This window comes from Nycticebus coucang, chromosome 13, assembly GCF_027406575.1.
Source record: "Nycticebus coucang isolate mNycCou1 chromosome 13, mNycCou1.pri, whole genome shotgun sequence".
NCBI classification, from domain to species: Eukaryota; Metazoa; Chordata; class Mammalia; order Primates; family Lorisidae; genus Nycticebus; species Nycticebus coucang.
The window spans coordinates 56,023,929-56,096,017 of NC_069792.1; the positions used below are offsets into that span (position 1 = coordinate 56,023,929).

Genomic DNA, 72,089 nt, shown 5'->3' on the forward strand with positions numbered 1-72,089 from the left:
TGCCCAGGACTTTGTGATGGGAGGACCTGCCTGAGTAGTCCAGGGGGGTGTTGAGAAGTGCTTTTATCACTCCCTCTGACAAGGGATGGCAAACAAGCAATGTTGGCTCTTGAGCCTTGGAGAGCCTGGACTGGATGACTCAGAGGGACCTTCCAACTGGAAAACCATGTCCTTTTCATGGCCTAGATATCAGCCAATTGAGAGTGCCTAGATTGGTCCTTCTGCTTCCTGAAGGCACTAACTCTATCAAATAAAGAGGGAGAAAGATGAAATTCTCAGAGACCCTCACCTGATTTCCCCCTTACCCTGCCATGGGCAGGCCTACAGCCATGACCTATGTGCCAAGAGAGAACTAAGTTGTATCTGAATGGTGGTACTGAGCTTTAGGAGATAGGGCAGCAATGAGGTTTAGGAAAGGCACAAATGCTCTGCCTTCCCTGGCACCAACATGTTAACACCCTCCTGCAGGTGCTATACCTAAAAGTGCCCAGAGGTACATAGAACTGTGTTTCTAAAGCCTGGAATAGTTCCAAACCCATTTAACCAGCTTCCCAAAGGTTGGAGTGCCTTTGTTTCAGAAGGGAAGCCCTCAACTTGGCTTTTTTTCACTATGGATTTCAATTTGCCAATCTGTGCAACGTTTCATGTATTGAAATCCAAAGGCATCTGAATAAGAAGCCTACAGACAAATTGTGAATGCACTACCAGGAACCCTTCGGCAGACTGAAAGGGAATAATGATCCCCATTTACCAAGAGCCAGCTTTGCATGGGAGAAGCACTTTTGCTTTTCATCTTCTCCAAAACCCCACAGGGCAGTGTTATTACCATCCTCACTTCATGGTTGAGGAAATAGACTCAGATGGGGCAGAATAATTAAGTTTACATAAGTAGTAAAAGGGAGAGGCATATGTAAACCCAGACTCCTGCCTACAAGCAACCTTGCCTTCAGATGGACTAGGAGGAACAGAGCTTTAGACTAAAGAGAGATCTGGAACATGGCACTAGCTCATCAGAGGGCCTGAGTGCTGCTTTTTTCAGTTCCTTACTCACTGCCTCCCCATCCACTCTGATCTAGACCCCATATTCCATAAAAGCAGTACCTTCACAATTTCTCTTATATCTCCACATCGGGAAATATATAGGTCAAGCTTGGAAAGAAGGCAAGTTAAAAAGATTCATGGAGGTTTCATGGAGCTCAGTATCAAAGCGTGTGTGTGTTGCACGCACTCACACACACCCACACTGAACCTCTGATATGGCCTCACCGCTGCGAACGTGAAGAAGGGAGCACGACCTCTCTGTACTGTGACAGCTCCCACGACTGCAGCCTGGAGCAGCTGCGGCCTCCCTGTGGTCTCATCACATTACAGAGAGCTTCTCAGTTACTGCCCGCCACCCCGCCTTGCTGCTTTCAGCCTCCAGCTCTCCCCTGTCTCTCTCTCCTGACCTCTCCGTCCTCACTGTGGATTAGCTCCCCGTGGCTAGCTCAGTTTGTACTTCCCTGAACTGAATCCCATTTCCTCTCTCCTGTTCTGCCCCGGCTCCTTGTCTACACTGGTCTATACTGGTCTCCTCCAGTCTCAGCAGGGCCCACTGTGCCTGCTGTCTCCCAGGTGATTAAGAATGGGTGTCAAATGAGGACAGAGACTAGGTCTTCTGCTGGACCCCTCCCTGGAGCCAGCTGCTCCCTGAGATGGGCACAGACATGTGCCTTGAAGGCTTGCTCTGAATCCCAGCTCTGCCACTTGGACTATACTTCACTTCCTGGCTTGGTTTTGTTATTTATATAATGGGTACAACAATCTCCTTCCTCCAAGTGTTGGGAGAAGTCAATGAGATGATGCTACAAAACACTTAGCAGGTTACAGCTATGGGAAAAGTCCTAGCTGTTAATATTTTCATTATGTTGGCATTTGTTTTGCTCCACTCACATGACCCATATTTTCCCTCATTTCGACCCCTCCCCCATTTATAGTTTTTAAACATACATTAATTACCTCAATAACGTTTACAAGTAGGTGTTTTTAACCCCAATCTATAAATAAGGAAACACAGTCACAGACAGGTTGTGTAACTTTCCCAAGGTCACACCATTTGGAAGAAAAGCAACTGGAATTCATTAGGTCACCCTCTGACTCTGTCATGAGATGACAGTCACAGGTGCTTCCAGTGCTGTGAGCTCTGCTGGGGGCTGAAGCAGAGCAGGAGGTCAGACCTGGGCCTGAGGTGGGGCACAGTCAAATGGAGAAACAGGCAGGTAAAGAGACAACGGCAGAATGGGGGGATAAAAGTATTCAAATTAACAGCCAGGTCCTGGGGCTCTCTGGGTGACAGGACTCCAGAACTCATGGTTTTTCCACCACCACTGAGCTAAACATAAGACAGGCTAAATTGTGACCTGCTCCTGTGCTATGGCGGGAGGAGAAAGGATATAGGCTGGTGCTCAAGGATGCCATCTGAGAGTAGATAGCCTTACTGGAGACAGATTTAGGTAGAAATCAGACATAGGTAGAAATGGGAGAAAAAGGCATCTCTGGGTGGTAGGACTAACATGAGCAAAGGCAGTTGGGCAGAGGTACGTGGGATTCATGGTGGGCCAGACCATGAAGAGCCCTAGAATAACATGGTAAGAAGGTTGGGCCTTATTTTGAAGTTTAAAAGTGAGCCACCTAAAAGCTAGGTCAAGACTGAAGCTATTTTGGGTGGCAGCATGTGTGTGGAGGATGGACAGGAGGGAGGAAAGTTTCAGCCAGGAAGATCAAGAAGGTCTGTCGTATCTATCAAGGTCAGTCTCGGTTACTATGACAGAGATGATGGTGGTGGCATGTAATTCTCAGGACTTAGATTAGATGGGAGAAGGGATGGGAAGATGAGCGGTGGTCAGTCAGAGCCTTGTTACTTTTTTTTTTATGATTTACACATTTGGTTTATTGTCTGACTCTTCAAGGACAAGGATTTATGCTCCTTTACTGTGCTGCTATATTGCAAACTAAAAGCATCTACAAAACAATGGGTAGCACATGATACCTGCTCAAAAAACATGTTGAATAAATAGAAATATACAAGATGTAGGCCAGGCACAGTGGCTCACACCTGTAAACCCAGCACATCTGGGAGGTCCATGCAGGTGTATCCCTTGAACTCAGGACTTCAAGACCAGCCTGAACAAGAGCGAGGCTCCATCGCTACTAAAAATAGAAAAACTAGCCTTGACTGCTATCAAGTGCCTGTAGTCCCAGCAACTCAGGAGACTCAGGCAGGAGGATTGTCTGAGCCCAAGAGTTTGAGGTTGCTATGAGCCATGATGCTGGGGCACTCTACCCAGGATGACAGAGTGACACTCCGTCCCACGCACACACATAAAAATTGTGTATATACATATATAGAGAGAGACAAAGAGAAATATACAGGAAGATATCCTAGAAAGGGATTCAATTTGTTAAAAATCAATTCATATGGTTTGAAAAAAAGAAGCCATCCAATAAACCCAAGTCCTCCAAGACCCCTCTCTAAGACGAAATGTTAATTACCATTCAAACTTCAAAACTCTTTGCAATATGCCAAAAGGTACATTTGTCTCAATGACAGTGTTCTGACCTGCCCTGAGGAGCAGAACTCTTGAGAGCCTTGTTACTTTGACTAATCAAGCTAACACCTGGGGGAAGAATTTAGTAAATCATAGTCAACTTAAACACAAAAATATTTCCTGGGTCTGAAATAGGATGAGCAAGAACATGACTGTAAGTATTACACTGTTAAAAGTAGGAATGTATCAATGGAAGGTGCTCTGACATTTCAGAAACAACTAAAAAGAAAATAAGCACAAGTACAGAGAGGTTGGCAGTCCCAGGAGAAAGGCCTTCCAGACTCCCAGATTCAACTGTCCCATCACTATAGTGGGTATATTTTGACCCAGCTGTGGGTCTTCATGTCATTTGCTTTTTAGTTGATATCACTGACTCTCCTTTTAATACTCACCAGCCCATCTCTTGACTGTAATTCTGCTTTTTATGTTGAACTACCTACAGAGGAACAGTAATTACTGAGCAGCTAGTATGAATTTCCAGTACTTTTTGGCAAGAGGCAAAGGAGGGTAGAAGTTAAGAATATGGAAAAATGTTCTTGAGTTTGAAACTTTCTAGTTGTGTGACTTTGGATAAGTTAGTTCAAAATTCTATAACTCAGTTTTCCCATCTGTAAAATGGGGACATTGACAGTAACATCTCAAAGGGTCATTGTAAAGATTAAATGACCTAATGCATGCAGACACCTACAAAAGTGCTCACAGCTGCTCAATAAATGATAGCTGCTCCTATTACAGATCTCAGTGGAAACCAATAAATGATGGCATTGTGGTTTATACATCAGTCTTTGATGTGCATGGTAAGTGTGAACCATTCTTCAAGGGTACACTTTCATATGGAACTAATAAGATTGAGTTTCTAGATATCCAAAACTAAGAACCAGATCCTCTACCAAGATGAATTTGTCTGTTTCCCTTAAAATATTTGTAACTCTTTGATAGAATTTGTGCCTCATTGTCTCAAATCCCTCACTTCTAGAATGAGACCTGGCACATGGTAAGTGCTGAATACATTTTCATAGAATTTATTGCTGTGATTCCAATATTGCCACTGGCTTATTTTGGTTTTGCCTAATAGAAAAGTAATGTGAGATACTAGTACAATTTTCAATTTTCTAGTAGCCACATTTTAAAAAGTAAAAATATTAGTAAAAGTAATTTGAGGAATATTTTTTTATGCTGGACTCTTACCACACTATATTAAAAAATTGCACAAAATAGGCCAGGTGCAGTGGCTTATGCCTATAATTTCAGCACTTTGGGAGGCTAAGGCAGGAGAATTGGTTGAGGCCAGGAGTTTAAGACCAGCCTGGCCAGCATAGTGAGACCTCAACTCTACAAAAAATAAAAATCTAGCTGAGTGTGATGGCACGTGCCTATAGTTCCAGCTACTCTGAAGACTGAGGCAGGATGATTGCTTGAGCCCAGAAGTTCAAGATTGTACTGAGCAATGATCATGCCATACTCCACCCTGGGTGACAGAGAAAGAGACTCTGCCTCAAAAACAAACAAACAAACAAAAAATTGGCTCAAAATGGTTAAAAGACCTAAATGTAAGAGCTAATACTATAAAAAACACCGAGGAGGAATCATGGATGTAAAATTTCATGACCCTGAATCAGACATGACACTAAAACATAAGTAACAATAGAAAAAATAGATATGTTAGATTTCATCAAAATTTAAAACTTTTCTATGCCACAGGACACTATCAAGAAAATGAAAATGCAACCCACAGAATAGGACAAAATATTTGCAAATTATATAACGGGAAAAGGACTTACATCCAGAATTTATAAAGAACACTTACAAATAAACAATAATAAGTCGGGCGGTGCCTGTGGCTCAGTCGGTAAGGCGCCGGCCCCATATACCGAGGGTGGTGGGTTCAAACCCAGCCCTGGCTGAACTGCAACCAAAAAATAGCCGGGAGCTGTGGCGGGTGCCTGTAGTCCCAGCTACTTGGGAGGCTGAGGCAGGAGAATCGCTTGGGCCCAGGAGTTGGAGGTTGCTATGAGCTGTATGATGCCATGGCGCTCTACCAAGGGCCATAAAGTGAAACTCTGTCTCTAAAAAAAAAAAACAACAATAAAGAGTCAAATTACCCAATTAAGAAATGGGCAAAAGATTTGAATCAACATTTCTCTAAACAAGATATGCCAATGGCTAATAAACACATGAAAAGATGCTCATTATCATGAGTCATGAGGGAAATGCAAATCAAAACCACATGAGATACCACTTTACCCCCATTAGGGTGGCTATAATTTAAAAACAAACATAAAAACCCACAAAAAATAACAAGTGCTAATGAGGATGTAGCAAAGTTGGGATCCTCATACATTGTGAGTGGAAATGTAGGATACAGTGGAAGACAGTTCAATAATTCCTCAAAAATTTGTACATGAATGGCAAAGCAACATTACTCATAGTAGCCAAAAGGTAGAAATAACCCAAATGTTTTGATAAACTAAGAAATAAATATGGTATATCCATACAATGAAATATTACTTAGTCATAAAAAGGAATGAAATACCAATACATGTTACATTATGGATAACCTTGAAAACAACTTGTTAATTGAAAGAAACCAGATGAAACTGTCCACATCTTTTAGGATTCCATTTCTGTGAAACATCAGTGGCATTCACTATCCCGCTCCTGACACCATTTGTTGGGCCCTTCGTGGTTGCCACTTATTGGGTCCCATCTGGGTCCCATCGCCACTTGTCTGGGCCCAGGGCTGGCCAGGTCTCTGGCCCTGGGATTACCTAGGTTCTGGACACAGACCGCTAGACTACCTAATTTGGAAACAATTACTCTTAGGTGCCTGAGGCTATTTGCTTTAGCAGGAGGGAGAGAGAGAGAAAGACAGTATTCAAGGCAGTACAGCAGTCTTAATAAGAAGAATACATCTTCGCAGTCTTTCGAGACGACTGTGCAGGCGTTCTGCAGGCAGGAGAAATAACAGAATCCGTGAGTGAGTCTGTGATAGAATGTACATATGCTCCCAACTGCCTTCTCCTCCAGCCTCTTACAGACACACTCCCCTGGCTCTTACCACCATAGGTGTAGAGACTGCCAATCACTGATGCTCTCGTCTCGTGAGCTCTCACATTTGTTAGGAGAGCCAAATCCTTCCCCATGCCCTTTTCACCAGGGAGTTACATTACCAAGCTATACGGTTGTTTTTTATAACTTTCACGCCTTCCTCTGTGCTGCTACAATGAAATATACAAAATGAGAAAATATGTAGAGACAGAAAGTAGATTAGTGATTGCCAGTGATTGTGTGGAGGGAAAACTGGGAGTAACTGCTATCATGCATAGGGGTTAGAATGTCCTAGAATTCCATAGTGGTGATAGTTTTCACATCTTTGTGAATATACTAAAAACCATTGAATTATACATTTTATAAAGGCGACTTTTATGTCATGTGAAATTGTATGTAAATTATATCTCCATAAAGAATATATATATATATATATTTTTTTTTTTGTAGAGACAGAGTTTCACTTTATTGCCCTCAGTAGAGTGCCATAGCGTCACACAGCTCACAGCAACCTCCAACTCCTGGGCTTAGGCGATTCTCCTGCCTTAGCCTCCCGAGTAGCTGGGACTACAGGCGCCCACCACAACGCCCGGCTTTTTTTTTGTTGCAGTTTGGCCGGGGCTGGGTTTGAACCCACCACCTCGGTATATGGGGACGGCGCCCTGCTCACTGAGCCACAGGCACGGCCCCCATAAAGAATATATTTTATTAAAACTAATATATCTAAAATATTATAGGTTGAATATTCCTAATCTGAATATCCAAAACTCCAGATGTTCTAAAATTTGAAATTTTTTTGAGCACCAGCATAATACTCAAAGGGAATGCTCACTGGAATATTTTGGATTTCAGATTTTTGGATTAGGAACGCTTACCTGGCAAATAAAATATAAATATTCTAAAATCAGAAAAAATTCAAAATCTGAAAAACTTCTGATCCCTAGTATTTCAAATAAGGGATATTCAACTTGTATCATTTTAACATGTAATCAGTAGAAAAGCTATTAATGAGGTAATTTATGTTGATTTTTTCCATACCAACTCTTTGAGATTTTGTGAATATTTTACACTTCTAGCACGTCTCAATTTGAATGTTACATTTTCTTCTGAAATACTGTATTTAGATTTCACAAAAATTGCAACAAAAAGTAGACTCACAAACCTAAGTTGTCCCATGTATGCTTCAAAGTTTTCCTATAATGGAATTAAATATCAGTTTTTAAATTTTAGTTTGAATTAAAAAGAAAAAAAATTAAAATTTTGTCTCCTTAATTGAACTAGACACATTTCAAGTGCTCAGTGGCCACCATATTGGACAATGCAGGGCTTTTTAAGGTGGGCACGGACAACTAACTCTATATTATTCTATTATTATTATGAACCAGTGTTTTCATCCCCAGCACAATTCAATTATGATTGTTTCAGTCACTGTCCTATTTAAAGCAGAGCTATATTTTGAGAATATACTCTTTCAAGATTCCTCCTCTTTCCCTGCTTCCTTATTTTGGAAGCATTCAGCACTGAGGAAGCTTGTGTTAGCATCATGGTGGTGGATTGCCCTCTGATATCCTTTCCCCATCTCTTTCTTAGTAATGCATCTTTCCATTTGTGTCGGGCAGCAATACAAGAATGACATCTTGGCTAATGAGGTAATAGAGAAGCCTAATCCATTCACAGAAAAAGCCACTGGTCATGTACAACCTCTGGGTCCCGCTGACCTTCACAATGGTGATGCAGCTGGTTCTATCAGGCCTTTGTGCATCAATATCATCTGCACCTTCTTCTTATCCCAAACACAGCTCCCTATGGAATCATCATGACTAGATTAAAATAATAAAGATTTATTCCTTAGGCTTGTAGGAGCCCTGGTCCTAAGCCTATAAAGGTTAAGCAAAATTAGGGTTCCCTTAATGAAAAGAAAGAAAGTTGGCTAGTAGGCAGTAAACCAAAAATGTCTCCCACAGCCATCCTTTATTTTTTTGGTTTGTGGTTCAAATGTTTGGCTAACATTTCATGTGTTGGGGTTCATATCCTTCATTTTTGATGACTGGGGATGTTGAGATGCCCCCAACTTACTGAAGTGTGAGAATCAATTTTTTTTTTTTATCATAGTGGGCTATAGGATTAGGAGATTTGGAAAAATGGATGAATTTATATTGGCTACCACCATGTATTTTGGAAGGTATATTTTGGCAAATTATCAACATTTGCTTGTTTGTATATGACTTACCTTTTAATTGATGACTATATAGCCAGTCTCCCATTTCAGTTATTTGGCTCCTGGTCACTCTCATTTGATTCCCTAACAGTCTACAAAGTGGGGTAAGTACCAGACCCTCTAGGGTCAGAGAGGTGAAGTAACTCTCCTAAGACCACACAGCAAGGTTTAGGCTTTCTAGTTGCAGACTTCTCACCAAGTATAGTGTGATAAGCAAAATAGCCTGAAAATGGCCCTGGACAATGAGCTAAAAGGGATCAGAGATCTTCTCTCAGCAGAAGGGACCACACCCAAGCTCAGTGTTTCACAGGACCCTGGTGGTGTCACCCCGCCCCCACTGCAGGATTTTCATATCATCCGATGGACTCCAAGATCCCCAGATGCTAGGCAGCTGGCTTTCCCAGCAACTCCTACAAACAGATGGGCCCTAAATCTAGACTGCAGGACTAAGCTGCTTATATCTTCCCACACTGACAAGATAGCATTTCCATACTTCCTTTATAGAAGAGGTGAAATGGGAGTAGGGGGAGATATTGCTCCTCTGTTAGAATATGGACCCACACTGCACATCTCTGTGGGCCATGAGAGGTAGGGAACCCATGTCTTCACTTCTTCTGTAACCTACCTTATAGGTCTACCCTTTCCACAATAAAGTCTATTCCTTAACTCAAACCAGAGGAGCTTATAGACTCCGTTCCAAACCTGATGCACAACAGGTTGTAACTTAGAAGGGACCCAATTTGCACAAGTCAGACATCTGCTTCTCTTTTATACCTAAACGAATCAATCATTCAATTGTCTCCACAAATACAAAGTGAAGCATTACAAAACTCATGCAAAAATTGTTTCACCCTTATTTTAAACTTATGCTTTCTAGTTATGTTTATCCATTTAAATCATTCTAACTTCTTCCTACAAGATGGAATATATGTAAATAAAAACATGTCCCTAAATATATTATATGTCCCATATATATATATGTATATGTATATATATATATATACCCAAAGGACAGAAAGTATGATTTATACTCGAGTATATTCTGTCACCTAAAACAAAAAGAATTGATTGGTTTTTGTCTCATTAAGCAATAGTTAATAAAAGAACAAAGAAATTCCTATTTTATTTATTTATTTTGAGACAGAGCCTCAAGCTGTCACCCTGGGTAGAGTGCCGTGGCATCACAGCTCACAGCAACCTCCAATTCCTGGGCTCAAGTAATTCTCCTGCCTCCACCTCCCAAGTAGCTGGGACTACAGGTGCCCGCCACAATGCCCAGCTATTTTTTGGTTACAGCCGTCATTGTTGTTTGGCGGGCCCGGGCTGGATTCGAACCCACCAGCTCAGGTGTATGTGGCAGGCACCTTAGCCGCTTGAGCCACAGGTGCTGAGCCCCTAGAATGTTTTTTTGTTTTTAAGGCTAAGATCCCAGTGGCTTATACATACATATTTCTGGAATTATTAATTTCCAGTTAACTGTTTTAAACTCATTCCCTTTTTGTCTTTTAAGAAACAGCAGCCACAAAAAATTCTTTTATTGTCCTCATGGAAATATTGTGCTTAAAAAAGAAAATCTTCATATATTTGTTTTCTCATGCTGAAACATTCCATCACCTATCTAACTCAATAATTTTCTAACTTTTATAACATCCAGATCATATAGAGAGATCAAATAGAAAAAAGAAAACTTTAAAAAACATAATGGGTTATTTTATTGCCCTGATAAGCTTTTTTAAACTGACTTTGAAAGTATTCATTAATTTTTCACATTGCTCCTCTACTAAAAGGACTAAAACAAGAAAAACTAACATATCAAATGTTGATGGGGACATAAAGCAACTAGAACGTACACACTTTGTTGATGGGGTTATAAAATGATACAACTACTTTAGAAACAAGTCAAATAATTTCTTTTAAAATTGAACATACAACTACCCTATTATGCAACAATTCCATTCCTAGCTATTTACCCAAGAAAATGAAAACATCTATCCACAAAAGAATGCTCATGGAAGCTTTATTTATAATAGCCAAAAAGTAGAGACAGTCCAGGTATTCATCAGTGTGAGAACAGATACAGATGCTGTAGTAAATTTAATACAGAGCAAAAAAGGGAACAAATTAGTGGGACAAACAATAACATGGATGAATCTGTAAAACATGCACTGTGAGATAAACCTTGTATAATGAATGGAGTATGCACCATATAATTTCAATTACGTGAAATTCTAGGACTGGAAAAGCTAAGATATGGATACTGGAAAAAACCAGAAGAGTGGTTGTCTCTGGGGTAGATAAGAGTTGAGATTGACTGAGAAGAATCATGAGGCATCTTGGGGTGATGATACCTACGTTATTTTGACAGGGATCAAAGTTACACAGGTATATGTATTTGCCAAAACTCCAGAGCAGGGGTCCTCAAACTATGGCCCATGGGCCACATGAGGCAGTGTGATTATATTTGTTCCCATTTTGTTTTTTTACTTCAAAATAAGGTATGTACAGTGTGCATAGGAATTTGTTCATAGTTTGTTTTTTTTAAAACTATAGTCTGGCCCTCCCAACGGTCTGAGGGACAGTGAACTGGCCCCCTGTTTAAAAAGTTTGAGGACGCCTGCTCCAGAGAATGTTCACTTAACACGTGTGCATGTCATTATGGATAAATAAAACCACTGTAAATAAAATTAAATCCTAGTTAATGAGACAAATTCTGAAGTATATGGGGAAAGCGATGTCTTCAACTCACTTGGAAAATTAGATGAGTTGATGAATGGATAGGGAAGGATAGCTACATGGGTAAATATGTGATGAAGCAAGCAGAGAAACATATTATGATAGAATCTCAGTGGTGGGTATATGGATGTTAGTGTTAAATTCTTCCAAAGTTCATTAGCTTTTCTCATCTTCCAAAATTGGTGCATCCTCTTTCTGTACTTCCTCTCGTCCTCACAGTTCCTGGAGGCACAGAGATGCAACTAGAGCCACCCATGCAGTGCTATTTGAGGGACTCCAGAAGGTTTCTTTGCTCAGCATCTCCACCACCTCCTTCTCCCACCAGTCACAAGAAATATTCCTCCTAAGGATTTATTCCTTTGGTTCTAGAAGGAGTTTAGGTCATCACAGATCTCTAATCAAAATGCAAATATTCCCAGGTCAGGGAAGTAATTTAAACCTGGGGGGACTTACTTGTCAAATAAAGAAAGCAATATCTTTTCTTTTTTTATTTATTTTTAATTTTATTAGCAATGTCTTTTCTAAGAGTAAATAAAATATACAGGACATAAGGACAAGAGAGGACAAAGAAAATTTAGGGGGAAGATTAAGACACATCAAAGCCAAAGTACAATATACAGTTTTCCCAGAGCCAAGTTAAAAGTAGTTCTTACCATCCAATGTTCTCAGCCCTACTGTGAAACTAATTTTTGGCTTTCATATGAAAGCTATAACCCAGTTATAACCTAAGAATATGGGGAATGGGGAGAGGGAGTGGAGGGAGGGGGAGGATTGGCGGAGGGAGGGTGATAGGTGGGATTACACCTGCGGTGCATCTTACAAGGGTACATGTGAAACTTAGTAAATGTAGAATATAATTGTCTTAACACAATAACTAAGAAAATGCCAGGAAGGCTATATTAACCAGTGTGATGAAAATGTGTCAAACTGTTTATAAAACCAATGTATGGTGCCCCATGATGGCATTAATGTACACAGCTATTATTTAATATTAATTAAAAAAAAAAGAAAAGAAAAAGTAGTACTTACCCACAGGGAACAACTCTAATTCCTGTTTGTCAAGGAATAACAACCAGAAGCTATAAATAGGGTAAAGATAATGATCACCAAAAAACATTTCCCCGGCCCCAACCTTACTGATCCTGTACAACTTCAGTCCTCTCAATTTCCTCTACTGTGTTCTGAGAGGTCTGAGAGGGTATTTTGTGTGTGCCTACGAATGAATCCTCTCTCCCTCCTCGAACTGCTGAGGGTGTAAGTTGCTCCAGATGGTCCAGCTCAGCGCCTGGATGCCTGCCCCAGGCAGATTTCCTCTTGCAGACCATCTCTGGTCCAGCAGTGGGTTTGGTTCAGCCCATGCCTCTGCTCAGCTGCTCTACCCCTTCAGAGTTCTAAGACGAGACCCCAAAGAGGAATTTCCCTTTGTCCTCTAAATCCCAACCTCTTTCCCAGAAACTTCACTGACACATGGTTGTTTTTTTTTTTATTACTGCAGCCTCTTATGATATATGCATTATCCTCAGGTCTTGGGCACAGATAATGGGAGCAAGACTGGGGCCATCTATAGGTCAGCCAAGGGCTGTACTGAGATAACCACACACTTTATCACTAACTCAGTGTCCTAGGACAATTCTCACTTCCCTTAGGAGGTTTTTTTGTTCTTTGTAGGATAATATTTAGAAATAAACATATCCTACATCAAGCATGCCCGTAAGTGTTTCCCCTTTTGTTTTCAGGCAAGACTGAAAGGGAGATCCCAGCTGAAGCTATCAGGATGGGACACTAGTTTCTGAATAAAAACAACTGGAAAAAAAAAAAGAAAAGAAAAACGCAAATGGATGTAGACTTCCATTTATGCTGCTGTCTCTTCCACCGAGAGATGAGGTCTTATCTCTTCACCTCCTGGCTTGCGAGCTCGGCTATCTGATTCCCCAAAGACACATTAGCAACTGTGACACACAGACCTAGAAACAGTTTGTGCTTTGGGAGCTCCTCTCTTTTGCTGGTTTTGAAACCCGGTAGCCAATGAAGAGCCCAAGACAGCCTGTCAGATATTGCAGACACATGGCCAACCACCTGATATATGAGTGGGGCCATCCACGATCAACTGGCTTCTGGGTGAACCCAGGAGGGACCAGCAGAAGAACCATCTAGCAGAACTCAATTCAAACTGCAGAACCCCAAATCATGCATACTCAGTAATTGTTGTTTTAAGCTGCTACATTTTGGGTTGATTTGTAATGCAGCAACAGATAGCTGATACATTGTTGGATAGGCAAAAGAAGGAATGTGGAATTGATGAAATGAGCATCCAGAATTGATTGTTGAGATACAGCCTAAGGTCCTCTTCAGGACTGAAATTCTGAAATTCTATGATTTGATGAGAAAAATCCCAGCATCCATAATGAGTATAATACATATAATTTAAACTTATAGTTTAAGACTATGTCTTCTCTTTACCTCTCCTTGGCATGGTAAATCCCAGAGCTACATGACTGATTATTACATCCACAGATCTCACTATTTCCTGGCCATGCTTTGTTCTGTCACTACCAAGGCGGTAGCCCTCTTGAGTTGTGTGCTGTTTGTGAACCTTTACTTTGCATGATTCCTACCCTAATCTTGAATAAGAGCTATGTATATGCATTAAAAACGTTGAGTCCTATGTATGAATTTTTTAAATAAAGAGATATTGAAATCACTTGCAAAGTCACAACCAACCATAAAAGAATGCAGTTGCTATAACACTAAAGGAAATTACTTCAGGCTTCCACCCAGTACAATGCAATTTTCAGTGACTAAGACAGAGGCCTTGAAAATAAAAGGCAATAATGGAAATGCTGACAAACCCGTAACTCCCACTCCTGGAGGAATGGCAAAGAGAGACCAGAATAATAATGACATATTATGAATTCCCAGTGTTTTTACCTTAGATTGGCAGCAAGTGACAGAACAGCCTTTCATAATGACAACACTATAATTATATTACAAATTGTTTATCTGAATAGTTTCTGAAAGTCAGAAAAAATAGCACATTGTGAATAAGATTTCCTCTGGCTGAGGATTTTGCTTCCTGCTCCCACATCAGAGATTTCCCAGATGGGGCACCACCCTGACCTGATTTGTACACCTGGTGTCCACCTGAGGTTACATAGAGGGAAATGCTGAGGGAGGCAGCTGCATCATTGTACACAACATGTAGTGTCCCACTAAGGACGGCAGACCTGGATATCTGGAAAAATGTCTTTTTCCATCTCCCCCTTCCCGTGGCTTTGACACAGTTTTGTCTTTCAAGCACAGGGACAACAAGAAAGAGATTCCCGTCATTTATGCTGCCCCCTACCTCTTCTGCTTGCTAGTGTCCCTGTGGGCCTCAAAGGGTCTCTTCCTCCAGATACTGAAGCCTGGCGCAGCAGGAGGGTCCCTGGGCACTTTGAAGGTGCAGCAGCCCTTATTCATTACAGAACGTCCTCTTTTCTTATCTTGCCTTTTTTTTTAGCCTGAAGGACAAAGACAGGAGTCTCGATTTTCCTTGTTAATTTTCCCCAGCTGGCAGCCTGTCCGACATCTGAAATCATCTGTAATAATAATTTTTTTCAAAACACACTTTACATCTCATTTTATGTAATTTTGTGGGGTAACAGGATGGGAATTCAGCTAAGAAAACATTTCCACCAACAATCGTTCATACAAATAAAAATGAGGACAAAGAGGATGACTGTGACAAGCAAAATAAAACAGCCTGCAATGCCAAGAATTTATATGAATCATGCTTTCCAAAGGCCACGCTGCTTGTCTGTTTTCTAATAACCTGGAACCTCCTCCTCACCAAGTCTCTCCAGACCTCCCCTTAGTTGCTCAATGCTGATTAACTAATGCATAAACTTAGACTAGTTGTATACATAGTGCTTTGAAACTGTCAGAGCTGCAGGGACCAGAGAGCTGCTTTGGTTCACCAGTGCTACTGCATTCCCCACAACAGTTTGGGAGTTAGAGAAACAGAGATGGAGAGTGTTATGGATTTAATTATATTTCCCCCACCCCAAAAGATGTGTTGAGTCCTAACATCCAGTAAAGTCACCCAATGAATGTGACTCTATTTGGAAATAGGGTCTTTGCAGATGTAACTAAGCTTAAGATGAAGTCATCAGGGTGGGGCCCTATACAATATAACTGGTGGCCTTGTAAGAAGAGACCAAACACTGGGACAGAGATGTGTGAAGGGAGAACACCGTGAAATGACAGAAAGACCAAGTGCTGGAGCTGTAAGCCCAGGAATGCCAAGGATTGCTGGCAAACTGCCAGAAACCAGGAAGTGGCAAGGAAGGACTCTATCTTGCAGGTTTCAGAGAGAGAATAGCCATTTGACACTTGGCTTTTAGACTTTGGTGAACGGAACTGTCAGACAATAAACTCCTAATGTTTAAAGCCACTGGAATGTGGTGATGGTAGCCTTAAGAAATGAAAACAGAGAGTTTAGGCAAACTGCCCACAGTGACAGGGCTCATGATGATACAGCAGACAGAAGGCACGCTTTGTGATTCCCGTTCCAGAGTTCTGCCCACTGTCCTGGACATTTCTCCTCTGTGGCTTCACATATTTTGTTGTCTGTGACGACTTTATCACATTTTTTTTTTCTGGATTTTTATAATAATTCCTTGTAAATAGACTTTTCTTGTCTCCTCCTCACCCCCAAGCAACATTTTACGTTGACATATTTGAAACCTACAGATGAGTTGAGAGGCTACGTCAGTAAGCACACATATTCCCAACACCTTGATTCACCAATTAACATAGTGCCCTGCTTGCTTCTCTCTCTCTTCATGTAATTTTTTCTTGAACCACTTGAAAGTTGCAGATCTCATGACATTTTACATTTAAAATATTTCAGCATTTACATCTAAAAGCAAAAACACTCTCCTTCACAACAATTGGATTCCAGAAATTTAACAGCAATACAAAAATACTATCTAATAAAATGAGTATATTCATATTTCTCCAGTTGTCCCCTAAATGTCCTTCAAAGATATTTTCTTCCATCCTCCTATCCCTTCTCCTCTATTTTGCCTTCTTTCTTTTCTGGATCCAGCATCAATCACCCAGCCATCGTGCCTCTTTAGTCTCTTACAATGTGGAGCATTTTCCCACCTTATCTTTATCTATTGTCTTTGTCTTTCACAACATTTACATTTTTGAAGAGTCCAAGCCAGTTGCCCTATATAATGTCCCACAATCTGAACTTGCCTGCTTATTTCCTCATGATTGGATTCAGGTTCCATGTTCTTTAGTAAGAATTTTATGTACACGATGCTGTGCATTTCTCATTGCATCTCATAGGGATGAAAATAATGTGAGTCAATAATCGCCATTATTGATAATGTTAGATTCACTGGTTGTGGTGTAGCTATCAGATCTTCCCATTGTGAAGGTTATCTTTTCCTCTGTTGCAATCAGTGAATCTGTAGGGGATATTTGAGAGAAGACTTGCTCTTACTCACTTGATATGGTACATCTAGGGTTAAAAACAATATTGACTTGATATTAGATACCTCTCCATAGTTGAAATGCAACAGCTAAGATGCCATGCATGACTTACTATGTGTTTTTACAAGGGGAAGAGGTTGGGTTAAGGTTAAAACCTTCCTTTTACAAACCACCAACCTACAGAAATTTGAAGTTCATTCCATGTATTTACCAGGAAGTACATCTATAATGTTATCCAGGTTTTGGCCTCCTTCAAGCTTTCTGACCCTTATTAAAATTTGTGTGGAAACTTAAGAAGGCATACCAAACAAAGGTAAGTATATCAAAGAGCAAAACGCTAGTCAGGTAACCCTAATGCTTAAAGCACAAAACGGCATTAGGTAAATCAAAGAATTTGCTTCTCAGCAGGCTGAGGTTGAAGTATCATGGATAACACAGAGCTTATTCTGTTACACTTGCAGCAGGGTGATATTTTCCTTGCTGGCTACCACAAAGGACATGAACTTGAGAAAGCAGTACAAAAATAGATCTCATGTCAATCATTTTTGAAAGGTCAAAAATACTCTCTGCTTTGGCTGGAAGTTACTGCTTTGGTAATTAGTGCAACAGTATTAAAAATGTACTTGTGAAGTCTCTGTGTTAAAACCAAACACAGTACTAGGGCAGCATAATGCACCAAGCCCGCCTTTAGGGCATTCCTATGGTGGACTGTGGGATTTGTGTGGAATTCCTTTTGTATCGTTTTACGCACTAAGTTGCAAGTTCCATGAGAACAGGGTCCTTGTGCTGTTTTATCCCCAGTGTCGGGAACAATGCCTGGCATATATTGGGTGTCCAGTGATTACTGTTGAATGAATTAATAACTAATACTAGTGCTCTTGAAGGGTAGGCCAATTCATCATTTCCCTAGAGTGACTTTCTCAGCAAGAGATATAACCACATGACTCCTATAACCCCTTTTTAATTATAAAATTTGCTTCTCAGGAGTGTAAAGAGGGGAATAAAGGAGCTCTTCTTATTTCTTTCAACCTCCAACAGCTTGGCTAGTCATTTCAGGGAAGACAGGCTTCAAGGCACACCTCTGTGTGCCAGAACATGTCATGATCACACCCTTTGAAGCCACATCTCTCTTTCTCTATTTTTTCCTTTGCAAATCAGGAACCAGGAAGGACTCACCCATCATCACTGATGAGTTCATCTTCCAATATTTTCATTGGTGAGTTGCTAAAGGTCATGGGAGGGGGAAGTCTGACGATTGTTGGTAGAATGTATAATTTGTTTATTTAACCTTACTTCCCTACATGACTTTGCCTAGAAATAGCATGATATAAAATTTTGTGTAATTTGCTTAAGTATATGACAGTTAACCAAATAAATGATCTGCCCTATGAACATTAGCATATTTTTTATTCATGTGAAAATGTTTTAGTTTTGAGGAAGCTGAAAGAACCAACTATAGGTAGCACTAGTCCATCTGAATCAGGATCCTCCACACTCAAAGACAGTAGTCAGTGAATCATAGAAGGGAGAGGGGCCAGGAGAGAAGTGTTGCTCCCACAAGGAAATGGCAATAATATCAATAAAAACATAGACGAGTAGCTTGTGCTTACTACATGCATATTGTCAGTTTATAAGAGCCCTATGAAGTAAGAACTGTCCACTGCAGACAGCAGGAAACAAGGCTTAGCAAGGCTGTGACTGGACAGTAGTAAGGGGTGGAGTGAACACGTGACCGAGTGTGTCTGACCTCAGAGCCCTCATGCACAGGGGAGCACACTCAAGTGCCCAGGAGAGAGAAAGCCTGTTATTTAAGATTGTTGTCTGACAAGTTTTCAAGGAAATCTTTGATCACTTCTTAAAGTGCTTCTGTTGGGAGGAACCCAGGGCAGATAAATTCCTGTAATATCACCACCTCAGAGCTCAAATAAAGGAATCCTTATATTCTTCGCAAGCACCTTCTTTATATCATTTAGTCCTTTTATAATCTTTGTGGTTCTCCTTGAATCCCTCTGAAAAGATGACACATTCTCTTAACATTATGGATGTAGCTCAAATCTGGAGAGGCATCCATGTGCAAATAGATGAAAAGTTTTTTTGTGTGTGTGGTTTTTGGCTGGGGCTGGGTTTGAACCCGCCACCTCCAGCATGTGGGACCGGCACTATACCCCTTTGAGCCACAGGCGCTGCCCTAGGTGAAAAGCTTTCATAGGCAGTTGAACACGGGTGTGCATAGTTAGCCTTCAGTATGGCCAAGTTAAAGACTCCATTACTGCTGACTTGGCTTGGACACATGGGTCCAATGGCTTATTCTTTCTCCTTTCCCCTTGCAAAAAATTAGGAGGCAAGAGAAGGTCTATATTTATATAGGTCCTTTTCATTTTTTAGCCTAATGTCTAACAATAAACAGAAGGTTTACATTCATCTAGTCTAACTTTATCTAAACTACATAAGATTTATTTGGGGTGGGGGATTCTTCCAAAACAAATTTCCATGTTGGCAATAGCTGCTTTCTATAGCAACAGTTCACATTCGCCACCACTGTGGGGACAATTTTTTTTTTTTTTTTTATTGAGACAGAATCTTACTTTGTCACCCTTGGTAGAGTGCATGGTGTCATAGCTCACAGCAACCTAATACTCTTGGGCTCAGGTGATTCTCTTGCTTTAGCTTCCCTGGTAGCTGGGACTACAGATGTCCACCACAACACCAAGCCCCGGGCTGGGTTTTTAATTTTTTTTTAATTAATTAATTAATTAATTTATTTATTTATTTTGTTTAGCAAGCCCCGGGCTGGGTTTGAACTCACCAGCCTCGGAGCCTGTGGCCAGCACCCTAACCACTGTTCTATGGGCACCTTGGGGACAAGTTTTTCTCTTACTACTCACTTCTCTCCTGGTTCTTCCAGACACATTTAAGGAAAGCTTTCAAAACAAGTTGTAAAAAAGAAGCATATATTTTTTCTTTCTTTTTTTTTTTTTAATTAAATCATAGCTGTGTACATTAATGCAATCATGGGGCACCATACACTAGTTTTATATATCATTTGACATATTTTCATCACATTGGTTAACATAGCCTTCCTGGCATTTTCTTAGTTATTGTGTTATATTTTTTCTTTTTTGCAAATTAATATTCCCTTAACACAGATGTGGCTAAACCACTGGAAGGCAAATAGCAGGAACTCCTTCATGTAGGAGTGTGTTTTTCCTCCAAGCCGAGTTTAAATGTCACCATCTACACATTGTAATTCATATTATCATCATGATTTCCTAATATAAAGGACAATATAACAGAAAACACATGGAAGTAACATAATTTCAGGCTAAATAATTTTTTTGAAATCATAAAGTCAGGGGCAGTGCCTGTGGCTCAAAGGAGTAGGGTGCTGGCCCCATAGGCTGGAGGTGGTGGGTTCAAACCTAGCCCCGGCTAAAAACTGCAAAATAAATAAATAAATAAATAAATAAATAAATAAATGAAAATAAAAGTGGGCAAAGACATGAACAGAAACTTTAAAAAAAAAAAAAGAAATCATGAAGTCAGCTTACAGAATTTTTTTAAAAGTCACAACCTTTTTATTTTTTTTTTCATTCTGCCAAAAGTCAGTGAAAATTCTATTAGCCTTGAACTCACGTTTGGGTACTACAGATCTAAGAGAAAATCTTTCCTGACATCTCCCCCCTCTACTACCAGAAAGAACTAATCCCTTTCTTTCTCTTCAAGCATTTTGTAATACTTCTCTTATATCACATAGTTTCATAATTATGCCTGTTAATGTTTGTCTAGCATCTAGACCACAAGTTGTTTGTTTTTTGAGACCAAGTCTCATTCTGTTGGCCCAGACTAGAGTGCCATGGCCTCAGCCTAGCTCACAGTAACTTCAAACTCTTGGGCTCCAGTGATCCTCCTGGCTCAGCCTCCGGAGTAGCTGGGACGACAGTCACACCCCATCATGCCTGGCTAATTTTTTTGAGTATAGAGATGGAGTCTTCCCACAATCAGCCTCCCAGAGTGCTAGGATTACAGATATGAGCTACCATGCCCAAGCCATAGACTACAAACTTAAAGGTACAAAGATTTTTACTCTTTTCTCCATTTGTATAACACAACACAAAACCTAAAACACAATAAACATTCTAAGAGTATTTAAACTATTGATTTTCACATAACTAAGTCAAATGTAAAGACAAAGTTCTCTCCCTAGACAAAACTGATTATGTGCAAACTGACATACCACAACAGGCCCTGGAGTGAAGTTCCAGACATATAAAGAAAGTTCTAAGAACATTCAAATGCCTTAGGCACACAGCAATAACTTGAGAATTTAAAGTTGGAATAATTAGTAAACATCATTGTTCAGAAAAATAATCTTGGCTAAGAAATTGGTTTGGGGTTGTCTTTAAACAGTAACAGTGGCATCCAATTATACATATTTCAAATGAAAATGAAGTATCCAGATGCAGAATAGAATAAGAATCATCAAATGTTAGGGCAATAGGCAGTTGCAAATGAGAGCCTATGTGTTCATCTATCCAGGTCGTTGATTGGTGAGTCATGGATTTGTGGACTGAAAACTTAACACTGAGCCAGCAGTTCCCTGAAACTAGGAAAACAAAATGTTCTTATTTCCCTGACAAAATCTGGCCACAGTTCAACAATGCAGTAAAAATATGTTTCATAAAAATATCTTTATGGGTTTTTACCCTTATGAGGGGTGGAATAACCTAAAACTTTTATTCTTTATATACATGCATTTCTCTGTACATAAAAAAACACAAGGAACTCAAATTATAATCAATCATTTCTTGCACTACTGAAATCAGAGACTATAAATATACATAGCGTGAACTATTTAACTCCTTAATGGTATCCAAAAGTTGAATTGTGGAATGCTGGCTTAAAGTTCAAGTTTGAATTAATTTTAGTAGTGATTAAATAGCGTCATGAGGCTGCACAAAACTTTATGGATAAAATTGGGGCAGCATTGGCAACTATAAACAGGATTAGAGGAAGAAAACTAGTAACCCAGGATAGCACCACCTGCTAGAGCTCATTTCCCCAGTTTTCAAGATGAAAGAAATGCAAACAGCTCTGGCAGCCAAACTCAAAAGCACGTCTAAATCCAACACTTTTGTATTATAAAAGCAGCATCCTGCAGGCTCTGCTACATTATTTACTTACTGTGCATGGCAGCCGCCTTCAGGATGTCCCCCACTGATTTCTGCTGCTGGAATTCAGGCCCTGTGGAATTCCCACACAATTTTTATCAAGGTACAGAAGTGATTATTTGTCCTTTCCAAGATTGCTATAAAAGAAAGACATTGTAGCTTCTGTCTTGGTCTCTGTCTGTCTCTTGGATCACTCACTCTGGGGAAAGCCAGCTGCTATGTTGCGAGCAGCAGCTCTATAGCGAGGTCCCTGGGGCAGAAACAGCCATGTGAGCGAGCAGGAAGCATACTCTCCAGCCTCAGTCAAGCTTTCAGATGAAGGCAACCCTGGCTGACAGCTTGACTATAAATTCGTGAGACCATGCATTAGAACCCCCTGGCTAAGCTACTCTCAGATTTCTGACCTTCAGAAACTAAGTGAGATCATTCATGTTCATTGTTTCAAGCTCATTTGGGTAGATATTTGTTGGCCAGCAACAGAGGACACCTCTCCTGGGATCGTGGGCAAGTTAGATAAATTAATAGAGTCTCTCTCTTCTGTATCTATAAGGTAGGCACTAATAGAAATATATTTACACTTACTCTCCTTTGTTCCAGAATGAATTTATGACTACCTTTAGGATGTATAAAATACAAGGCAGCATAAATTAAAGGAGAAGGGAGAATAGGAAAATAAGGATGGGGATATGGAACAGAAACAGGAAAGAGATTAAAAAATATATTACACACATACCATAACTGGGTCACAATTCTGGCTTTCAAAGTTGGAATAACTCCTCCTACCTCTGCCCCTACACATTCACACACATAGAGTCACAGATAATTATTCAGTTCAAAAGCCAATTTTTAAAAAAAATATCCAATTACTTTAGAGCCAGAATTATCCTTAGTAGCAGGGATGGGAATTTTCCTTGGGCACTGCCCTAACACAGACATTGTGTGGAGTGTGAGCTGATGAATGACTTAATGAAATGGGATGATACATGCAAAGTGGCTCACCGTGCAGGCCCAAAATGGGCTCACACAACAGCGTCTGCTATAACTATTGCCATTGTAGCAGCTCACTTCTTAAAAAATGTGTGCCCTGAGCGGCGCCTGTGGCTCAAAGAAGTAGGGCGCTGGCCCCATATGCCGGAGGTGGCGGGTTCCAACCCAGCCCTGGCCAAAAACTGCAAAAAAACCAAAACAAAATAAAAAACAACAAAAAAAAAAGTGTGACCTTTACAGGCTAATACTCTTGACTTTCTAGCTTCATAAATATTAAAAGCAGCCTACTTTGGCCATGAACTTAATGGAATCAATTCTGAAAAATCCTGGATATTATGAATATTTTTCCATGTTACCTCCATATCAGTACTAAAGAAACTCAGTTGACATAAAATGTCCATCCTCATGGCCATCCCTCCCTCTTTCAACCTGTCCTAGTTCACACGTTGCTGACCAGACATGAGTTACCCATTAACATGGATAGTTTCTGCATAAAATTGCTGGTCAACAACATGCTAAGATTTTGAAGGTACTAAGTGATTGTATATTATAAGCAGCTGAGACATGAGGAGGGGAGAAAGAATAAAATAGGCTGAATTGGGAACAACTGGGAATTGAGACTTGGAGAAATCAATCAGGGAACAGCTGCTATGTTAACATATTGTTGACTGGCAATGTTATGCACAAACTATCTGTGTTACCAGGTAACTTGCGACCAGTCAGCAATGTATTAACTCACAAAGTCCTGACTTTTTTAGTAACTCTGTTCCCTCCTTTACATTTTCACTCCATCAACCAGCTCTGCGTTTTAACTCTTTACTCCCATATTTAGGCAATCATTCCACCTATTCCTAACCAGCCAAATGCATATCATTATCAGCACTTTTTTCTCTTCTTTCATAAGTTAGTCAAGCATCAATCTGGATCCCAACTGCAAGATAAGAAAGTCCAACATCTGTGAAATTAAAGACTTTCAATAATCAAGAACCAGACTCTACCCCCAACACTAACTCCCACTCTGCAGCACAGCTTTGCACTCAGATTTGCTCCCTCTTCTGGAAGCAAAATTGCAAAAAATCCCACCTTGCACTACCACAACCCCCCTTCTGGATCCTAACACAATTTTCTAACTCTAGCTCAAATCCAAGTTCAGAGAATCAAGAGTCCCAGAGGATTGATTGTTAGGTGGGATTCTAACACTTGCTCTGTCCAACTCTCAAACTCATTCATGCTACATACATCTATTCTACCCAATATTTAATAGCTACCTCCTAAACCAAGTTAAAAACAAATACTATGGGCCAGATGCAGTGGCTCACACCTGTAATCCTACCACTCTGGGAGGCCGAGGTGGGTGGATTGCTTGAGCTCATGCGTTTGAGAATAGCCTGAGAAAGAGCAAGACCCTGTCTCTACTAAAAACACAAAAAACTGAGGCAAGAGGATTGCTTGAGCCCAAGAGTTGAAGGTTGCCGTGAGCTATGATGACGCCATGGCACTCTACCCAGAGCGACAGCTTGAGACTGTTTCAAGGAAAAAAAAGAAAAAACAAATACTATGTTAAATCCAGCCTTGAAAGAGGTCATGATTTATACAGGGAAATTAGCATGCAAATGATCACAGTGTAAGTACAATGTTTGAGACACGAACAAAAAGCTGTGACAGCACATTCTTTGTCACTTGTTGTCTAGATTATATTTGAATACCTCCACTAACAGCAAACTCATTATCTCAAGGAGCTCATCCCATATTCAGAAAACCATAATCACATAAAGTTATCATCCTGAGTTTAAATCCAACTTGCACACACATACTTTAGTTTCTTCAAACTCCAGAGTTTTTAAAGACAAAGCCAGCTATTTTTTCATATGACAAAGTATGAATACCCCCATGAATATCCCTAAACTTCTCATATGTTGTTTCTAAGCTCTTTATCCTGTTGGCAACCCTCCTTTAGCTACAGTGCAGACTTATATGCCTGTCAAAGTTTGGTGGGTATTCATGAAGGCAGAATGAAGGGAAGTTATCACCTCCTTTGTTTTTAACCTAAGATCAGATTTGCCTTTTGAGGAAGGAAGGGGGCATTCTCATTACATTGCTCCTTTTAGACAATCAAAATTTCCAATGATTCTTTTTCTCTCTCACACACCTAAGGAAACTCTCCTCCAAAGTCCTGTGGCACAGACTTTTTTTTTTTTTTTAATGGCACAGACTTGAATGGCTCATACTGGGGCTTGTTGCATCCTGCCTTGCATTATTGGTTAATGTTTTTTATAAATAATATTTAAGCTTTCTACATAAACATTAGGTTCTTGAGGATAGTTTTTATTATTCATATCTTCCTTTAGTGAGTTTGAGAATGAATAAATTAGTGTTAAGAAAAGTACTATAGTATGCAGAATACTGCCCCTTCCTTACCTCCAAAAGATGTCTATGTCATAATCCTAGCATCTGTGAATATGCTGTTACAAGGAAAAACATAAAATTAAGGTTGTCTGTCAGCTGACCTTAAAATAAGATTATCCTGGATTATTACTGAGTGCCCAATGTAATCACAAGGGTCTTTAAAGCCTGAAGTTGGAGACAGAGAGTGATTTGAAGATGCTACTCTGGTAGCTTTGATGTTGGAGAACACAGCCATGAGCCAAGGGATGTGGGAAGCTTCCCAAGGCTGAGAAAGGAAAGCGAATGGATTCTCCCCTGGAGATTCAGAGGGGAATGACACTTTGATTTTAGTCCACTGAGACCTATTTCAGACTTGTGACCTTTAGAACTGAAAGATGTGTGTGTTGTTTTAAGTTGATAAATGTGTGGTAACTTATTACAACAGAAATAGGGAACTAATTTAAGTGCTAAAAGGTGTGTTTGTGAACTATTTGGCATTTTAATTCACATTATCCCTAATTCTAACAAGACACCTTAGATTATTAAAAACAAACAAAAAAAGTTGAAGCTATTTGGTAAATTTAGTAAGAAGTAGAGCTTCAGATTGTATATGAAACCAGCACATTGTACCCCTTGATTGCACTAATGTACACAGCTATGATTTAACAATAAAAAAAAAAGCAGAGCTGAGATTTGAACTCAGACTCCAACTTATATCCATTCTACAAAATCATGAGGGATTAAAATCATAATGCAGATATCATACTTGAGTAATTCCTTAAATATTCTGATTAGAGTCCCAGAGCTCATTATTTCTGAGTTTGTGTTTAGTAGAAACTAAATGCAAAATTCAATAGCTATTATCAACATTCATCTTTACTTCATTGTTTTCTTTCTCTCCTTGAACTTTTCTCTCTTCAGCTGATACTGCTTAAAAATAACACTATAAACTGAATATTAACTTACTGCTTTTGGTAGGTCAAATTGTTTACTTTGTATCATATAATTAACTACAATTTTATTAGAATGCAAATTAAACACATTAATTACCTAAAATATTTATTATGTCTTGTTTATAATAAAATGTACTTTTTATAAGCCATAATTGGTTTTCCTGAAAAATCACAACTAAGCCCTACAGCTCCCTAACAGGAGTGGCTATTTAGCAGTGATACACTTAGCTGTGCCAAATTTATTTCTGGTTACAGATACAAGAAGCATGGATGGAAATTCTGCAATTACAAGTATATAATTTGCCTTTAAATCCATAATGATAATATGAAATCATTTTAGTTCTTACAAAGCTATAATTAACCGAATTAGATAAATTAATTCTAAATAAGCTCTTTTGAAAACCTAAGGAATAAAAGGTGACATATTCATTTATTCATGAAATATTCTCATTCATCTATGGCCATATATAATTTTCTTCATTTAAAACCAGTTCATTTATTCATTCTTGAGCATTTTGTGTGGTCACTGAAACATAGTGCCTTCGATGCTTCCACAGTTTCCTACTTATGTGATCCTTGGATAAACTACCCCTGTTGAGACTCAGTTTCCTCTCTTGTGAAATGGATACACATAAGGGTAATACTCACCTCACAACAAGACAATGTACTTAGAAGAGCAAGTACAATGGAAGCACCCACTACCTGTTAGTTTTCACTATATGCCAATTCATGGGTTTATATTGGTGCAAAAAGAGACAGGGTCCCTGCCCTTCAGAAGCTTATACTCTAAGTAGCCCTAAGTAGTTAAAATAAGTAAAGAATTCTAGCTTTAAAGAGGTATGCAAATCTGCCACTCCCATCTTTGAGTTCATAGGTTGAGGACTCCTGATGAAGTCTGCAGTTCAGCAGAACTTCAGAGGCAGACATGACCTGGCACCTACTGTAAAAAGTGCTCAGACACGCCCCAATGTTTCAGCTCATTGGAAACTCTTCTTCTATCTTATACTGTCTGTATTTGGGGGAGTCCATCTACCAAATTACACTAAATGAAAAATCGATCTTGTCAAATTGTCTGAAGGTCAGACAATAATACCAAGCCTTCTTCATTCTTCTCCTCTCACCCGTGCAAATCATCCTAACAGGAATTTTTGAAGTATGTGCCATTCTCAGGTCTGCAGACATGGGTATTCCAGCTAAAATTACCTGAACTTCTCTAATTAAGCAACCTTAATACCTACTTTTCACATTTTTTGTCACGTTCAATTAACCAATTGAACTTTCTAGCCAATAGACTTTTGTCCCTAATTTGCAAGAGGGTAAAGATTTTTTTTTTCCCTCTTGAACATTCTATTGGCTTGTGAATTCCGATGAGAACAGATTCTTTTTCAAATAGAAAAAGAGATGAATGTGAAATCACCTACAACAGCCTCCAGGGCAAGGGAGAGGGGCCACAATATACATTCTGATTCTTTGTGTAGATGATTTGTTGACCTCACTGCAAAACGCCAAACAACTTAATTACAAAGAAGCAACTCTCAACACCAAGATGGTAATAAAACAGATATCCATTCTTTAGTCACTTCCGAATTACTTGTTGACTTTCTACCCAAGATCTGAAGGGAAACAGGAGGAAAAGACAGAAGTACTAAACCAGGTCTTTCCCCTTTGACTGCTGATTTTGGCAAAGGCCCTGGTAAGTCAGTAATCACCAGGCTGACATCTCAGACCTTCATGTAGGCCTATTTTAAGCTTCCTAGTTGGCATCGTTAAGACTGCTGGACCTCTCCATGTTGTCAAAGCTAACCTCCAGTGCCCTTATCACTTGCCCACGAGAACACCAGGCCAATCTGGTCAAGCATTTGTTCATTACTAGGTTTGCTCTAGGGCATGAGAATGAAAATGTCAAGGATCACATTCAGGAAATATCACTGCATTTTCAATATCACAGAAAGCATTTGTGTAGATAAAACAGGCAGTTTTGCACAGTGCTTTCTTTGTACCACGCTATCTTTGAAGCCCCTTCCTCCCTCCATGCCTATTCTTCTCTGCAACAATCCTGAGTTGTTTTGTGTTATGTTTCAACAACTTCCAATACCAAAGTATCAACAGGTGTTCTGGTGGCTAAAATAGTCTGTGGGGTCAGAGCAGCAGCAAACCTAAGGTCCTGCAACAGCACTTTTGAAACAAACCTATCGGGTGGCCAAAAGGAGCTCCACCTAGAAACCCAAACAAAGCCAGGCCAGAGGAGAGTCAAGGTTGAGATACTAAAGAATCTCAGTGGGTGCCACCAGTTGCTACCTCTGCAAAAGGACACTTTATTTATAAACGTACTTAACACTGAATCATACAACTTTAGAGAACAGAACTCACACCTCTAACTGAAATTTCAAAGCCATTTTGATTTCAGAAACCCTTTGGCATCCAATAATATAATGACAATTTTTTTTTCAACTATACTAAGTGGTAGCAAACACCAGGTTTTTGAGAGTTGGTGTTATTTTCAGAGATATCCAGGTCATTCAAACTAAGAAGATGGTATAAAACCAAAGAGTTGGTTATAGTAAAACAAGTTGCAGTTTCCTGGGCAGATTTGAAAATAATTCAAAAAGGGAATTTTGCAAATGCTCTGAATAATGGCATTGTCAAGTGTGGAATAAAGCTGCTACCAAGGTTATTACAATTTTGAAGAGTCATTCGATATGGATGTATAAATTCTGGATTCTCATTACTCTTTTTTACAACCATTAGGAAAAAGTTTATAGACAATAGAGAAGTCTAATATAAACTTCTTTTCTGGGTCCTACGGCAAAAAAAACAAAAACCTTAAAATAAAAATCTCTTATTTTCAGTTAACTGTATTTTATGCCTGCAAAGTTAGGTCTAAGAGGTACTCCTCACATAATTTATTTAAACTGATATCCTAAGTTCTAAAACTTTCTATTCTACATATTATATTAATAACTTACGAGTATTTAACTATAAAATACACTTTATAGTATTAAAATGTATTAAAAGAGGCCTGAGTCTCTTACTCTTTCTGGAATCTTTAATTTAAAATACTTACCCAGACATATCTATAATATGAAGACTAGCTAATACTTATTTGGCACTTTACTACATGCTACGTACTTTCTTAGCAAGTTACACACACACACCCCCCACACATGCAAAGGTTGTCCAAGACCACACAGAAAGAGCTGGGATTGGAACCCAGGCAGCGTGGCCCAACTGCACTTTTTTTTTCGTAAAGACAGAGTCTCACTGTACCGCCCTCAGGTAGAGTGCCATGACGTCACATGGGTCACAGCAACCTCTAACTCTTGGGCTTACGCGATTCTCTTGCCTCAGCCTCCCGAGCAGCTGGGACTACAGGCGCCCGCCACAACGCCCGGCTATATTTTTGTTGCAATTTGGCCGGGGCTGGGTTTGAACCCGCCACCCTCGGCATATGGGGCCAGCGCCCTACTCACTGAGCCACAGGCGCCGCCCCCAATTGCACTCTTAATCACTACACTATACCATTCTTAATAACTAAATCACTATGCTATACCATCCTTAATAACTATACTGTCTCGATGAAAGGAGAGAAAACAAGAAACATAAAATTAGATGTTTAATAGGAAAAGGACAGAGAAGAATACTTGCAAATGTGAAGAGGCTCATTTAAGAAGCAAAAAGGAGAGGGTAAAGTGAGGTGGACAGATCCATCAGGCCACAAAACTCCATGGGCAACTTGGGGATAGGAAAATGGTTCTCCTCTAATTTATTTAAGAGAATGGAGTAATTTGAAGGATACAGGAGTTATGAAGAACTACTTTGGGTAGATATTGTTTTTTCCTTTATTACAGAAAAATCAAGTAATTGAGGATTAATAAATATAGAACTCCACAGTACTGTTACCATGATGGTTTTTATATCTAGTCTTCATAACTGTGAACTTTATTGACTAGTAGTAAATCAAAGTCAACTCATTGGTCAACACTAGGAACGGTAAGTACAGCAATCTGGTATCTCCAAGCTTTTAGAAGCTACTGTCCCATAAAGAACAGATGTAAGGATGGAAGTAAAAAAACAAAAACCCTAGGAACGTCCTCTGTTTAATTGCAAACAGGGCCAATGCCACTTTAAGCTTAATCTCACCTCATACATACGCGGGGACTGAGTCTCATGGGGGTGGAAATGGGACTCATCACTGGGAGTGACTCGGACTGAAGTCAGTCCAGTGCTCTTCTCGCTTTTCTCCAGGCTATAGTCTACCCCCTTGTCCCTGTACCACTCGAGGCAAACCAGACAATACCAATTTCAAAGCCCTTCAGAGGTAAGTGCACAGCTGGCCTAAAGGAGAAGGAATTCCTCCATCACAGCTCCCTCTTGCTGCTATTTAGACCCGCTTCCTCCCTGGGACACAAACGATAGAAAACATTAGCTGAGTTAATATCCCCAAATCTGTAACGTTATCAAATGAACAAAGCAACCAATACTCTCGAGGTTCTTCGTCATGCTTTGTATTCTAGGTTGGGGTGAAGTGCAGGGATTTAGTCTCCCCGTGGGCCGGGAGCCGCTCCTGCAGCCTAACCTGGAAAGCCTGCACCCACCGACAAGGCGCGTGGGAGACTTGGCCACTGGGCCGGCCACCCACAACGCCAGCTCCCTGCAGAGGTGCCAGGGATTCGCAGAAGCCCGCCCGCCAGGGGAGCACCGGTCCCTCAGGCGTTAAGCACGCGGAGATTCAGGAGCCGGTCCGCCGCCAACGCCGCAAACTCCGCCCAGCCCCGCGGACCACCGCCTGCTAGCACCGCTCTACCCTACCTTCCCCTAGCCGCCGGGTGCGGTCACGTGAGGCGGACCAATGGAACCAATGGGCGGCTCGCGCCAATGGAAGGAATTGTCTGACCCCCATGACGTCACAAAGTTGGCGGGGAGTGCGCTCTTCTTCCGCCCTCGCCCCCTCCGTTCCTCCACCGCCCTCCCTCTCCCTCCCGCCCACAAGCCAATCGCAGCCAATCGAGAGGCGGGAAGTGCTCCAGCCCTAACGTGAGGGCGGGGCAGGGTGGCAACCCGGCTGGTAGGGGCGCAGAGTGGGCCGACCCGGGTCGAGGGGCCGCGCTCCTGGAGCTGCGCCGGGTTGCGCGGAAGGAGCACCTCGTAGTGCTGCCGCCACCGCCTCCTCGTCAGGAAAAAGCGGTTAGTCTCCTGCCATGCCCAGTTCGCATTCCCTGCTCCCGGCCACCATCCGCCCCGTCCGGAATCCCCCTCCTCCTGTCCAAAGTTGTGAGGGGGCGCCGCGCTCGGGGTGTCCGGCGTGCTAGCGGAGCGGCCGCCGCTGGCGTGCGGAGGGCGGGAGGAGCCCTGAAGCGCCAGGTGCTCGCCGTGGGTTCGGCGCCGCTGGGCGGGCGCGGCCGCGCAAGGGGCCGTCTTGGGGTGGGGTGGAGGGCGGGCCCGCCTCGTCGCCCCCGGTTTCTCAGGGCACAACCCGCTAGCTGACAGCTGGGAGAGCGCCGAGGGGACCCCCGGGAGAATAAGCTCCCGGAAGGCTGCGGTGCGGCGTCCCAGCTAAGCGTCTCGCCTTAATCACCCCAGGGTGCGGGGTGGTCCCGCTGACAGCTCGCAGTCCGCGGGCCCGGGATTTTCTGGACTGAAGTCGGCGCGGCGTGGGGACGGGTGGGCAGCGGGCAGGGGATGCAGTGCTCCCTGGGCTCCGCGCGGGGGCTGGATGGAGGGGCTGATCTCGGCGCGCGCCTCTCCTCCCACCTGGGTTCCTGCCTCCTCGGGCTGTGGCTGTGCCTCCCTGTCGGGGTGGGTTGGTTTGTTTGGTTTATTTCTTCTCTCCACCCCTTTTTTTCCTCCTCCATTCTCTTTTCCCCCTCTCAGCCCATTCACCGGGCTGAATCGAGACCTCGCCCCTCCTCCTCTCCCGCCTCCCGGCCCTTGCCTCCTCTAATGAGCATCTCTGCCTTGCTTTCAATGGGCCGGTTCTGCTGTCGCTGCTGCTGCCCGCGCGGGTTGTGGATGTTGTCGGCTCCGTGTTGTGAGGACAGGAGAATGTGTGTGTGTCCCGGGCCCAGACGAATTGGTAGGTATTTACTTAACTACCTGTGTTGGGTACCTAGGAAGGATGGTGACAGACTTTATGTGTGGATGGTTTTAGATGGGTCAGCATGGAATTAAGGAATGATAGATAAGGGAACATAGGTGTTCTGGATTGAGATATCTTCGTAGTCGCTGTGAGTGCAATTTTCAGGTGGAAACAAAGGAAACTAATCAAACAAGTGCTGGCATGGTGCTTTGTGTCGTCCAAAGGGAACGAGTTTCTTCATTCGTGTAAAGATGTCAAGAACTGTGAAATGGCTAGACGTTACCAGAAAATGCTGAAAAATCGTAGTCTTATGTGGTGTGTTTAATGCAATCGGATTACATAAACTGGGCTTCCTACACATTTAATGACTGTATAGCTTTTCTTTTTTCATTTACATTAGAAACTTTGCAAAGCTATGGAGCTCCAGAGTAGGAGCACTACTAGCATTTTCTAATTAATTTGGTGCCTGGGTTTATTGATGAAGTGGAATCATTTCTTGGCACAGACTCTGCCCAGCACATCAGTAAGAATGGATGGGTCTCTTTCCTATTTCTGGTTACACGTTTATTAGTCATTGGCAAAATCAGCCAAATCTGGCTAGGACTAAGATGCTGCATTTTATGTGACTGAGGCTCTAATGTCAGATAGGAACTTTTCTGTGAAAGTGTAGTCAGGAATAACTTGAAAATTTGACACTGCTCCATTTTACCAACGACTGTAACTTGATGCTGTTCTTGTTGCCTAATCAAGAGCATCTATTGTACTTCGTTAATTTAGCAAACTTGTCAGCAGAAGTTTTGATGTTGTAGGAGATTTTCTTGTTGAATCACAGGATAATCTGAAAGATATAGTTTTGTGGTGCTCAATTATTGTTTATGAAAGCATTTGAAAGTATCTGGTCTGATGGAGAGAATATATCACTTGTGCTGATCAGAATAAAACACTCATTAATCACAGCAGGGTTTTCATGAATTCCAACTTCCCTAAGAATTTTGTCTTTTGAGGACATGTTGGGAGTTGGCAGATTAGGATACAATCTCAGTCCGTATGTTAACCCCCTGAAAGACACTGTGGACACAGTTTACTCTGATTTTTGTGTTTAATCTCAAGAATCTATGCCTACTTGGAAAAATATAGTTGAGGTTTGAGGTTTGAATTTAAGTACTATTCAAAGCACCTACTGTGTGAATCATTAGCTTTTTGTCACAAGGGTTCATACTTTTTTCAGTTAGCTATAAAAGCAGAAATAAATGTCAAAACAGGAATTTAAAGAGAGTGCAGATTTGTTATTCCTTGATTAGACAAACCCTGTTATGCATCTGTCACTCTCCCTGACCCCCACAAAGTAGTACTTTGAGTCAATCTACTTTCCATACACTTTTTTCCCCTGTGAGATTCTTAAGGATAAATTACATAGATAAAAGATTACAAGGAAAATTTCTTTTCATAAAGATTGCATCTGTTTACAGGAAATCTTTATACAAAGCATAAAAAGAGCTGATGTACTTTCTGCATGCAAACCTAAACAGAAATAAGGTTTATGGTTGGAAGCCAATGTCCTGTGGCCCAACATTTGAGCGTATCTCCTGGCTCAGTCATATACACTTAACCTTTGGATGACTTTCATTCAGTTTGGAGTGCAGTTATTTAAGTGGTTAACCCTGATGGATTCCTGTTCTTCTGGAATTTCTGTTTTTCATTATTTCAGGATGCTCATTTGCATTTCAGGATGCTCCTTAGGTAATGGATTCTTTTCTCCAGATTCTAGCTGTCACTTTCTATTGCCTGATCCTGTCTTCATTTTTGTTAACAAATCTCTTCTTTGATAGTACAGTTTAAATAATGTTACTTCTGACCTCTTACAAAAGATATTCTTTATGGCTGGCTTATACAGTATTTACTACACAGCAAACAAGAATCAGTGATTATTCAGTGTTTAGTTTTGCCTCCATCCTCCCCCTTAATTATCCAGTCTTCTCAAATTACTCTTCAAAAACAGGTATAGGAAAATAATTTACTGTATAGCTAATATTTGCTGTTGGTAAATTTTGTTTTCTTAACAGGCTCACCCTTGAGAAAGAATTGTTGATATTAAGACTCAAATGGTTTTATTTTCCTTATGTTTCATTCATTGAATTTTTAATGAACAAATGAATATTTTGAAGAAATATCTCAAGAATTTAGGGAAAAAATACATCATCAAGGGAGAAGAAGGATTTTTTTCTTGCATAAATTATCTGTATTAAAGATACACGTTTATTATATATTGTAGAGAAATACCCAGCAAGTTATTTTCAGTGTCCTATAATGAATGATTTTTTTTTCTGAATTCATAATTATAATGTGGCACCTTTTAGATCTAAACTTTAGACCATTATTTTATTATTCTTTATTGCTTTCTGATGGCAAATAGGTACTTTTTTTAATGTATAAGAAAACTTTGGGAGGTCAGATCAAGGGAGGGTGAATGGTGGGATCACACCTATGGTGCATAATGCAAGGATACATGTCAGATCTACTAGTATAGAGTATAAATGTCTTAACACAATATTTAAGTAAACAAGATGAAGTATATATTAACCAGCGTGATGTAAGTGTTCCTAATTCTATATGAAATCAGCACATTGAACCCCATAAATGCATTAATGTATACATGATCTATATGTTTATGATTTAATAAAAAAAGAAAACTTTTTAATCTTTATTTTACTAATTAATAATTTATAATTGACAATAATTGTACATATTTATGATATACAATGTGATGTTTCTAATGCATGTATACATAAAAGCAGGGTAATTGCTATATTGGAGAAAACATTTTTCTAGGGGCGAATTCTACTTCTATAATAGATGAAAATAGTGTTTCTTAAGTTTTTCCTTATGGCTGCTAAGTAGTGGACAGTGGTAGCAAGTAAATTAAGTTCTAGAATTGAGACCATTTACAAATGTTACTAACAAAGCTTTAGAACTACTAGAATACTTAAACTTTTTTTAAATCACTGAGAGCACAAATTCAACATTGAATAAATGAAACCTGTATTTGATTTCAAAGCCTTACTCAAAAAACATAAAGACATGAATTCTAGAAGAGGCCTCAAATAACATCTGCTTTCATGTGTTTACTTACAATTTAGGAGAGTGAGACCCAAAGATGTGAGCTGACTTTTCCTGGATTATTTGGGAGTTAGCAGCAGATCTTTGCCCCTTAGCTTGCCAGATTGGCACAGTAGTCTAGAGGAGCAGGGTTTGCAGGACCAAACACTTGGCTACAGGAAGGAAATACTGGAATTTCTATTTTTATTTCATTGTGTAGAGATTTTTCTATTTGTGCTATAGTATACAATTATGTTAATACAGTAGTATATGCTTATAACTTAGAAGTAGTCTATAAATATACGTATGTTGGGGGTACATCTTCACACTTTTTTGGTGATAGCCATGTGTAATCAAATGCCAACAATTGACAACAGGTCTAGAAACAGGATCTTCATAAATGGAAGAATCACCCATGCAACATGGGAGATTTCAAAGCCTTTTTAAAGGATGTAGAGGGAAAAGGGTGATTGAGCAGGTAGACTGCGACTGCAGAATGTTATATAACCTTCATCTCTTCAGCTTTCCTCAGCCAAATCTATTGTACATTCTGTACTATTTGTATTACACAAAGAATTATGAAGAAGAGAGAAAATTAAAGCTTGATTACAGGAACTGGGAGTTCAGTCCTGGCTCCATGAATAATTGGGAGTTGTACTTACCAGAATATACTCTGTAGAAATACTGTATGATATTTGTATACAATTTGTATACAGTACCTCTTAGCATAAGGCTTAGCATTTAGATTGACTTGTTTAATATTTGCAATAAAAGCAAAGCTAGATTAAGTAATAGAAATGTAACTGTTTTCTTTGTGTACATCTGTTTAATTTGCTGTCTAGGAATCCCAGTCAGAAGTTCCAGCCTGCCGCTATTCTCTGATGCCATGCCAGCACCAACTCAACTATTTTTTCCTCTCATCCGTAATTGTGAACTGAGCAGAATCTATGGCACTGCGTGTTACTGCCACCACAAACATCTCTGCTGTTCATCACCCTACGTTCCTCAGAGTCGCCTGAGATATACTCCCCATCCGGCATATGCTACCTTTTGCAGGCCAAAGGAGAACTGGTGGCAGTACACCCAGGGAAGAAGATATGCTTCCACACCGCAGAAATTTTACCTCACACCTCCACAAGTCAACAGCATTCTTAAAGCTAATGAATATAGTTTCAAAGTGCCAGAATTTGATGGCAAAAATGTCAGTTCTGTCCTTGGGTTTGACAGCAATCAGCTGCCTGCAAATGCACCCATTGAAGATCGGAGAAGTGCAGCAACCTGCTTGCAGACTAGAGGGATGCTTTTGGGAGTTTTCGATGGCCATGCAGGCTGTGCTTGTTCTCAGGCTGTCAGTGAAAGACTCTTTTATTATATTGCTGTCTCTTTGTTACCCTATGAGACTTTGCTAGAGATAGAAAATGCAGTGGAGAGTGGTCGGGCACTGCTACCCATCCTCCAGTGGCACAAGCACCCCAACGATTACTTCAGTAAAGAGGCATCCAAGTTGTACTTCAACAGCTTGAGGACTTACTGGCAAGAGCTGATAGACCTCAACACTGGCGAATCAACTGATATTGATGTTAAGGAGGCTTTAATTAATGCTTTCAAGAGGCTTGATAATGACATCTCTTTGGAGGCTCAAGTTGGTGATCCTAATTCTTTCCTCAATTACCTGGTGCTTCGAGTGGCATTTTCTGGGGCCACCGCTTGTGTGGCCCATGTGGATGGTGTTGACCTTCATGTGGCCAATACTGGTGATAGCAGAGCCATGCTAGGTGTGCAGGAAGAGGATGGCTCTTGGTCAGCAGTGACACTGTCTAATGACCACAATGCTCAGAATGAAAGAGAACTAGAACGGTTGAAATTGGAACACCCAAAGAATGAGGCCAAGAGTGTGGTGAAACAGGATCGGCTGCTTGGCCTGCTGATGCCATTTAGAGCTTTTGGAGATGTAAAGTTCAAATGGAGCATTGACCTTCAAAAGAGAGTGATAGAATCTGGCCCAGATCAGCTGAATGAAAACGAGTATACCAAGTTTATCCCTCCTAATTATTACACACCACCATATCTCACTGCTGAGCCAGAAGTAACTTACCACCGGTTAAGGCCACAGGATAAGTTTCTGGTATTGGCTACTGATGGACTGTGGGAGACTATGCATAGGCAGGATGTGGTTAGGATTGTGGGTGAGTACCTAACTGGCATGCATCACCAACAGCCGATAGCTGTTGGTGGCTACAAGGTGACTCTGGGACAGATGCATGGCCTTTTAACAGAAAGGAGAACCAAAATGTCCTCAGTATTTGAGGATCAGAATGCAGCAACCCATCTCATCCGCCATGCTGTGGGCAACAATGAGTTCGGGACAGTTGATCATGAGCGCCTCTCCAAAATGCTTAGTCTTCCTGAAGAGCTTGCTCGTATGTACAGAGATGACATTACAATCATTGTGGTTCAGTTCAATTCTCATGTCGTGGGGGCATATCAAAACCAGGAATAGTGAGTGGATCTTACCCTGGCAGTTCTCAAATGAAATAAATTTAAAGGGCAGAAAATTTTTTTTAAAGTTACTAATATAATAAACATTTCCAGAGGGTCACTCCAAGCATTTACCCATTTGATACCCTAGCTAGTCAAATACTCCAGACTGACTTTGCAACAGGGTGGCAGGATCATGAGAGTCTGTTTCTGCCTAGTTTAGCCCTCATAGCACCTGCACTTTTGAAGCAAGTTATTTCCTCATTGTAGGTGTCTTGAAATATTGGTTGCTTTTACCAACCTGAGAAAATTAGGATTACCTAACAAGTAGAATTTTGAATAGACCAAAAGCAAGGATCTTGTTGGGTGTAGTCTATTGGAAAAAAAGGAGAAACAATATTCTTCACCCCTTCAGACCCCTGTCTTCACTAAGATCCCAATGTACACGAGAACATGTATTTATTGCATGGTTTTCTAGGTATATAATCTATGCATTATTCATATAAATTTACTTTGGCCTGATATGGTTTTCAAATCCAGTACTTAAAGCCATAAATGACCAAGAACCAAGCGATCTAATTTCTAAGTTTTTATGATTATTTCACTGGAATGCCTCTTAAATAGAAGAACTATATTCACTCCCCACCTCTGGTTTCCTAATGTAATTGAAATATTTTCTATTTTGCCACACTGTTGAAGACAATAAAGGTTTTTAGTTTTATCTGTTCTTATGTTGATGTTAAGTAAAAAGGTTTTTTATTTGTACTAAAGAAAGCTTTATTTAGTTTGAAATAAAGAGATCCAGAATAAAAAGAGACTGATATGTTCAATTATTATCATCTTTAACCACCAACACATCACTCTTTGAAATAATCCCCGAAGACATGGCATGCTGTAAGTGTGTGGTGGGTAGACTGCTGCCGGGGAATCATACTACTTATTAGTGTAATAAGAATCTTCATCACTTTTGGAATTCTAAAGGTGACATATATAAAATAAGTTTAAACATCAATTTGGGGAGTAAGGTTTAATATCACCATCTGGTATTGAGACAAGAGGAAGTTTTTATTTTTACCCTATTTTTACCCATTTAGACATAGGTCAATTAAAATATTTGGTTTAAAATTACTAAATACTTTAAACATATTGTAGCTTAGATATATGTGTATATATGTGTTATACATGATAAATTTTAAAAGGTAACTATTGTGCATGCCTGATGCTTAATAGAACACTTAGTATTGTCAAGTGTTGTTTGCAGCATAATTACATACAGTAATTACATACAGTCCCTCCTAATACTCTATCACAGTAAATGAAAGTAATTGTGTTCAGATTGGCTTTTGGGGAGCTTATTTGATATGCATCAAATGGCATTTTGTTCTGTGTTTGGTGATCTGTATTCAGCTGTGCATAATTTTTTCACTTATTCTAGCATCACTGTTTAAAAAGATGGCTATGTTTGTGTTCAATAGTCACATAGATTCTATATAAAACATGATCAGCTTTCATTGTGTAATTAGTTGGATGTTTAGGAGTCATTTCAGATTTCTGTGAGTATGAGCTAAATGTTCAAGAATTGGACTGTGGATACCGAGTCAATGTGGTATTGGCTGCAAAATTTGTTCCAATTGAAAATAGACTGAAAAATTGCAGCTCAGAACATCCTATAATGTTTGTTTTTTGAAATGTATTTTTTTTTAAAATCATGAAAATTTTTTCCCAGGCAGTATTTTGGAGGGAGGAAGGCTATATTATATATTTATTTCTAAATGTTTTGACAGAAAATTTATCTTTTAATGAAACATGTGGTCTGCTACAGCAAAACCCATTTTCAGCTACTATTTGAATTGCTCTTGAACAGCACCACTGAAGAGTTCCATATTATAATATACTGAGTAATGTCTCATGTCTATATAGTACAGGAAATATAAAATTGTTTTCCTGTGGTCATGATTAAGACAGTAATATTATTACACAAGAAACTTGGTCTGTAGTGTGAAAGCTGGTCTACTCTAAAGAAAGAAAATTGGGTTTACAAAATCTGAATGTACTGTTATCTAAAGGCAATTATGATTTTATTGTAATTGGTTGTCACTATGATGTGATGTCTAGAATTAAAGAATACATGCGAACTTTCGTGGTATTTAGTCTTTTTTTTTAATTTAAATTTTCTAACATATATTCAACTTCTGTATTTAATTAGTGGGTCATGATATATAATACACCACTTAATGGTTACATGGAATATTGATATGGTTCACTGTCTTATGAAAGATGTACCTATATGAAGATATGTGAAATGGTTTACAGAGAATGGTCGGAAAAGTGCTCACAGTGAATTAAAGCTTCATGTCTGCTTTTTGGATGTCCTGTGTTGGTTTTCAATAATAGACTCATTAGATGCTTTTTAGGGGTGGTAGACTTTATTTTACTTCAGGATCCAATAGATTAATATTTAAACATATTTTCCCCTGAGGTATGATTTACATTTAATGAAATGCACAGATTTTAAATTTGTAATGTGAGATTCGGTAATCTCCACACCTGTAAAAATACAGAACTTTTCCATTACTTCAGAATATTTCCTCATGCCACTTTTCAGTTAACCCTGTCCTACATAACTATTTTTCCTGATTTCTGTCACTGTAGATTAATGTTGCTTGTTCTAGAAATTCATATAAATGAAATCATACTGTACTCTTATATCTAATAATGCTCAATTTTTTTGAGATTCATTTATGTTGAAAGTGTGTTCAGTCTATTCTTTATTACCAAGTAGCATTCCAGTGTTTGAATCAGGGGTCCTCAAACTGCAGCCCGCGGGCCACATGAGGTGGTGTGATTGTGTTTGTTCTTGTTTTGTTTTTTTACTTCAAAATAAGATATGTGCAGTGTGCATAGGAATTTGTTCATAGTTGTTTCTTTTTTAACTATAGTCCGGCCCTCCCAACGGTCTGAGGGACAGTGAACTGGCCCCCTGTTTAAAAACTTTGAGGACCCATCACAATTTATTCTTTCTCTGTTGATGGACATTGTCAGTCTCCCCATTTCCTCATTTTTAGGATAATTTTAAGATTAATTAACAATCCTCAGGAATACTGTTTGGTTAAGGTGTATTTTTAACTTTATACATATGATTACAGGTGAGTTTCATGTTTTATACCTTAAAGGCCTTAAGACAAAATTTTCATGGTGAAACGTTTGGCAGGGTTATGGGATGGTTCCTTGCTTTGACCTCTCTGTAACCTCTCCCACTGAGAACTTTGTTGACTTCAGTAAGCTCATTAAATGATTGTGCTAATGACTGTCCTATGAGAAGGCGGCAAATTAGTTGGTCTTGGTTTATCACTGCATCAGCCATAGCTGTGATTAGAGATGAGAAAGGAAGAAGATGAAATACTAACTGTTAAATTAAGACTAGCATGGGGTGAGTGACTTTTCTTTTTGGCTGGGGCTGAACCCACCACCTCTGGTATATGGGGCCGGTGCCCTACTCACTGCGCCACAGGCACTGCCCGGTGTAAGTGACTTGAGAGTTTTTGTTTCTATTAAGGTTAACACTGCCTAGGATGAGCTTTCTTATTCACTAAACATATGCCTGGTTTTTAGTTTTGTCCTTGAGTATAGCAAGCGGGTCTAGGTGACTGTGTTGACATACTTAATTCTGACCTTTTCTTAAATAATGAAACAAGTGCTGTTCATTATAGAATTTTTCAGACCTTCAAAAGCTGAATCCTATTAAAGCTGATGCAATGTTGCTTAACTTCCTGGACAAGGTAAGTGAAAATGTCTTATTGGCATCAGAATTGACTTTTAGAATTTACTTTGGAAGTCAAACTTAATCCTATTAAATCTTATCTGTCCAGTTCTTAAGACAATGCAGTTTATACCCTGGGTTGAATTCCAATAATACACAACATTGTTTTCTAAATAGATCTCAAATTACAAGTCTTCAAAATAAATGCATTAAGAATGATGAAATCCATGGACTCTATCTGCCACTAACAATGATTATTCAATGCACATATAAGCACACAATTTAGGCTCTGTTATTTAGCCAATATTTAGGTTCATAAATGGTGCCCATCCAACCTTTGACTCCTAGAAGCTCTTTGTGCTTAGGAGAGAAGTGTTCTTTTGAGGGCCCACCAAGAACTATGCTATTTGTGAGAATCAGGAACCAGGCTCCAAAATGACTGGATATTTATTCTTAATGCACCTTCCTGCCTCCACCCAAAGGGGCAGCGGTGGGGTGGGGTGGGGAGAGTTTTCCACCTGACTGTGCCCTGGAGGTACAAGCTCTCTGCTTTTCTAAACCATATCCAATTCACTGGCTTTCCACCTGCAGCACATGTTCAACCAAACTGCACAACCAAACTTATACTACGTGAGGAGGTTAGTGATCACATTTAGCCTTCGGAAACCTCAAACCCTGGCCACTCAACAACAAAGCAACCAAGAAGAATCAAAGAGCCAGAGATTTTTATCTCATCTGCAGTGATTAATCAGTTTGTCTCCTTCGAGAACAGGAACTGTTTGATCAGCTGGCAGTGTTGCCTAAGAGACTAGTCCTACTATTACGAACACTGAGAAGAATGGGAAACGTGATAAGAGGCCTGAGCTATGAAAAAGGAAAAGTGAGGGAAGGAAAAGAATGGCATTGACAATTTCAGTAGTGAATAGAGAGACAGTAATGGGGCTAGGGAGCATCGGATTGTGATACCTTGGTCTAGTGACAGGGATGAGAGCAAAGCAGAGGAAAGACAGCAGCAAACAGTAGTGGCAAGGGCTTATGTGTACGCCCTAATGAGCATGTATATTTTATGGCAGGGCACTAGCAGTTGGAATGCAAGACAGTTGTCATTAGCATGGCCATTTAGTCTCAGTCCATTAGATAAGAAGGAAAAAAGGAAATCTTTGAAATTGACCATTATGGAAAGGGATTGATACCTAGATAGATAGATTTCTCAAAAGTTCTTTCCCATGGGTTGGTGCCTGTGGCTCAGTGAGTAGGGCATCGGCCCCATACACCAAGGGTGGTGGATTTGAACCCAGCCCTGGCCAAACTGCCAAAAAAAAAAAAAAAAAAGTTCTTTGCTTAGAGCAGTGGTTCTCAACCTTCCTAATGCCGTGGCCTTTTAATACAGTTTCTGTGGGTCATGACCAGTTGAGAACCACTGCCCTAGAGTTTATTTTTTCTTGCTTCAAACCTAACTCAGCCTGATGCGAACAGAGATGGGAATCAATAAAGTCCTGATGTCAAGAGAAACAGCTGTGAGACTGAGTAAAATGAGCATTACTAAAAAGGCCGTGCTGACGGTGAAGACAGAGGCCTGGGTTTGCTGCTCAGAAGTGTGAAGATAGCATCAGGTATAAGCAGAAAGCACACTAATGTTGCAGCCTTAGTAATAGTAACAATAACCACAACTACTATTTCTTGAGCACTTACTATGTGCCAGGTCATATGGAAAGTACATTTATTTTTCTCATTTAATCTTTGTACTGGCTAGTCTCTGGCCCTTCAACTCCTTTTCTGGCTATCTCTTCCCTGCTATGTGAACCCAGAAGTCAGACCTACAGGCTGCAGCTGCCAACACTAATTTGCCTCTCAACTGCCATTTCTGTTCAACCAACAGGTAATACCAGCAGGCAATTGGAGTAGGGGATGAGAGAGCTGCTGGGATATTCTTCCTTATTCCCTTGATGCTTAGGGCTGCATCTCCAGCCTTAGCTATATCTCTCACGCTGGTACCTGTAAGGCCACTTCTCTTCCAGGATTCCAGATCTCAGTGGACTGAGGTAACATTATGTCCTCCCTTCATCCTTTCATCCTTAAGGATGGTAATGACTTCCTACTGTTGCTAGTCTCTAGCTGCCCCACCAACCTTTTTTTTTTTTTTTTTTTGAGACAGAGTCTCACTATATCCCCCTTGGTAGAGTACCATGGCGTCACAGCTCACAAAATCAACCTCCAACTCCTGGGCTTATGCAATTCTCTTGCCTCAGCCTCCCAAGTAGCTGGGACTACAGGTGCCCGCCACAACACCCAGCTATTTTTTGTTGCAGTTGTCATTGTTGTTTAGCTGGCCTGGGCCAGGTTCGAACCCACCAGCCTTGGGTATATGGCCGGCGCCATAACCACTGTGCTATGGTGTAGAGCCATGCCCTACCATCTATTCATTTGGAGCATCTAGGGTGAAGTCAGTTTCCTGCCAACACCTGACCAATATAATCTTCAAGTTCAGGTATTATGTTCCTTTTACCTAGCACAGAGGGGCTAGGCAACTCATCCAACATAACACAGCAATCCCATATCTACATATTTCAAAGCCTGTATGTTTAATCACTGTGCCACACTTGCTGGCCTCTCCCCGTAAGCAAAATGATCTCTTCAGAACAGAGAAGGCCTGAGGCCTGTTCAATGGGCAATAAGCAAGGGATCCCTGGAGATGCAAAGGCAATGTTTGATGTAGCCCAGCAACTGGGGTAGCACATAGAGGATGGAGCCGCAGAAAGCGGATGGAATGTGCTGAATGCAGGGCATAAACAGGATTGTGATTTTGTAAGTTAAAACCAGATGTGTTTCTCACTTAGTGCATTGCAGTGTACACATAAGCATGTCTTAGTGCCCTGTTTCACCTATTGAAATATTTATTGGGTATCTATTAAAGGATTGATGTTAGGGGTGAAAGGTGGTTAAAAGGTAGGGTCTGCCTTCAGTGACCTCAGAGTTTGGGGGGTGGGGAATTACCCTTTAGTAATTAAGAATGGTCTAAAAATTGAGACAAGCACAAATTCCAATAAATAATCCAAAAAAGAGGGATTTAACTCTGTCCTGGTGTGCCACAGGGATGAGGCAGTCCCCAGAGAGTCAGGGCACTTTCATTAGAAGAGACAATGCTGGGGCAGAGATTTAAAAGGTGAAAAGGGGTTTTTCAGGTTAGAAAAGGACCCTGCTTTGATAACTTCCACAAGAAGGCAGAATTCAGGGCACAGAAACATGAAACTGTACTGTGCTTTAAAGTGCTCTGAGAGCCTTTTGTATGGCTAGGACATGCACTAGAGGGGAACTGTGGTGGCTGGTGAGACAGCCTCAAATCAACACACTGATTCTAGCACTCTGTCACCAACATACTTTTAGAGACAGAACTGTTTGAGAAGACAAAGACCAACTAAGACAGGCATGGGACACAAGAGTTGGTGGGGCAGGGGTGGTGGGCAGAAGTACAAAGCAAGGTCAGTAGGAGCTTGCCAGGCTGAGATCTGGTGTCCAGCCACTCCCAGATAGGAGCCTAGACTGATGCTAAATTAGGAAGGATTGATGATTAAACAAGAGAACATCTATGTAATTTACATAGATACTGTTAGTTGTTCGTAGGTCTGCAGTCACATTTGGTAACCTAGTGTTTAGTTCAAACACAGTTCTATTTTTGTTCCTCTCAAGTCCTTGGTCACTGTAGTACAACTAGCGAACACCAGGTACTGGAGCACTTGAAAGCCACTGAACTTGGGTGACATAACTGGCCAGCCATCAAAGTAAAGTCTTGGACCACGATAGTTGGGTTAAGTTGCCAGCCACTAAGTTGGTTCAGTCAGTCTAATAGATGTTTGGGGCTTCTTCATTTTAGGTACTAGGGTTATGTGGTAACCAGCCCCCTGGATGCCTCCCAGTGAGCCCTGCCTACTGATGCTGGTACCCTGTGTAATTAATTGATCCACAGGATCAGTTTGTGTGGCCTGTAAAATACCGTAGTTGTAATGGAGTGCCCCTCCTGAGATTAGAGTAGATAAAGACATTGCATCTTCTGTCTTGCTCATTTGTACTCGTTTTCTCTTAGATTGCTTGCTATTGGGGGAGCCGTGGTATGAGCAGCCTCTCAGGCCTGTGTAGAAAGGACTGAAGCCTCCTCCTGGCAATCATAGGAGTACGCTTGGAAGCAGATCTTGTAGCCCCTGGCAATCATAGGAGTACGCTTGGAAGCAGATCTTATAGCAGTCTTGTATGAAAAGACTTCTGAGACATACTGGTGAAAAAAATAGTTTTATATACTATTTTCTTTTTTTTTGAGCCAGAATCTTACTCTGTTGCCCCACATAGAGTTCTATGGCATCATCATAGCTCACTGCAACCTCCAACTCCTGGGCTGAGTGATCCTCCTGTCTCAGCCTCCTGAGTGCCTGGGACTACAGGTGCTAATACAGGGACCACTATGCTCAGATAATTTTTCTATTTTTCAGTAGAGATGTGGTCTCCCTCTTGTTCAGGCTGGTCTTGAACTCCTGACTTCAAGCAATCCTCCCAAGATTGGGCTTGGATTACAGGCGTGAGCCACCATGACCCATCAATATAACCTTATTTATGTTTGCTTGTTTGTTTTAAGTATTTATCTCCAGTTTCCCAGAGCTGTAAATGAAATGAAATTCCACTAGAAGGAGGAGCAGCTAACAAGCCAACCCTTTACCTCTCCACAACCCCCCACCAAATCTTTTCACTTTGGGTAATTTTTAATAATTTAATTGTCAATTCTTGAGATTCTGAATACGTTTACTTACTCCTTAAAACTTAACACTAACAAAAAAAAAACTTAACACTAACAAATTAACACACTTCTTTAATGCTGCTCAAAATCATTTTTAGGTGAAAGGAGCTTTCTGTTATAAGAATTAATAGTATAGCTAGTAAATAAATGACATATAAGGTAAACATATCAAACCTTACTGGCTTGTGATTATAGATCCGAGGCCATAAGTCATTACAAAATTTTTTCATTGAGGTAGAATTATTATCTCTCTGGTAATTTGGTAATTAGGTGGTTTAGTTTAGTAAGTTCTAACAGTTTTATACATCTATATAACCAACATCCAAAATAATGTATAGAACATTTACATTGCCCCAGAAAATTACCTTGAGACCCTTTCCAGTACCTTACTCCCACCTATAGCTACATGTTTATTTTTATCACCATAGAAATTAGATTACACATAAATGAGATCATATATCAGTGTCATGTTTTTTATGTTTATACATGTTGTGAATATTAGTAACTCATTCTCTTTTCATTGATGAGTATTCCACAATTTGACTGTGCTACACTCTGGATGACATTTGGGTTGTTTCTAGTTATTGGCTATTATGAATATGGCTGCTATAAATATTCTTGTGTAAGTCATTGTGGGCATATGTTTTCACTTCTCTTATCTAAATACCTAAGAGTGGAATTGCTAGGATCATAGGATAGATGTATGTTGGACTTTAAAGAAACTGTGAAACAATTCTCCCAAATATATAAGCCATTTTATTGCCCCATAGGTAACTTACAAGAGTTAGTTCCGGTTGGTGTATGTACACCTCCACGAACGTCTGACTGTATTAGTGTTTTTATTTTAGCCACTGCAATGGGCATAAAATGTATCTCACTGTGACAGCTAAAGGTGTTGAGCACCTTTTCTCACATGTCATTTTGATATCTGAAGTGTGATGACCTTAGCCCTCATGAATTTGAATACTGAAAATGTGCTCCCATTTGTGCAGGAGTCTCCCAGTTACTGCCGGTGGTACAGAGATGATACCTCCCAGATTCCCTAAATCAGTTTGTCAGTGTGAGTCACGGTTTCCCTTTATTGCTCAGACTCCTTAACATCCAAGGCTCCTTATGTCCTCTTTGATGCTTCCCGTTATGCGTCCTGTGCCTATAAATGGGTAGAGGTAGGCGGGAGTGGGGGAGGTGGGATGTGAGTGCATCATTGGTTGCCTGGATACTGGAGAACGCTCCATCTCTCTGGTAATTTGGGAAACTAAAGTACGCTGTGGTTTCCACAGCGCCGGAATGGACTCCCAGCTTCCACAGTTTTCTTTTTTTTATTTCTCCCATTACTAGGTTACCTATCATCACCACCCCCTCCCCTATTTATTTGTTTCCTTCTGTTATATGTATGAAAGTATTTGTTTTTCTTTTTTTTTTTTTTTTTGTAGAGACAGAGTTTCACTTTATTGCCCTCCGTAGAGTGCCGTGGCATCACACAGCTCACAGCAACCTCCAACTCCTGGGCTTAGGCGATTCTCCTGCCTCAGCCTCCTGAGTAGCTGGGACTACAGGCGCCCGCCACAACGCCCGGCTATTTTTTTGTTGCAGTTTGGCCGGGGCCGGGTTTGAACCCGCCACCCTTGGTATATGGGGCTGGCGCCCTGCTCACTGAGCCACAGGCGCCGCCCCGTATTTGTTTTTCTTTTAATTTTTTTGAAAGGCAAATAAAAGTCAGTGTTAGGAATTTCTTACCTAAAAGTAGCAAGTCACATAGGATGAATTACATCCCAGAAAAATGAGCATCTATTCAATTTTAAAGACCTCCACATAAAATTTTCTATGAAAGAAGAAAATGGAAGAAATCTTCTGTGAAAGAAAACAAAGTCTTAATCTTTTTAAATCTAGTTTTAGTTACTCAATTAGTAAGATTTCTACCACTTCTTGTCCTAGAAATATCTGGTAACGGGAAATGGGATTGAAGCTAGTAATTCAGCTTTCTGTACTCAGCATGTTAATAGTGGCAAGATCATAAGCTCCTGAAGTCAGGCAGTACAGGATGTCCAAAAGTAGTCCCTAAAGTCACATACATAGGGAAAATGGGAAATTGTAGCTAAATGAACTTTTTTTTTTTTTTGAGATAGAGTCTCAAGCTGTCACCCTTAGTTGAGTGCTGTGGCGTCACAGCTCACAGCAACCTCCAACTCTTGGGCTTAAGTGATTGCCTTGCCTCAGCCTCCCAAGTAGCTGGGACTACTGGAGCCCACCACGACGCCCAGCTATTTTTTGTTGTTGCAGTTATCATTGTTGTTAGAACCCTCCAGCCTCAGTGTGTGTGGCCGGCGCCCTACTGACTGAGCTTGGGTGCCACCCTACATGAACTTTTATTTACAAAATATTTACAACATGTTCTCTGTGTGTTGGCCACCTCTTTGTAAAATTTTGTAATTTACATTTTATAAATTAAGGAGCTTTTATTTAGAAAATTTATAATTTTCTCTCTATAGAGCAACTTTAGGGTCTACTTTGGGGGCACCCTGTAGATCTTTCTTTTTCTCTCTTCCTCAGAATGTAGGCCAGTGCCTGAGCCCTAACAGGGCTACTGAAAATGCCCACTAAATTGAACTACTCTTCAGTTTTATTAACATTTTTTCTTAATGGAAAAATTCCCCTTCTAAGTTTTCAATTTTTAAAGAAGTATATATACAGAGGGTGTCAAAAAATGTATAGACATTTTAAGAAAGGAAAAAAACCCACTATATTAAATTTGTAATAATATATACTGATCAAATTTTTTATCTTATCTATTGTATCTTATATCTCTCTTGTAATTGCAGAAGTCAAACGTGACTTGAGTATTATAATTTTAATGCATTCATATACATTTTTTGGCATCCTCTGTATGTATATATGAAGTGCTTACCAATAAAGTAAGCTCTGGAAGCTCCTTTTACTATTATCCTTTCATTTCTTTTGCTATGCATATATACATTTAAAATCATTTATTGTGCATATTGATTTGCAAATTGTTTTCTGCTTAATGATGTTAGGACAAATATCTTTTTAAAATAATCACATAGTAATCTATTTTTTTGGACATGTCAAAATAAATTTAAACAATATCTTTTTCCCTTTTTTTTTCTGTATTACAAATAACCTGAGCTCATATTTAATTGTTGACTTTCCTTTTTACTGAATTAACTTTTATACTTTAAAAAATTATTTAAGTAAATGGATTTAGATTGTTTTTTATGCTTGTTACCTTTCACTTAGTACCAGAGAGAATTTTCATTTGTTAGCCGAATAGTCTATGTAGAATATGACTATGTGATACCACTGCTTTACAGAGTCCTTAAGTAGGCAGATAAATATTTTTTTCTGCTCCTTTCCTTCTATGGGTTATCTAAACTCTTGCAGCTCTTGAACTTTTCTGTTCACCTTGTACTGCTCTGCTTCCTGCTCTTTTGCCGTATCTCTCTAGCCCACTTCCTTTCTTGTACCTTCAGGTGCCTCATGGTGGTGCTAGTCTTCATACTTCACTACCCACAGCTTTTGTAGGGCTAATTCAGCCAAGAAGCGTTCTAACTCCAGAGTGAGCTGGACTGCAACGTCCCCTGGAGGTATGTAACCATGACCAAGAATTCATTTGGTTTCCAAGTTATCACTCCTTTTAAATGGCTCCCAACCAGACTCAAAATGTGTTTTCCCTCTGTGCTAACATACCAAATACAAGTGCCAGAGATCTTGTTCCAGAAGGGTGATATAAAGCTCAGACCTGCTCCCCAATTCAATAACAATAACTGAAGAAAATTATTAAAGAAACAAAGCAATTTTTTTAAAAACCTCTTTAAGTCCCTAGAGATTGTCCAGAGGGCATATAGCAAACAAAGAAACATTTATTGAGGAAAATCTACTAAATCTTGAACAATGAGAATCTGTGGCACTTGAGGTTTGGCCTGCCCCCTGCTTCTCCTTACCCATGTTCAGTGTGGTGGAAGATCCACTCCAGATTGGTGTGGCCAAGAATATGTGGCTCCTTCCGATCACCCCAGCTCCTAGTCTCTCAGCATTCAGGCTGCTGGCATTTGTGCATGGCACACATACATACATACACAGAACTGAATGAAAACTCTAGAGTTGAAATGTATAACAACCCAAACAAAAAATTTTATCAACAGTAGATCTGAACTGGCAAAAGACCAGCCAACTTGAAGACAGATGAATAGAGGTAATGCTGCCTAAAGAAAAGAGAGGAAAAAAGAATGAAGAAATTGGATAGATTCTCCGAGAAATGTGGGACACCATTAAATGTATGAATATATGCATAAGTGGAGTATCAAAATGAGAAGAGTGAGAAAAAGGAGCAGAAAAAAAAAAACACATTTGAAGAAATAATGGCTGTAAATTTCCCCAATTTTGTGAAAAACATTAATCTTAATCTTGGAAAAGAAGAACACGTTTACAGGACTCATATTCCTATTTCAAAATTTACTACAAAGCTATAGTAATGAAGATGCATAATTCTGGCATGTGGGTAGACATATAGATCAGTGGAATCTAATCTAATCTGGAGATTTCCTTGTCTTTTCAACAAGTGGTCCTGGTACAACTTCATAGGCACATACGTGCACTATAATGAATTTGGATGCCTTCCTTACTTCAACCACAAAAATAGACTCAACATGGATTATAGACCTAAATGTAAAAGCTAAAACTACAAAACTCTTAGTAGAAAATATAGGAGTAAATCTTTGTGACCTTAATTTCGACCTCATCAATATTAAAATTTTTGGCATCAGCTGACACTATTAGATAACCCATAGAAGGAAAGAAAATATTTGTAAATCATCTGTCTGATAAGGACTTGTATCCAAAATATTTAAAACTCAATAAACATTCCCCAGCTTAAACATGGACAAAGTATTTGAATAGATATTTCTCTAAAAGAAAGATGTATAAGTGGTCAACAAATATGAAAAGATGTTCCACATCATTAGCCATCACAGAAATGCAATTCAAAACTAAAATGAGATATAACTTTACATCTATAAAACCTAGGCTATAATCAAAAAGACAAATAACAAGTGTTGACAAGCTTATGAGGAAATTGGAACCCTCATACATTGCTAAGAGGAATGAAAAATGGTGCACATGGACAATGTGGATGCAATGTACAGTGTTTATAAAATCTACAGTAATGTACAGAACTGTCCCAGGCCTTCACATTCACTCACTAACTCACCCAGAGCAACTTCCAGTCCTGCAAGCTCAATTCATGTTAATGGTTCCAGTCACATTGGAAAACTAGCTGGCAGTTCTTCAAAAGATTAAACTTACAGTTACCATATGACCCAGTATTTCTATTTCTGTTTACCCAAGAGAGATGAAAATATGTGCACACAAAAACTTATAAACAAATGTTTATAGCAGCATTATTCATAATAGTCAAAAAGTAGAAATGACACAAATGTCCATCAACTGGTGAATGAGTAAATCAAATATGGTATATCAATATAATGGAATATCGTGTGGCAATAATAAAGTTCTGTTACAGGTTACAACATAGATAAAGCTTGAAAACATGACAAGTTGAAAGAAGCCAGGTACAAAAGGCCACATGTATGATTCCATTTACATTATGTGCCACACAGTAATGTTTTGATCAATTAAAGACTGTACTTACAAATTAATCCTCCCACCTTGGCGTCTCAAAGTTGTGGGATTATGAGTGTGAGCCACTGCATCCAGCCTAAAATTTTTTATTTCTTGCTTTTAAACTTAAAAAAAAACCTAAGACACACCCTTTTTAAAAGAAATTACAAAAAAAAAAAAAAATAGCTGGATGTGGTGTGTGCCTATAGTTCCAGCTACTTAAAAGGCTGACGTGGGAGAATTCCTTGAGCCTAGGAGTTCAGAGCTGCAGTGAACTATAATGGGGCGATGGCACTCCAGCCTGAGAAACAGAGTGAGATCCTGTCTCTAAAATAAAAATTTAATAAAATAAAAATAAAAAATAAAATTTTAAAGATGGAACAAAGCTTATAGAATAAGAATATAAAGAAAGAAAATATTTTCGTGTAACTATACAATATATTTGTGTTTTAAGCTAAGTACAAGAGTCAGTTAAAAACAATTTAAAAGTGTATAGTTAAAAATTACAATAATCTAAGTTTAATTTATTATTGAAGAAAGAATTTTTTTCTAAATTTATTGTATAGTGTTTATAAAATCTACAGTAATATACAGAACTGCCCCAGGCCTTCACATTCACTCACTACTCACTCACTAACTCACCCAGAGCAACTTCAAGTCCTGCAAGCTCAATTCATGTTAAGGCTCTGTATAAGGTGTACCATTTAAAAAAATCTTTTATACCTTATTTTTACTATAGGTTTTCTATGTTTAGATACACAAATATTTACCATTGTGTTCCCGTTGCCTAGAGGTTTCAGCACGGAAACATGCTGTACAGGTTTATAGCCTAGGTGCAGGCTGTACCTTACTGCCTGCGTAGGCTATGCCACCTAGGTTTGTGTAAGTGCACTCTATGGTGTTTACACAGCAACATTGCCAAAGGACACATTTCTCAGAACATATTCTATTGTTAAGTGATGCATGACTGTACATTGAATGTCCAGAAGAGGTAAATTTACATAAAGAAGTAGATTAGTGGTTGCCTAGATTTGGGGAGAGGGTTGGAAGAACTGGGGTGTGACTGCCAATGATGATGGAGTTTTTTTCCTTTGGAGGAGTAAAGTGATGAAAATGTTCTAAAAATTGATGGTTGCATATCTCGGTGAATATACTAAAAAATATATAATCACACACTTTATATGAATGAATCTTAATAAACCTGTTGTATGTATTTTTAAAAGTAACCATCTTATCGAAAGATGATAGCAAATGGATACTCTCTGGAAATGAAAAATCGCTGAATAAAAATCTATCCCTGTCCCCTGCCTCCTGCCCTCAAATATCTGGTTCTGTTTCCTGAGAGCCCGTAGGAAATACTGAATGATTTAGAATATGGAATTTTCATTTCTTTTACATGAGTGGTTTCTTCCCCCATAATATCTACCTTGCAAATTACATCTTTGTCTCAATGCTGCTAATATGACAGGAGCAATGGTAGTTTCTTTGTACTCCCTAAGATTCTTCTGTCCCATGAATTTCTTTCAACGAATTCTATGTTATATTAGAATATCTTACTATAGACAGGTTACAAGATGTTGTGTTATTGTTCAGCACTTTTTACATATTGAGTTTGATGATACTAATGTCTGCTTAACAATTGCAGCATTTTTAAGAAATAGTGTACATGTGTATGTCTGGTTACTTGCTGTTGGAGCTGTATCTCTTTTGACTGCCACTTTAAAACTTTTGCAATTAAGAATTAAGTTTATATGGTAGAGTTTTATATTCACTATGATTATATTCTTGGAAAGCTGTCTTGCATAAAAATGGTTTATTTGAAATGAGTAATAATACATAGGATGTATTCTTCTGTTATAATATGTAGATTATAAAGAGCTGGGTGGATGATTGGTCTGGGGTAGCAAAGAAAGTAATTGAAATAGTCAAAGAGAAGGATTCCATTTTCCTCAATTTAAGCTGCTCACAAAAGGGCAATAGGAGCCTCATTATCTTGTTTGGATGGTACCCACAGAGTCACAACCCACAGAGTGCAGTCTCAGAATGGTTCATATTTGAAGAAGCACAGCTCAAAAATATATTTTTCAGTTTTACTCAGTTTTACTCCAAAAATTTGGAAGGATCTAAGTCACATTCATGGCTAATCTTTAAACCCTCTGCCCTCAACTCTTCTGTGTGAATGCCAGGGGCCTCCCCCTCACCCAGGGCCCTCCTTTCGCCCATGCCCTCTAGTGAGTCTGATCTAACACTCACACCCTTTCCTTCCCTTGCCCTTGTGCACTCCTGTAGCTGTTGGCAGAAGCAAAGGAGGAAGCTGGTAGGACAACACCCAAATGATTTTTGTCTAGTTGCATTTCAGTCACATGGAACTTCTGAGGTTTTGGACTTTATCTTGGTGTGTGTGTGTTTGTGTGTATGTATGTTTAAAAATTAGGGTATGTAAATTCTTCTAAAAGCATGCTGTTGGCCTAGCATATTTTATTTTCTTTCTTTCTTTTTCTTTTTCTTTTTTAAGAGACAGTCTCACTCTGTTGCCCTGGGTAGAGCACTGTAGCGTTACAGCTCACAGCAGCCTCCAACTCCTGTGCTTAGCGATTCTCCTGCCTCAGCCTCCCGAGTAGCTGGGACCACAGGCGCCCCACACAATGCTCGGCAATTTTTTCGTTGTAGTTTTGGCCAGGCAAGGCTCAAACCCGCCACCCTCGGTATATGGGGCCGGCTTCCTACTCACTGAGCCACGGGCACCGCCCTAGCCTAGCATATTTTCTTCTTTCTACCGACAGCAGCTGGTGTCTTCCACGCCAGCGCCCCTTATTCTGTTCCTCGCTTGTGTGTGTTTGATCATTACTGCATTATAGTTTTCTCTATCACATTCATTTGTGTCACTTCCCTTCCTGAGGAAGAAGCCAGCCTGTCACCTCCCACTTCTAACCTCCCAACCCAGCTACCGCGACAGCACAGACTCACGTGGGGGCGAGGGGACTGCTGCTTCCTGATGTCCTCCACTTGTTCCAGGGCTTGGGCCTGTTTTGAGGTTACTGACTTTGAAACACAGTGCTTCCCTTCTTTATGTGGTGGCTTCTGTGTCTGACACAGAGTAGCAACACCATAAAGATGATCTGGCTCTCCATTCGTAGCTCAGAGGCAAGATTGCCAGCATCTAATTTGCTCCCCCAACAGCTTTATTACAAAGGCAGGAAAAGCCGCCTACCATCACCCAAATTGGGTACAAAGTTCATATTTGTTCAGTTTGGAAGGCAGTTCAAAACAAGTTCACTGGGTCTGCCAACTCTGTCCTAAATCTAGTCTATTCTCTACACAGGGTCACCTTTGCCCAAGCCCTGAAAAGGAAGTCTTCCCTGTCTGGGCTTGATGAAATTCCTTATGGTACCTGAACAGTTTAAGTTCATCAGAAAGAAATGGTTTTCTTCCTCTCAGGGCAAGTCAAACTTAATCTCCCTTAACTATCAAGAAATTGAATTCCATGTGCGTGAGAAGGGCGGCCAAAGCTAGGAGGCTGCTGATAAATTCTGCCTCCTGCCTCATGTTTGATTTGATTGCTGTTTAATACCCAGAAGACCAATTGCGTTGGCTCACACCCATAATTCTAGCATGCCAGGAGGCCGAGGTGGTGGATTGCTTGAATTAAGGAGTTCGAGACCAGTCTGCACAAGAGTGAGGCCCTAGTCTCTACTAAAAAAAGAAAAAGAAAAAGTAAAACAAGCCAGGTGTCGTGGCAGGCGCCTGCAGTCCCAGCTATTCAGGACGCTGAGGCAAGAGGAGTTTGAGGTTGCTGTAAGCTATGTTGCCATGGTGCTCTACCCAAGGTGACAGAGTGAGACTCTGTCAAAAAGAAAGTAAATAATAAAATAAAATAAAACCCAGAAGAAGATAAAGGGTGCTTCCCACTGTCTATCCACAAAAGACACTGCATTGCTTCATTAGCACTGTGACCACCAAAGACCAGAAACATAGCCAACCACTCCAACGACGTCAGAGAGCCCCAGGGTAGGCTGGACCGTAGGGAGCAATCCCCCACAGCATGCAATTTTAAAATACTGTGCTCTCAAAAGTAAATATAGCCACTAACAAAACAGTATTAGGTTTAAATTGTGCTATAAAAATTTCCGTTATGTAAGGTTCTGATGTTCATGTTCAATCCTTTTCTCTCCCACTCCTTTTCATGGTTCTTTTTGACTTAAATGAGAGGAAGGTATATCCTCAGAGGAGAGAAGAAACAACAACAACAGAGATCTCAAACTCCAGAGGTCCTCACAGGCAGGGTACAGGTGGATTTGTTGCCATTTTAGGGACTCATTCCTTGACACTTTAAACAATGGCTTCTACAGAATTTGAATAGCTATCAAATACTCAATTGCTTGTATTTAATGAATTATTCAACATTTATTAAGTGCCCACATTGCACAAGGAATGGAGTTTAATTCTAAGATAAGTTTATAACAGTTCTTAGACAATTGCAATCCAATTGCACAACTTGATGGATGTTATCTTAATTACTGATTGGACTGTACTTACTCCGAGTGAACAAGGCTTAATAGATAACTGCTTGATCCTTTTCTTTCCTATCCCCCATTTGTCGGGCAGGGCCTATAAATAGGAAAAGAGGAGGAAGATACCAATTTGGAGCTGAGTCATGTACAATACTTATGCACATCTTACAAGTCGCTGGTCAGTTCCCAAACCCATTCTCCAGAGCAGCTATTTCAAGGTTTTATCAGTTTCCTAAGCATCCTGAAAGTCTTCCTGTCCCGTTGCCCACCTGCTTTCAACAGATGGCTTATCTTAAATTGAGAACATTGAAGCTATCAGCCAAGAACTTTCTTACTTTCCTACTTTCTAGCCAACAAATTGATCTGTTTCTATACCACCCCACTTCCATGTAGTTTTAAGGCTTATCTTTATACTGGTCTTATCTATCAGATCACCTTTCAATTTCTAGAGAACAATGAATCTTAAGGTATATATTAGCCTATAGGTAAAGTCACATAACTCAGAAGATTTCTTTTTTTAAATTAAATCATAGCTGTGTACATTAATGCAATCATGGGGTACAATGTGCTGGTTTTATATACAATTTGAAATATTTTCATCAAACTGGTTAACATAGCCTTCACGGCATCAGAAGACTTCTTAAATCACCTGCAACCGTAGGTCAGACATGGTTTTGGGAATATAATCCTGAAAATAATATACGAGTGTGAGTATATCAAGTAGACAGTAATGTATAGATGTAAGGTATAGATACTGTATCAGGTATAAAGTATATAACATATGAGAATACAGTACTGGATAGCATGGAATTCCAAAGAGGGTTTATATTGAGAAAATATGAAAGTATTTTGTAATATGAACAAAGTTACAGATATTCTGATTTCCATTTGGTATCCAAGTTTTTGTGGATAACTTTGTCAGTTTTTCTGTAATCTTTAGTTAATTCTTCAATTTCTTCTTCAGTGCTATAGTAAAATCATCACTATCCACTAATAGAAACAATGCATTCTCTTATTTATCTGTGATCTGGAAATTCCTAATCATCCATACCTTCTTTGCTAAGTTTCACTAACAGGCATCTTTGCCTATGGCAACCTCCTTGAGGGCAATGGCCCATGGAGTTTCCAGCATTATTCAAATGCAGTAGAACCTTCATAGATGACCACCTCCCTACATGTCACCACTTGCTTAAGTTGACTTAATGTTCATAGACCAGACATGCACCACATGTACATATCAGTACATCTGGCCTTGCTCCTTATGTTGACCACTTCCGTATGTTGACTAGTCTGTTACAGTCCCTTGGGTGATGGACTTAACAGAAGTTCTACTGTAGACCTTTGTCTCTTTCTGTCTTATCTGCTTCCTACTCTGTTAGAAAATTGTTGGCTGGACTTAAGAGAAATCCAAAACGGTGGCTTAGTAAAAGAGAATTTTATTTCTCTCCCTGTTAGCTCACAGCAACCTTAAACTCTTGAGCTTAAGTGATTCTTTTGCCTCAGCCTCCCAAGTAGCTGGGACTATAGACGCCCGCCACAATGCCCGGCTATTTTTTGGTTGTAGTTGTCATTGTTGTTTGGCAGGCCCCGGCTGGATCCAAACCCACCAGCTCCAGTATTTGTGGCTGGCGTCCTAGCTGCTGAGCTACAGGCGCCAAGCCATGGGCTCCTTTTCTTTTCTACCATCCTAGATTGTGGCTTCCATCCTTGTGGCTGCCACAGCTCCAACTGTGGCACAAATCCACGTTCTAGTCACCAGGAGGAAGGAAAGTGATGTTCAGAAAAATTATCCAAAACTCGGAAATAAGGCAAGAAGGTGATGATATGTATTGCCACTGTCATACTAGAGCATTGTCCAGTCCTCCAGTGGTTGTCTCACTCTTGGGGGATGAATTCTTTAGTTACTGTTGATTAGAGTTCGGACTCTAGAGTTAGATGTTAACATAGAACTGATAAGATGCAAATGAAAACCAGGAGAGATGGTTTTATTACCCTGAAGAACAGTTGCCCTTTTGTATCTAACTTATCATTATTGTTTCAGAGTTTTTGTTCTTCTGTTTCTACTGAATCAGCTTTGTTATCTTACTAGCTTTCTTCATTAATGAATTAGCTATACTTTGGTACCTACTCAGATAATTTGGTATGTGTGGAAATTATACATATATATTTTATATATATATATATTAACATTTATATGTTTTGACAGTAGGAAGGATAAAAGGGCTTTCTCCCAGATGAGTCAATCATTTCCCTAAATGTTCTACCTAAAGTTTCAACTTGTATCCTATTGGCCATTTAGTCACAAGCCTACACCTAGATGTAAGAGAGGCTAGGAGGATGTAGTCTTCTAGTCAGTGCATTAAAATAGGATTTCCTTTTTTAACTAAGGAAGGGAGCCAGAGATCAAATGGCAGAGAGCAGCTAGTAGTCTTTGTCACAGTGAGGTAGATCCATTGATTATGCCTCCCTGAAACTGTATTTCTGCCTCTTATTCTGTCCTTATTTCTTTCTAGTAGCCTAAAAGCATAACAAAGAACTCCAATAACTTTAAGGCCTTGAACCTATGTCCACCTCCAGCCATCATGACAGTATTTTTCTTTTCCTACAATCAGTCCTACAGAGAGCAGTTTCACTTCTCGCTCCTGTTTCACCTCCTCTTTCTTCTTCACTCACTTTATTCAGGATCTGGTTCCTCTTGCCCACTACGCCTGCTGTCACAGGCCACTGCTGATCTTCTGAATGTCTAACACTGATCGACTGCATCTTACACCAGACAAATATTTCATAAATGACTACTTAATTACTCTATTTGCTCTGTTTTCTTATTCTCTTTTATTTTTTTCTTAATTGCAGAAGTAACATTTTAGTTTCATTATGGGCTGCCTAGGTTTTTTTGACTTGGTCATGAAAACCTAATTATTAGACATCACCTTGACTTGGTGCAAAAATGCATTCCAACTTCCAAACAATTGGCCTAACAGCACAATTTTGGAAATGATCTTTTTGTAGCACAGGTTTATTTATTCAGTTTTCCACTCTATTGAATTGAAACAGCAAATCGACTGTTTGTTCCTAATAAAGGCAGATTCTACTTGGATTGATTCCAAAGCATAGCAGTCAGTGACAAAATATTTACCTGGCTAACTCATCAAGGAAAAGTATCCATTTTGGAATCCCCAAGGGAAAAACACCATTAAGATCCTTCACAATGTGTTTTCCTCTGTTCTCTAATCTCCTTCCTGATCTTTTCTTACCACATGGATCTAGCTATTTTCAAGTTCAATTTCTGTTCTGAACCAGAGAATACAGTTTCCCAAATTGATAGTTTATCACCTGCTCTGTCATTGCCTGCCTTATTTATCAAGTAGGGCTCCTCTTCAGGGATTTGGGGTTGGGACCGTGGAAGCCCAGGTAGTTGGCAATTGCCCACAGGATGTAGTTATACTGCCCCAGTGTGGCAGGTTCTATTCTGTTTCAAATGCCACCTTTATTTTGTTCTGTCAAGCTTTTTTGAGAATTCAACACACTAATGATCATTCCCCAATGTTGGACATTTTAGGTTGTTTTCAATACTTTCCTCTTAGAATTAATATGGAAATGCATGCTACATTTTTAGTAATTTATTTAGCATAAATTCTAGAAATGGAATTACTGAGTTACAGGATATGTATTTATGGATATATATATATATATATATATATATATATATATACACCCATCTTTAAATTTTTATTACATATTCCTAGGTTGCTTTCCTGGAAGTTGCATCAGTTAAATATTCTCAGCAGCAGTGTTTGAGAATACCTGTTTTTGGCACCTGTGCCAACGTCAGGTATTGCCATTTCTTAACCCAAAGCAGGTCACCATCAGCTGTCACCTGGATGACATCCAATAACCTCTTAACGGTGCCCCAGTCATCACACTGTCCACTCCAGTCAACTTTTGATGCTTTACCCAGAAAGATTCTTCTAACATGTAAATCTGAATGCATCGCTTCCCTTTAATACCTTCTATAGCCCAGAGAATGAAGCCTCGATGTGCTGTGGCTCATGAAGTTCATGTCCCACTTCCACTTGTTCCTTCCTTTGGGGTCTTCTCTATCATCTCATCATAAGTTATTCATATTCTCTCTTGCTCTCAGTCTCTGTCTCTTCCTTTCTCCATCTCTTAGTCTCTGTATATATGACTTCCTTAGGCTGGAAGGCTTATTTTCTCTTACTTGGGCTAACCACATCTTCCATTAGCAAAGAGCATTTGGGCTTTTTCATATCCCAGATGTTCAGCCTGGCGTCTGGTGCTAGGCAACACTGCCCTCTAAAGGTCCTGTGTGTGTTTTGGGCCAGCCACCTGGCTGACTCCCAGAATGCTTTTGGAACGTAACTGATGGACCATTCAGGGAGCCTGATGCCAGCCATATACCAATTATCTTTTCAGATATTGCCTGGGTCTAATTCTCTTCCCTTCCTCCTGCTTTTGAGATTTCAAAAAACCTGTTACATATTCTCAGAATTGGGGTCTCCAATTCTTTCTTTTGTATTTTTCATTTCTTTGTTTCTCTGTGTAGCATTCTAATAGTTTCTTCTCTCCCATCTTCCAGTTTGCCAATTCTCTCTTCAGCCATGTATAATTTTCTATTAAACCCTTCAACTGAGGTATTGATTTTGCTTATTACTTTTTAAAATTATATAATTTCTGTTTGGTTCCTTTTCAATTCTGCTATGTTACTTTTTAATATATAATTCCAGGTCCAAAGGTACTGCTAATCCTCTAGGCTTCCCTTAATCTAAGTCCATCTCTTGAGTTTTCCTCAGCCACACACAGGTATATTAAAACCAGGATGCAGGTCACTTCCACTTCCCCTTATTCTGAGGCTGTGTCCTTTCTGGGTCCCAGTTTATAGATTGGATAGCTTACCACAGTACAGTACCTATTTTTGGTGGGCTCTAGGTTTTGACTTTTGTCTTCTTGGGCCCGGGAATTTGTCAGGTTCAGTTTTCAGCTGTTTCTTTGGATTAGCAAATACACTGAGGACAAAGGTGGTTTGCCTCTCTGGGTTCTTAGACCTTTCTTAGTTTTGAGCCCAGTAATTCCTCATTAGTGTGTTCATTCTTTGATGCTTTTAAAAATACTTTATTTAGATTTTATAGTTATCCTAAGCAGCTGGATGGGTGCTAGTTACCTTACTTCCATTCTAGGTATAGAGATCCTTATTTTCTGTTTTCCCTAGCCACAGACCAAGGGATAGAACTTGAATTTAGCTTTTGGTTATGGCTAAAATATGAAAAGATCTCTCTGGATTATATATATATGGACTCTGAGGCTGAAATCAGAGAAGGAGATGTGATAACAGAAGCAGAGGATGTGATGTGAGGAAGGGGCCATGGTCCCTGGAGTGCAGGTGCCTCTTGAAACTGGAAAAGGTAAGGAAACAGATTTTCCCCTGGAGCCTCCAGAATCAGTATAGTCCTACTGAGACTGCTTTTAGAATGTCTAACTTCTAGAACTGTAAGATAAATTTGTCTCGTTCTAAGCCAGTATGTTCGTAGTAATTTGTTATAGCAGCGATAAAAAAACTAAACAGGCTATCAATTTATCATCTAGTTCTGCAACTATTGCAGTTAGGGGAAAATGTTCTCAGATGCTGGAAATAGGTCAATGGTATGCTGTCAGAGAAAATGATCATGACCTTTGGGGAGGTGGAGTTTTTGTCTTTTTCTATGCCTTCTTTGGGGCTGCTTCTTTGTGTGTGTGTATTTTTTATTTAATTTCACAAAGGGCACCTTATCACTTCCCTGGCCTTGGCAGGGTTTCTAGTATGTTCTCTCTCCATGGAAAAGAGTCACTTCTTCCTGATGGTGGAGCAATTTATTTATTCCCAACTAATTCACATCAATTGTGCATTTCCTGTGCAAAGTTCAGTGTTAATCACCAACCCTAATTTTGAAAGACCCTGTAGAGACATAAAGTGAGATACAATGAAAATACCATCAAGTGTTATAAATATTCCTTATATTTAAAATATGCCATTGACAATGTCTTCAATGTTTTAGATTATGGCCCAGGTATTTAAAATAGGCTTCGACCCAGTGGTAGTAAAATGCAACATAACATGGCAGGCAGAAGACAAGTGGCCCTTTTCTCTCTGGAGCTCTACTTCTCTCTCAGGATGCAGAGATAAACTATTCTGAAATTCATTTTACATTCTATCTATTTACATATAGTTGGAGCTATAAAAGCAAAGATGATACAGTCTTTGCTCTTGAGTTCGTCAGGGGAATCAAACAGCTCAAGAAGTAATTACAATGCAGTATGATAATTGCTATGGGACAATGATGAGATGAACGTGTAGCTGAACCAGGAGGAGATGATAATGGTATTCATTAACTAATTAATTCAAGCTACTCCATGCCGGCACTGTGCCAGATGTGGGATAATGCCTTACCTTGTATAATACAAAACCATGAAAAGAAATGTGTTTGAAATCCTAGGCCACATGTGCTCGGTACTCCCTGCCCTTCCTGAGATGTCAATGTTTGTTTTGAAGTGATGACACACAAGCGGGACATAACTGTAGGTGTGGGCAGCTACACCCATGGGCTTAGGAAAGACCCTGTGCCCTAGCCTCTGAGGCTTTGCAATCCCCCACCTCAGAAACTGTGCCATTTTCAAACTCTGTGGAACCACACAGATGGAATTGACATGACTGTGTAACCTGACTCCCAAGACAGACTTGAGTATGTATTTCTGAGGTCCAAAAGCTGTCCATCCTAGGAGCCTTCCCCTTTTCTGTGCACTTGCTTTGATTTCTTCCTTCTTTTCCTAAGTTCTCATGTTAAATTTCACAGTCACTAAGTCTGGTGCTTCCAGATATAACTTTATTTTCCTGTGCATAAGCCCAGCTCAGATACTTCCTTCTTCCTAACCTGTGGTGGAAAAGCTAATCTTGCTAGTTCAAGGTAATTCTGTCACTTCTGGTTTAGATTTTATGTCTGTTTGGGTTTAACATTCAGACAATCTCTGCATTCCTCTTTTCCTGTCTTCCTTCCCACCCATCTGTAATCTAAGCTGGGGTTTGGGTAGCAGACATCATTATATGTGGTATTAGGAAAGAGGCATTGGTCCTGCACAGGTTCTTCTTCTCAGGCATCCACAACTGATGGCGTGTGTCCTTTCTCTTAGTGAGGCTTATGTTGGGTACTGCCTTGGGAGCTGGGTGGATTTCCTCTGTTGACTAAGCACCCACTTGGCTCCAGCCAGGGGGTGGAGATTTCCCTGTCTGCCAGATTTCCCTGTCTGCCAGTTCCCTGTCTGCTCAGTTCCTGGCTCTACTATGAGTTCTGTTCACCTCATCCCTCTGCATCCTCTCAGCTAGCCCCTAACTCTCCAGAGCCACCTTCCTTGCTCTACTTGGGTGTGTGCAAATTTCAGGTTTCCTCTGCCCTGCGGGAGCCAAAGAAGGCCTGGATCTGTGGGAGGGCTAGCTCAGACCCTCTTTGCTAAACCCACCATGCTGCCTTTTCTGCTCTCCCGTGGCTGTCTTGTGTGGGATGTGTATTCCTTGGGGCTGTCTCCTGGAGTTGCAGGCAGGAGGTACTGGGCACAGGGCCTTCTGTTCCCAAATCTCCAAGCATATCCAAGATCTTATTACCAGCTCCTTCTACTGCTCAGTTTCAACACTGAAGGGAGGGCAAAGAGATGCAAACCATATTAGCATTTAAACTTTCTTGCTTTTCATTTCCACTCTCTTCCAAGGCTTTTATTCTCAGCCCACAAAAGGATCTTATACTTCCCTGCTCTCTGGTTTCTTTTTCTTTTCTTTTCTTTTTTTCTTGCTTTATTATTTTATTAAATCATAGCTGTGTACATTTATGCAATCATGGGGCACCATACATTGGTTTTATATACAATTTGACATATTTTCATCACACTGGTTAACATAGCCTTCCTGGCATATTCTTAGTTTTTGTGTTAAGACATTTATATTCTACATTTAGTAAGTTTCACATGTACCCTTCTAAGATGCACCATAGGTGTGGTCCCACCCATTACCCTTCCTCTACCCATCCTCCTGCCTCCCCTCCCTTTCCCTTTCCCCATACTCTTAGGTTATAATTGGGTTATAGCTTTCATATGAGTTTCATAGTAGGGCTGAGTACATTAGATACTTTTTCTTCCACTCTTGAGATACTTTGCTAAGAAGAATATGTTCCAGCTCCATCCATGTAAACATGAAAGAGGTAAAGTCTCCATCTTTCTTTAAGGCTGCATAATATTCCATGGTGTACATATACCATAATTTATTAATCCATTCGTGGGTCAACTTGGGCTTCTTCCATGACTTAGCAATTATGAATTGGGCTGCAATAAACATTCCTGTACAAATATCTTTGTTATAATGTGATTTTCAGTCTTCTGGATATTTACTTAGTAGAGGAATTGTAGGATCAAATGGCAGGTCTATTTTTAGATCTCTAAGTGTTCTCCAAACAACTTTCCAAAAGGAACATATTAGTTTGCATTCCCACCAGCAGTGTAGAAGTGCTCCCCTTTCTACACATCCACGCCAACATCTCTGGTTTTGGGATTTTGTGATGTGGGCTAATCTTACTGGAGTTAGATGATATCTCAAAGTAGTTTTGATTTGCATTTATCTGATGATTAAGGATGATGAGCATTTTTTATATGTCTATAGGTTGTGTGCCTATCTTCTTCAGAGAATTTTCTCTTCAAGTCCCTTGTCCAGCCTGAGATGGGATCACTTGTTCTTTTCTTGCTAATATGTTTGAGTTCTCTGTGGATTCTGGTTATTAAACCTTTGTCGGAGATATAACCTGCAAATATCTTCTCCCATTCTGAGGGCTGTCTGCTTGCTTTATTTACTGTGTTCTTGGCTGTGCAGAAGCTTTTTAGTTTGATCAGGTCCCAGTAGTGTATTTTTGATGCTGCTTTAATAGCAGTTACTAGGGGGTCCTCCTCATAAAATATTCACCCAGGCAGATTTCTTCAAGAGTTTTCCTTCCACTTTCTTCTGGTATGTTTATAGTTTCATGTCTTAAGTTTAAATCTTTAATCCAGTGAGAGTCTATCTTAGTTAATGGTGAAAGGTGTGGGTCCAGTTTCAGTCTTCTACAGGTTGCCAGCCAGTTCACCCAGCACCATTTGTTAAATAGGGAATCTTTTCCCCACTGAATGTTTTTAACTGGCTTGTCAAAGATCAAATAACAGTAAGTAGCTGGGCTCATCTCTTGGTTCTCTATTCTGTTCCATACATCTACCTCTCTGTTTTTGTGCCAGTACCATGCTGTTTTTATCACTATCGATTTATAGTATAGTCTGAGCTCTGGTAGCGTGATTCCTCCTGCTTTGTTTTTATTTCTGAGTAATGTCTTGGCTATTCGAGGTATTTTTCTGACTCCATATAAAACAAAGTATTATTTTTTTTGAGATCTTTAAAGTATGACAGTGTAGCTTTAATAGGGATTGCATTAAAATTGTATATTGCTTTGGGTAATATGGACATTTTAACAATGTTGATTCTTCCCAGCCATCAACATGGTATGTTTTTCCATTTGTTAACATCTTCACCTATTTCTTTTCTTAGAGTTTCATAGTTCTCTTTATAGAGATCTTTCATGTCCTTTGTTAGATAAACTCCCAAATATTTCATCTTTGGCACTACTGTGAATGGAATAGAGTCCTTAACTGTTTTTTCAGCTTGACTATTGTTGGTATATATAAAGGCCACCGATGTATGAATGTTGATTTTGAACCTTGACCATTTCTGAGAGTTTTGTAGTAGAATCCCTGGTGTTTTCCAGATATACAATCATATCATCTGCGAAAGTTTGATCTCTTCTGACCCTATAGGGATACCCCTGACCACCTTTTCTTCCCTAATTGGAATGGCTAAAACTTCCATTACAATGTTAAAGAGCAGTGGAGACAATGGGCAACCTTGCCTGGTTCCTGATCTGAGTGGAAATTATTTCAATTTAATTCCATTCAATACGATATTGGCTGTGGGTTTGCTGTAGATGGCCTCTATCAGTTTAAGAAATGTCCCTTCTATACCAATTTTCATAAGTGTTCTGATCATGAAGGGATGCTGGATATTATCAAAAGCTTTTTCTGCATCAATTGAGAGAATCATATGGTCTTTGTTTTTTAATTTGTTTATGTGCTGAATTATATTTATAGATTTACGTATTTTGAACCAGCCTTGAGACCCTGGGATAAAACCCACTTGGTCATGGTGTATAACTTGTTTGATGTGTTGCTGGATTCTGTTTGTTAGGATCTTGTTGAATATTTTTGCATCAATATTCGTTAGTGATATTGGTCTATAATTTTCTTTTCTTGTTGGGTCTTTTCCTGATTTGGGGATCAAGGTGATGTTTGCTTCATAGAATGTGTTGGGTAGTATTCCTTCTTTTTCTATATTTTGGAACAGGTAGAGTAATATAGGTACTAGTTCCTCTTTAAAGGTTTGGTAGAATTCTGAAGTGAAGCCATCTGGTCCTGGGCTTTTTCTTTTTAGGGAGATATTGTATAGTTAATGCTATTTAGAACTTGATATAGGCGTATTCAACATTTCCACTTGATTCTAGCTAAGTATTGGAAGGTGGCATGCTTCCAAGTCTTGGTCAATTTCCTTTAGATTTTCATATTTCTGAGAATAAAGTTTCTTGTAATAGTCTAAGGATTTTTTGAATTTCTGAGGAGTCTGTTGTTATTTTGTCTTTGTCATTTATGATTGATGAAATTGGAGAAATTACTCTTTTTTTCCTGTTTAGGTTAGCCAAAGGTTTATCTGTTTTATTGACCTTTTCAAAAACCCAACTTTTTGATTTATTGATCTGTTGTATAATCCTTTTGTTTTCAATTCATTTAATTCTGTTCTAATTTTGGTTATTTCTTTTCTTCTATTGGGTTTGGGATCGGAATGTTCTTCCTTTTCCAGTTGCTTGAGGTGTCCCATTAAGTTGTTAACTTCCTCTCTTTCCATTCTCTTGAGGAAGGCTTGCAGTGCTATAAATTTCCCTCTTTGGACTGCCTCTGCACGATCCCAGAGGTTCTGATAATTTATGTCTTCATTGTCATTTTGTTCCAAAAATTTGATAATTTCCTTCTTAATCTCATTTATGACCCAGCTATCATTCAGCATAAGGTTATTTAATTTCCATGTTTTTGTATGAGTATGCAGATTCCTGTTGTTACTGAGTTCAACTTTTATTCCATGGTGGTCCGAGAAAATGCAAGGAATAATTTCTATTCCTTTAAATTTACTGAGGTTAGACTTGTGATCTAAGATGTGATCGATTTTGGAGTATGTTCTGTAAGCTGATGAGAAGAATGTGTATTCAGTTTTTTTGGGGATGAAATGTTCTGTAGATGTCTGTTAAATCCATATGTTGAATGATTAAGTGTAGGTCTAAAATTTCTTTGCTCACCTTCTTATTGGAGGATCTATCCAACACTGCCAAAAGAGTGTTAAAATCTCCAACTATTATGGAGCTGGAGGAAATCAAGTTGCTCATGTCTGTTAGAGTTTCTCTTATAAATTGAGGTGCATTTTGGTTGGGTGCATAAATATTAATAATTGTAATGTCATCATATTGAGTAATACCCTTAACAAAGATGAAGTGACCATTCTTATCTTTCCTTACTTTTGTTGGTTTAAAGCCTATTGTATCTGCAAATAGAATTGCAACACCTGCTTTTTTTCTGATTTCCTTTTGCCTGAAATATAGATGACCATCTCTTCACCCTGAGTCTATATTTATCTTTTAAGGTGAGGTGAGATTGTTATATGCAGCAGATATCTGGCCTGAGTTTTTGTATCCAGTCAGATAACCTGTGCCTCTTTAAAGACAATTTAAGCCATTCACATTAATGGAGAATATTGATAAGCCTGGTAGAATTTTGGGTATTGAGATTTTCAAAGGTAGTGGACATTTTTAATCCTTTCGCCACTGTGGAAGTTGGAGTTTGATCAAAAGTTTCTGAGTGAGTTTACTTTTGTGCTGGAGGATTGCACTGGTCATTATGGAGGGTAGGTCTGAGAATATCCTGGACAGCTGGTTTAGTTATGGCAAATTTCTTCAACATATGAATGTCATTAAAGTATTAATTTGTCCATCCTAAATGAAACTCAGTTTAGCTGGATACAGGATCCTGGGTTGAAAGTTATTTTCTTTTAGGAGATTAAAAGTCGATGACCACCCTCTTCTGGCTTGAAAGGTTTCAGCAAAGACATTTGCAGTGATTCAAATATTCTTCCCTTTGTAGGTTATGGTTTTCTTACATCTGGCTTTCAGAATTTTCTCCTTCATATTAACTTTAGATTATGGTGTACCTGGGGGATGTCTTATTCGGGTTGAGTCATGCTGGGGTTCTGAAACTGTCTGCTATCTGAATTTCAGATTCTCTTGGCATGTCTGGAAAATTCTCTTTCATAATCTCATGAAGAAGAGCCTCTGTGCCTTGCAAAGCTATTTTGTCACCTTCAGGATTCCTATGAGGCAAATATTAGTTTTCTTCGAATTATCTCAGAGCTCTCTGAGAGAATGATCTGTGTTTGCTCTCCATTTCTCTTCCTGTTTGAGAGTTTGGGAGCATTTTAAAGCTTTGTCTTTGAGAATGTTATTTTACTTTAAAGAAATGAGGTCTTCAAGGAGGTGGAGCATGATGGTGGACAGGATGGACATGTAGCCCACCTCTCCCAAGTCATCAGGTAAGAGGAAGGGGGGTCTGGACCTTTTCCCCACATGGATTATTGGTGTGGACAGACAGCTAGAGATGCACAGCGAATTGGCAGATTGCTGTATATGAGGTGTAATTTAAAACCACGGACTCTGTTGTAGAGATTTCCCCTGCTTGGCCATGCTGGCCGGCAGGTCCCTCCCTCATGGAGGACAGCAGTTTGCAATTCCTGGCAAAACCCAACTGACGAATATTTATTCCTGAGCAGAGTTTGGCACCCAAAAGGGGAGCCACTCAGAATCACAAGGAACTAAGCAACCTGATGGAAAATTGAAAGGAAGAGATCCCACCTGGGAAACAGACATTTTGAATTGTCTGAAATGGCGGGCACCTTCCCCCAGAACAACAGGAGTGATTAAATAGACCAGACCATTCCTGGTGGGGAATATTGGTGCAGGCTGGCAGTTCAGGCTGCGCGGTGAACTGGCAGGTGGCTAAACTCAAAATTCCAGACTCAAAAGTAACACTGTGAGCCACAAAACTGAGTATAAGGTTTCCGTGTGCCGCAGCTGCGGCGGCAACGACCTGATGGCAGCCAGCACCCTCCCCCACAGCCGATTGCAGTTGCCAGTTTGCAGGAGAACGTGGGAGCAGAGTGGAAAGATTTGTGAAGTGTATGGTGCCCAATGATTGCATTAATGTACACAGCTATGATTTAATATTAATTTTTTTAAAAAAAGCTTTGTCTTCAATGTCAGAAATTTTTTCTTCTGCTTGCTCCATTCTGTGACTGAGGGATTCTACTGTATTTTTCAGATCTTTGAGGGCTGCAAATTCTTGTCTCAATGTGTCAAAATCTTTGGTGAGTCTGTCTTTAAATTCATTGAATTCTTGAGACAACTTTTGAAATGCTCGTGGAATTTCTAATTCCAACTTTTCCTGTATTCTATTAATCTTGTTTGCGATCTAAATCCTGAATTAGATTTCTGACATCTAGGCCATCTGTTTATGAATGGGATCTTCACTTGTGTCTGCCATATCTTTCCTTGGGGAAGTTGATATACTCTGGTTATTCATATTACCAGAGTTTTTCCTCTGATTCCACCCCATGATTATTTTACACCATTTGGCTAGATGAGCAGATAAAGAGAAGTTGCGTTGGGGGCTCCAGGAGTAGTGATTAACCAGACCTTTGCCCAAAAGCCGGGATTGATGTCTATACCTTTTCCCCTGGAGCTTTCCAAGGACCCATACAGTGCTACAGGCTGAGAAATTGGGGACCTGCTTGGTGTGGTGGGGCTAAGTGGCTCTGTCTTGTTTTCAGCTGGTCTCTGTCCTACTCTAGTAAATCAGTTACTCTGGGTTGAAGTCTCAGTTGTGGAGAAATACCAACATTTAAGTCACCCCACCCCCCACAGGCAACAATTGGAAAAGGAAAATCAAACCTTCCCACAGCCACACACCCATGGTACCATTTGGATAGTCCTCGGGTGATTGGCCCAGTTCAAGAGGTCCAAATCAATTGTCTCAGTCAGTACCTGTCTCAGGTGGGAGAGTTCAAAAGGTCTCCGGCAACGAGATTGCACAGGTCTTCTGGCAACTCAAATATGACTCGCTCTGGTGCTCCGTGAGGTCAGGAGGACCCACCCAGCAAATAGATTAATCTGGGAAGGTTGATGCCTCCTTCCCCACCTTGCACCTCTGTCACACCCAGTCACTGATAACCCCGCAGGGCTGTGACCCAGTTCTCTCCAATGAGCAGATACTCCAGGGGGTTACGCCTGCCTGAAACACATGGAGATCTATGTCTCCTCAGCCAGGCTGCTGCTCTCTACCACTATCTGGCAGGGGAAGGTGAGGCGTGACAACCTCGGGTGCTTAATGGAGGCTAGGGCAGTTCACTCAGTTCCAGCCCTGCCCCTGATTGATGTTGCTGACAGACCAGAACAACTTCGCAGAATTTGTTTCTGTCCCAGCTATATTCCCCTGCAGATAATACGCTGTTTGAGTTCACAGAAACTGCAACTCAGGCTGGGTCTGTGCCACTTCCCAGTCTTGGCTGCAGTTTATATTGGGGCGGTACAGTTAGCTGTCAGTTCCAGTGTCTGCCTGCCCTTTTTTGTCTCAGCTAAGATCCCCGGAGAGCCAGGTGCATCTTAGGCTCAGTAAAGCAGTCCTCTGGGTCAGCCCTGCCCTGGGAATCTGCCAGCTCTGCGCAGGCCGTATTCTAGTCCCTGTGCTCTGCCCAGGCCCATACTGACTCAGGCAAACCCTTTACTCACTGGGCCTGCATTTCTGTCCCGGATCTGTTCCACCAGTGGCTGTGACCAAAGAGGATGCCTGGCCTCCTCTGGTTGCCCAGAGAGACAGGGGGTGTGACTCCAGAATATTCAGGGGTATGAGCCCTATTGTTGCCACTGCAGCTGCTGCTCTGTGCCTTGGGGCGCCGCAGCTCCTGTATGGTTCCCTCTCAGCTGACCATCTTC

At 40.0% G+C, this 72,089-nt stretch overlaps 1 protein-coding gene and 1 long non-coding RNA gene across 5 annotated transcripts; both read left to right on the forward strand.

Moving 5' to 3' along the window:
• The first annotated feature begins 2,148 nt into the window (after positions 1-2,148).
• Positions 2,149-13,415, forward strand: LOC128563636 (uncharacterized). Its single transcript, XR_008373845.1, has 2 exons — positions 2,149-2,258; positions 13,323-13,415. It is a non-coding gene; the product is annotated as an uncharacterized LOC128563636 (long non-coding RNA).
• An 18,182-nt stretch (positions 13,416-31,597) lies between these two features.
• PDP1 (pyruvate dehydrogenase phosphatase catalytic subunit 1) lies at positions 31,598-38,785 on the forward strand. Of its 4 annotated transcripts, none has more exons than XM_053559056.1 (3): positions 31,606-31,747; positions 32,602-32,636; positions 36,578-38,785. In XM_053559056.1, exons 2-3 carry the CDS (start codon positions 32,606-32,608, stop codon positions 38,233-38,235), a joined length of 1,689 nt encoding a protein of 562 aa, XP_053415031.1. In that variant the 5' UTR covers positions 31,606-31,747; positions 32,602-32,605; the 3' UTR covers positions 38,236-38,785. The 4 variants fall into 4 exon arrangements, with proteins under 4 accessions (XP_053415032.1, XP_053415031.1, XP_053415030.1 ...); XM_053559055.1 differs by lacking the exon at positions 31,606-31,747 and adding an exon at positions 31,769-32,359; XM_053559057.1 differs by lacking the exon at positions 32,602-32,636 and having other exon boundaries at positions 31,598-31,747.
• The last annotated feature ends 33,304 nt before the right edge of the window (positions 38,786-72,089 follow it).

What these genes read in the sequence shown, in the direction of transcription:
- PDP1 (XM_053559054.1), top strand. Translation starts at nt 32,243, where the DNA reads ATGCAGTGCTCCCTGGGCTCCGCGCGGGGGCTGGATGGAGGGGCTGAT. An exon ending in TCCCGGGCCCAGACGAATTG is followed by an intron (nt 32,637 to 36,577) that starts GTAGGTATTTAC and finishes TTTGCTGTCTAG; the next exon opens with GAATCCCAGTCAGAAGTTCC.